Source organism: Lontra canadensis, unplaced genomic scaffold (assembly GCF_010015895.1).
Source record: "Lontra canadensis isolate GAN:19392208 unplaced genomic scaffold, GSC_riverotter_1.0 scaffold138, whole genome shotgun sequence".
Classification (NCBI taxonomy): domain Eukaryota; kingdom Metazoa; phylum Chordata; class Mammalia; order Carnivora; family Mustelidae; genus Lontra; species Lontra canadensis.
In genome coordinates, this window is record NW_022631132.1 from 2,067,653 (window position 1) to 2,139,741 (window position 72,089).

Here is a 72,089-nt window from a genome sequence, read left to right on the forward strand (position 1 = left end):
GAACCTGTTATAATGTCATAGGGAAAGCAAGATTTGGCTGTTTACCTATTTAAATGGTGTCTGTAAGCATAGGATCCACTCCCTTTTGGTTGAATTTTCTGTTCCCGAGGCTAGTTGCTCTTCTGTTACTTCAAAAAGTATTTCTTTGCTGCAGTGTAGGTTCCCACAGAAAACAGCTAAAGAAACCAATGACCACAGACCTCAGAGTCAACACAAGCACATGGTGATAATTTGTTGACCATCAGTGAAAGATTTTCATCAGCCATTTGCCCTACTGGGGGCAGGCTGGAGTGGAAGACCCCTCGGAAGATCCATCCTAAATTCAACAACCAGTAATTGTACCAAAACAAATGCAAAGAGAGGTATTTTCTAGCCCTAATTTCAGCTTCATGAGAGACTTTCGATCCCTTGCCTCCCATTAGGAAGTGTCTTTCCTGGAAGGATATTGTATCCTGTGCCTTTAAGAGGAAAGGAGGGGGGAAAATGTGTAATAAGATAGAGTTACATGCAAAGGATGCCATTCTCAATGTTTAATTCAAGCAGGGGGCTTATCTAGCTCTTTGTCTAATCGAATGAAGGCATTTGATACCTTGTCTATATTCAAATTGATTTCCTCTTACAAAATAACCAGTGCAAATGACTGCTGAGCACGGATTGATTGATACCATACCCCAGAGGCCACTGACTGAAGATCCCAGTCATTGAGAATCTTAAAACACATTTTGGCCCTTTGGCCCTCAGTGCAATCCCAGCTGGGAGACACCGGAACACAGAAGCACGAGCACGGGAGCCTGCTCAACTCTCACTCTTCAAAAGGAAAACATAGAGGATATTTGTGCCCTGACACGTTGCTGGGGCCCCAACTGACCCTGTGCTGATCGGGCTTTCTATTGTCTTGCTTCCATTGCCTACGTGCTTCCCTCTTCTCCTCCTCACTCTCTCTTCTTAACCTTTGCCCCACTGTCTCCATTTCTCTTCTCAGTTTCTTCTTCTCCCTTTAGGTTTTCTCATTCTTGCAAAAGAGTTTAATTTGCAATTTCCTCATAGGTAACAATGTTGAACATGATTTCATGGCTTATTGGCCATCCTTAGATCTTGCCTGTCTTTTAATTTGGTTGTTTGTTTCTTTCAGTGGTGTTTGAGAATTCTCTCTCTCTTTCTCCCTCTCTCCCTCCATATCTATCCACAGACAGATAGACAGACAGATAGATAGATATCTAGATATGTAAATAGGTATCTAGATAGATATAGATATGTAGATATATATATATACTGGGTACAAGTTCCTTGGAAAATATTTGATTTAAAAATATCATTTTCTCCCATTTTTGTATTTTCATTTTTTTAACATTTTTCTTTCAAGGAACAGAAGTTTTAAATTTTGACGAAGTGAGATTTATCCCTTTGTTATGTTATGGCTTGTGCTTTTCGGTGTCAGACCTGAAACTCTGCCTCACCAAGATCCCAGTGGTTTTCTCCTATATTTCCTGATAGAAGTTCTTATAGTTTTACCTTTAACATTCTTGTTAATGATTTTGAGTTAATTTTTATGTATGGCACAAGGAATGGACAAAAGTTGATTTTTTTTTCCATGTGGTTATATAACTTTTCCAGAACTATTTGCTGAAATGTCTTTTTTCCTGTGTCAAAATCATTTTGCCTTTTCACCTGTGTCAAAATCAGTCTAATTTATGCGGGTAGGTTTATTTCTGGATTCTCTATTCTGTTTTATTGGTCTGTGTTTCTGTCTTTATTGCTGTAGCTTTAGACTTTAAAAACAGGTAGTGTTAGCTCTCCAACTTTGTTCTTCTTTTTCAAAGCCATGGTGGCTATACTAGATCATGTGAATTACAAAGCAGCTTCTCATACTCTGCGAAAAGCCTGCTGGGAGTTTGAGTAGGATCACCTGAAATCCATAGATAGGTTTTAAGAAATTTGACATCTTACTAAAGTTAAATCATCTAACTCATGAACGTATCTCCGCATGTATTTAGGTATTCTAAATGTTTTATAGTTTCAGTGTTAGATTTATTCCTAAGTATTTCATATTTTTGATGCTGTTGTGATATTTGAAATTTTTGATTTCATATTATCTGTTGCTAATTTATAGAAAAATAATTGTTTTGTATGTTGGTTTTATACTTTGCAGTCTTAGTCACGTCACAGTTCTAGTAGCTTGTGTAGATGCCACATAAATGATTAGGTCATCTGCAAATAAAGACTGTTTTCTTTTTCCTTTTCTAATCTGTGTACATTATGTGTCTTTCTTGCTTAGTGTACTGAACAGAACTCCTAGTACAATGTTGAATAGAACAATGAGGGTATATACGCTGCTTTTGAAGTAGTCTGTTACCCTCAGTTATAATGCTAACTATAGGTTTTTGGTATATGCTCTTTATTTTTTTTTTTAGTTTTTTTTTTTTGGTATATGCTCTTTATCAAATAGAGGAACTTCCCTTTTTTTCCTCAGTTTGTTCAGTGTTTCTATCAAGAATGGATATTGGCTTTTGGCAAATCATTTTACTGCATATGTTAAAATGAGCATGTGGTACTCATTTTTGGTTTAAGAGGGTGAATTATAATGATTGATTTTCAAAGATAAAACCAAGCTTGCATTTCTGAGACAAATCCCACTTGGTCACGATATGCTATCCTTTTTATATATCATTGGATTCAACCAGCTCAGAAGATTAGGAAATGATGTTTCTGTTTATGCTTATGAGAGACATCCGCCTGTACTGTTCGTCTCTTATAATGCCTTTTTCTTTCATTATCAGGGTAATGCTGGTCGTGTAGAATTAGGATTTTCTCTTTTCCGTTTCCTGGAGGAGGCTACATATCATTATTATTTCCTCCTTAACTGTTTGGTAAGATTCAGTAGTGAAGCCACCTGGGCCTGGAGTTCTCTTCATGAGAAGGTTTTTAACTACAAGTTCCATATCTTTTATAGATATAGGGCTATTACAGTAATCTGTTTAGCCTTGAAGGAGCTTTGGTAGTTGGTGTCTTCAAGGGATTTGTTCATTTCATCTCACTTGTCAAATGTATTGACATAAAGCTCTTCATGGCGTGTCCTTGTTATCTCTTTAATATCTGTAGAATCTAGAGTGATGTCATCTGTGTCACTCGTGATATTAATCATTTATGTCTTCTCTTTTTTGCCTGATCATTCTGCCTAGAGATTTACCTATTTTATTTCTTTTCTCAAAGAACCAGCTTTTGGTTGCCTTCATTATCTTCTCCATTGTTTTCTGTTTTCTACTTAATTGATTGATAATCTGACCCTTATTACTCCCTTTCTTCCGTTAACTTTGTTTTCATTTGCTTTGTTTTTTCTACTCTCTTAGAACATGAGGTCATTGATTTGAAGTCTTCCTTATTTTCCAATGTAGGCATTTTGTGCAATAATTTTCTCCTGAAATCCTTTAGTGACATCCCACACATTCTGACGTGATGTGTGTTTATTTTCATCAATGAGCTTGAATCTGTAGATGGCTTTGGGTAGGACGGCCACCTTAACAATACTAAGTCTCTCAGTCCACAGAATGTCTTTCATTTATTCACTTACATTTTCAAAGAGATTAAGCATTTCCAAAGAGTATTTTGTGGGGGAGAATGTTTTAAATTTTTAACTTGCTTCTACACAGTGCACTATAAAAATGCATGTAAGAAAATGTAGATATATTTTGGCAAAACCAAAATGTCCTGTGCTGCCATAACATATAGAAAGCCACTGTCAATATTTTGGGATAGATACGGATCCAAAGTATTTTCTATGCATTTACACTGCTAGGCATATTTTCCATTTTGAGCACTGGAGTCACTTCTCAATGCTGTGTGTATAACCTGGTCCATTACTTAACAAAGGTCCATTAGTGTATCTGCAGATCAGTAAATACACATTTACACTGTTATTGTCAATAGCTGTACTGTATTCCATACCACCGTCTCACCATGCTTCTTTGAATCAGCCTTTATTTGGGCCATTTAACATTATTTCAATTGTTCATTTTGAAACAAATCTGCTGAAAACATTCTTAAAATAGGTTCCACTTTACCTACTAATAATAGAGAACAGGACCCCAAATGCATTTGCATCTCGGAACCACAACCAGACATATGCACATGTTATCAAATGCACCACGTAATTGTGTGCCTCTTTTCTGGCATTTGGCTCTACTCTACACAGGTTCATAGAATCTCCCCAATTAGTATGATCTGAGCATAGCAACAAGTCTATGAAAAAAGAGATTCTAATACCCTCCACTCCAGTGGAAAATAAGAGTAAATACAAAGCATAGGTAATCCTACTATCTTTCAGGCAATCCTGAAACATTCAGTATAAAGTAGTATTGTAGAAGAATAAAAACATATGTGACTCTTACTATTTTATTTTTTTAAAAATCTTCTCTTAGTTCTTCCATGAGTTTGATTCTATTTCAACCTATGTTTCATTATTAACATTTTGTGTGACCCCCTTCTCATATTTTTTAAAAGGGGGATTTCCAATCCAGGTTATTATCAAGACATTAATGTTTCTCCAAAGCACAGAAAACACAGAGACTTACACTGGGACTACAAGGGGAATATAAGGGTAGTTTACCACTTAAAAATCAATCATTATAATTCACCAACTTAATAGAGTTAAAGAAACATTTATATGAATTTCTTTTTTTTTAACGATTTTATTTGACGGAGAGAGATCACAAGTAGGCAGAAAGGCAGGCAGAGAGAGAAGGGGAAGCAGGCTCCCCACTGAGCAGAGAACAGGACTCGATCCCAGGACCCTGAGATCATGACCATAGCCAAAGGCAGAGGCTCAACCCACTGAGCCACCCAGGTGCCCCTATATGAAGTTCTTAATAGAGGCAGCAATATTACTTAACAAAATTCAAACCCATTCATGAGTTAAAAATAAAATAAATAAATAAATAAATAAATAAATAAATAAATAAAACCAGAACTCTGCAAACTGGGAATAGAAGCAAACTTCTGGAACTTGTGGGAGACTTAGGCAAAATCTCAGCTAACATCCTGTTCAATGGTAAAAGACTAAATGATTCCTCCTAAGATTAGGAGCAAGGCAAGGATGTCCACTCTCAACACCTCTGTTCAACATTGTACTTGAATGTTTTAGCAAGTATAACAAAGCAAGAAAAAACTTAAAAAGCATCCCAACTGGGGCACCTGGGTGGCTCAGTCAGTGGGGTGGTCAGCTCTTGATTTGGCTCAGGTCTTGATTTCTGGGTCTGGGGATCAAGCCCTGCATGGAGCTCCACACTCAGCAGGGAGTCTGCTTGAGGATTCTCTCTCTCTCTCTGCCCCTTCCCCCCCCCCTCTTTCTCTCTCAAATAAATGAATCTTTTTAAAAAAGCATCCTGACTGATAATAAATTAAACCATTTTTATTCATACAGAACAAAATCATTTGCATAAAAAATCCCAGCTAACCTACAGAAAAAATAATTATAAGAGCACAGCAATAAATGAGTTAGCAAAATCTCCATACAAGGTCAGTATACAAAAATCAATTGTAATTCTGTATACTGACAATGAAGTACTGGAAATTTTAAAATAAAATTTAAAGTATCATCAGTCATACCTTCAACAGTGGCACAAATAGGAATAAATTTAACAAAATATGTACAAGACTATAGGTCAAAAGCAGTAAAACATTGCTAAGAGAAATTTAAAAAGATCTAAATAAACGGAAAGATAGAAAGACTCACTATTGTCAAGAAGTCAGTTCTCCCCAGTTTTATCTCTAGATTTCACACAATTAAAGAAAAAAGTCCTAGAAGAGGTTTTTTTTTTGGCACAAATTTGCAAACTGATACTAAAATTTATATAATAATTGAAGGGTCTAGAATAGCCAAAACAATTTCAATAATGAAGAAAAAAATGTGAAGATTCATACTACCTGATTTCAAGACTTAGAGGAAATAAGTAAATAAGAAAATAGATATGTAGATCACTGGGATAGAATAGGGAGTCCAGGAAAGGCCCAGACTTATATAACCAATTGATTTTTTTTTCACAAAGGTATTGATGGGATTCAGTGGGGACTAGACCGTCTTTTCAGCCAATGGGACTGAAACAATTGGTCATCCAGATGCCAAAAAAAAAAAAGAGCGAGAGAGAGAGAGCCTCAAACCTTGTTTCATGCCACATATAAAAATTAACATGAACTATATCATGATTTAAATGTAGGAGCTAAGACTATAAAAACCTTATAAGAAAACATGGGAGAGATTTTGTGTGTGTGTGTGTGTGTGTGTGTGTGTGTGTGTGTGTGTGAGATTTGGAATTAGGTAAATAATTTCCTAGGCCACAAAAACCAAAACCATGAAAGACTATCCAAAGACACATTGAACTTCATCAAAATTAAAGACAGCTGTCCTGCAAAAGTCCCTGCTAAAGAAAAGGCAAGGATTAACCACAGGCATGGAGAAAATATTTGCAAAATATATACAGTCAAGGACTTGCGTCTAGAACACATATAAACCTCTCATAATCCGCAGTTGGAAGACAACCTTAGGATTTAAAAATAGGTAAAATTTTTGAATAGACACTTAACCAGAAAAGATATACAGGGACGATCAATAAGGACATAAAAAGATGGTGAACTTCATTAGCTGATACAGAAGTGCAAATGAAAGCCCTGGTGAGATCCCACTGCATACCTACGATGACAAAAACCTAAAACAAGACAAAAACTTGTCACTACTGTCACGGATGCACAACAGCTGGAGCTTTCTCATACGTTGTTGTTGGTGGAACTGCAAAATAGTAAGCCATCGGAAAAAAAAGCAATCTGGCAGTTTCTCATTAAATTAAGCATAAAGCTGGGGTGCCTGGGTGGCTCAGTCGGTTGAGCATCTGACTCTTGGTTTCAGCTCAGGTCATGATCTCAGGGTCCTGATCTCAGGGTGGTGAGATCGAGTGCCCAATCAGGCTCTATGCTGGGGGTGGAACCTGATTAAGATTCTCTCTCTTCCTCTCCCTCTGCCCCTCCCCTGCTTGTGCACATGCTCTCTCTCTCTCTCAACTAAATAAATAAAATATTTCTTAAAAAGTTAAGCATGCAGCTGTGACATACACACACACACACACACACACACACACACAGACACACACACACACACATATACACACACACACAAATCAATCCAACTCCGAGGTAATTACCCAAGAGAAATGAAAACATATTTCAAAACAAAGACCTGTGTGCAAGTGCTCCCGGCAGTTGTATTCATTAAAAAAGACAAATCTGGGACAAATCAAATGTCCATCAATTGGAAATGGGTGAACGATTTCTGGCACTGCTGTACAATGGAACACTGCTCAGCAATAAAATGAATGAACTACTAATATAACAATAGAAAAAAATATCAAAAGATTGGTGAGTAAAAGAACTCAGAAACAAAAGACTACATGTTATGGGATTCCATTTGTATAGTATTCTAGAAAAGGCAAAACTTTGGGACAGAAAACAGATCAGTGTTTGCCAGGGGCTTAGGTAGTGAGGAGGGGCTTGATTTTAAAGGAGCACAGATGGAGTCTGGTGGAATGAAAATATTTTGTATCTTGGTTGTGGTGGTGTTTCCATGGTTGTGAATTTGGTGCTCAAAACTCACTGGCCTGGATACTTTCAAAGAATGAATTTTACTTTGTGTAAATTATTCCTCAAACAAATGGATTTTTTGAAAAAAACCTATAAAGTACGTGGTTTGGTTTGGGATCCTGTCCTCCATTTCAGGCCTCTCCTGCCTAACGATCCATAGTACCTGTGTGTCAAAGGCTCACCTGGTGAGACTCCCATCATCCTAGTGACCAAGCCCAAGCCTATCCTGTGGAGGGCTCTGACCAGCCTTAGTGTCTAACTCATCTGCCTCATGTCTCCTTCTCACATTCTCAGCTAGCTGTTAAGGTGGAGATATTTTTTTAAATTAACATATAATGTATTATTTGTTTCAGGGGTACAGGTCTGTGATTCATCAGTCTTACACAATTCACAGCGCTCACCATAGCACATACCCTCCCCAATGTCCATCACCCAGCCACTCCATCCCTCCCACTCTCCTCCCCTCCAGCAAACCTCAGTTTGTTTTCTGAGATTAAGAGTCTCTTATGGTTTGTCTCCCTCTCTGGTTTCATCTTGTTTCATTTTTCCCTCCCTTCCCCTGTGATCCTGTCTTGTTTCTCAAATTCCTCATATCAGTGAGATCATATGATAATTGTCCTTCTCTGATTGACTTTTTTCACTTAGCATAATACCCTCTAGTTCCATCCACATCATTGAAAATGGCAAGATTTTGTTTTTTTGATGGCTGCATAGTATTCCATTGTATATATATAACACATCTTCTTTATCCATTCATCTGTTGATGGACATTTGGCTGTTTCCATAGTTTGGCTATTGTGGACATTGCTGCTATAAACATTTGGGTGCATGTGCCCCTTCGGATCACTACGTTTGTATCTTTAGGGTAAATACCCAGTAGTGTGATTGCTGGGTCATAGGGTAGCCCTATTTTCAACTTTTTGAGGAACCTCCATGCTGTTTTCCAGAGTGGCTGCACCAGCTTGCATTCCCACCGACAGTGTAGGAGGGTTAAGGTGGAGATTTTTACCTCTATTTGTTTTTCAGGAAGGGACCCCTTAGTGAGCCCCTGGTGGTAGCTGCTTTATCCACATCAAGGGAGGCCAGTGGGCCCTTCTGAAGAACACACCTTCAGAGAAGATATAAGCTCTGATATAGGCAAAGGAGTAAGTTGTGGGATGATCTCAGGACTCCTTTGAATACATCATTCTGAAGACGAAACTCTAGCTGTATTTTCCATAAAGCATGAGCAAATGGTCTCTGACTCCAGATGTGGAAGGTCCGTGTGAGGAACACCTGAGAGGGGCTACATATAGAATGTCATTTTCAAGTTGAAATAGAAAAAAGTCCTTGTTTTCAGTACAACGTTGCAGCCCTGCTTCTCTCTTAAATTCCTGACAGAAACTTGGAGACCCCACATTTCCTTACCCACGTTCCAAGGACATGTAGTAGCTTGGGTAGGAGCTAAAACTTCTATTTTAGGGGAGAGAACACTAGCCTCCATGTGAAAGGTTAAAGGACATCTCTAGCAAGCAACACAACCTCCATTACAAAAATCTCACAGCCTCAGCTTTTAAGGAGACAATACAGTGTATTATGAACGACCAGCTCTAAGCTGGAAGTAGAGCCGTGGGATTTCCTCGTCTTGCATAACTGAAACTTGGCACCCTTCGACCAATAGCAACCCATTTTCCCCTCCCCAGAGCCCCCGACAACCACCATTTTGCTTTCTGCTTCGAAGAGTTCCACTATTTTAGACAGCTAATAATACTGTATTGTATACTTCAAACTTTGCTAAGAGAATAACCCTTATATCACGTGTCCTCATCACCTAAAGAAATAAGTAGGGTGGGAAGAAACTTCTGAAAGGGATGGAGATGCTTAACGCATAGATTGTGGTGATGGTTCCATGGGTGTATCCTGATATCCAAACTCATCAAGGGTGTAAATTATATCTCCATAAAGTTTGTTTTTAAAAGCTCAAGCTGGAGCTTATTTATTCCAAGCAAGAGTGGACAATAAAAGGCTAGACCCTCTGATTTCATTATCATCGGATTTGACCTGTGTTTTCAGGACTGTTCTGAGAGAGAAGAGGCTATTCCTGAATAAATTACTGAATTTCTCTGGAATGCATGGAAAAATCCTAAAGGGGATTATAACTATTTTATCTAAATTAAGATTTCCAATAAGTGTGATTCTGTGCTAAAAAATCAAAGATTATTATGTTCATTAAAACAATTCCAAATATGTACATATATAATATATATACTATCTCTATAATCTAATATATGTAAATATATATGTGTGTACATACATATATATTAGATTAGGATTAATTTACTAAAAAGCAAAACGAAATCCAGGCTACTTAACATACCTTACAAATTCCAGGAGCATTAGGCCCTGAGATGTTTAGGGAACATAATACAGAGGATACTTATGTCCCATTTTACTTGATGTTACCTCATCCTGTTTACATTATTCTTTGATGTATTCATAGGATTTATATTGCTTTCAAACATTGTTGTCAATAACATTTTCTAAAAAGAAGCCAGCGTTCTGGGAAATCACTATTGTACCTTGAGTTGCAGGAATGTTTTAATCTCTTACAACTGTTTGCCTCTGATCAGAAACTCCCATATCTTATGGAAGCAGACTCCGTGCAGATTCTTCTTTAAAAAAAATAAAAGATTTTAATTATTTATTTGAGAGAGAGAGAGAACGAGTGGGAATTGGGAGCGGAGGAGAGGCAGAGGGAGAGGGAGAAGCAGACTCCCCACTGAGCAGGGAGCCCAGCACGAATGGGGACTCCATCCCAGGACCCTGGGATCATGACCAGAGCCGAAGGCAGACACTCAACTGACTGGGCCACCCAGGCACCCCCTGTGCAGATTCTTCTTATGCCATTGTTCAGCTTGCAGAATCTGCCAGCAATAAAAAGGAAATTCCTTTTTTAGGATGAGTGAATAAACATGCATTTTGGCTTAATTTACTCATCAGTTCTACAATTAGTCCAAACATCTGCCAGTTACAATTTTCCAACCTTATCAATTTTTGTTCAATTTATAAAATTAGTATAGTTATAAACATATAATATACCTAGTATAATATACTAAATTTATCATTTTAGTACTTGTCAGTTGTTTACTATGCAAAAGGCACTGTACTCTGTGCTAAGATGGGTGTTACAGAGGAGCATACGACATCATCCCTGGGATCAAAGAGTCATAGGAGAGAAAACATGTACGCAAACACATGTAATGAAAGCCCCGAATTATGGGTATGGCTCCAATGATGTACTACTGGGGTCCAGAGAAGGGATTAGGAAATGCCTAATGCAGGATGTGGTGTTCATTTAGGGAATGGCAGCAGCATATTGAGGCTGACATGGGGGTTGTGTGAAGGTGAACACATGGCATGCAGGCTAGAAATTCATATTGGTATCCAAATATGAAAAATCTGGGATACCACAGGGAAGAATTCAGGCTTCAAGAAATAAAATGCTTTGCGGTAGGGGAGATACTCGACCCCTTTTGCTGCCATTGGCCACTCTCTTCCTTGTTCACTGGAGACCTTGACTCACAGCCTTCTCCATTCCAAGTCCAGTCACCATCATCCTTGGTGACTTTGAGTGTCCGCAATGGACAACCTTTCCATACACAGGGCTCTCTAGTTCTCAATCTTCGTCCAGTCTCCACTTCGGCTACCCACTTGCGTGTCAACACTTTGGACTCTGTCATTTCCCGAAACTGCTTCATTTTTGAATTCTTAAATTCAGATTTCCCATTCTAACAATGGTCATTCATTTCTCCTGTTCTTCCATTCTGTTGCTCTCATTAGACCTGTACTTTGGCAGCATCAAAACATCGGTCTTCTCTCATCCCTCATCACTTCCATTTCAATGTAGCTTTGATCCTATTATCCATAACTTTTATATTTCTTTAGTATCCTCAATTACTTGCACTGTAATTTTTTATTCACACCTCATGGCAAAAATTGGACATTTCGGTCAATCTATCTATCTGCTCTCTCTACGTCTATACAAAGGTTGATGAAAAAAAAAATCTCTCCAAAATACAGAAGAATAACATGAAACTTCCCTAATTTTCAGTCTCACGTGGGGCTTCCACACTATTAAACAGGCCTGTATTTCACTGATCCACTGCTTTTCTCATTTCTGTTCCAACCCTATGCTCTCATTTTCAGAATATGACCTCAACTTCTGCTTTACAATACAGAAAAACTAGAAGTCATCTCAAAGAAATTTTCTCAACATCCCTATATGCCAACTGTAAACTCACCAGCCTCCACATCCAGTATGTAGCTGGTACTTGAAGCCACAGGAAAGACTGACATATTTCAGAAGATAGTGTGTATATAGAATGATAATTTTCAATATTTAGAGTATATCTGGATCATCTAGGGTGCTCAATATTTAGAGTATATCTGGATCATCTAGGGTGCTGAATTGAAATGTAGATTCATGGGTGCTGTGAGTTTCTGAGACAGTAAGGGGCAATGACATTTACATTTTTACTGAGTGCTTTTGGTGGTGATGACGCATGACCCACATGTGTTCCCAGAGCCAGACTTGGAAAAATAATTATGTAGAGTAAGAATAGAAAAGGTCTAAAAGGAGAAACTTGGGTCATACCACCACCTAAAGAGGAACCCATATGGGTGATCAAGAAGGGGATGACAAAGAGAAGACCCAGAAGAACATTATACCACAGTAAAAGGGGGGAGAAGAGGGAATATGAAGTGGACAGATGAGATCAATAAGACCAACTATCTGAGAGATGTTAACAAATAAAACCAAATAGGTCTATTGGATTTATACTTTAAAAAGTGAGGGGGGGCATCTGAGTGGTTCAGATGGTTAAACATCTGCCTTGAGCTCAGGTCATGATCCCAGGGTCCTGGGATGGAGACCCATGTTGGACTCTCTGCTCAGCGGGGAGCCTGCTTATCCCTCTATCCCTGCCTTTCTCCCCTGCTCATTCTCTCTCTCTCTCTGTCTCAAATGAATAAATCAAATCTTTTTTTAAAAGTGGGGGAGATAGTTGGTAAGAAAGATTTCACTATCAGCGAAATGGTAAACTGCACTGACTTATGGATGGAATGGGAGATAAAGTCCAAGAGACATTTCAAGAAATGTAACTACAAAGGTAAAAACATTAGGGAACCAGTTGGAAGAGGTGATGATATTCTAGACTGAAGACTCTTGGAGGTTAGAGGCCTCATTTGCTTTTATCCTTAGGACCCAGCCCAGTCCCACTAAATGTTTGTTGAATGAAATAATTTCTTCAATTGTATGTGCTTATGTGTTTCTCTCCACAATAACCGTTTGACTTAAATAGTTCTCAAGGACTCCTGGTGGCAAACTCTGAGGAAGCAATTGGTTGGTTCTCCCTAACTGCTTAAGCCTACTAGTGGTCAGGGAAGGAAGAAGGAAGGTATTTTGTTTTCAACAACTAAGGGGCTAATGAGTGGAGCTCTGATGGTTTGGGGTTTTTTTGTTGTTGTTGTTGTTCAATTAATAATTGAGTCAGAAAATATGTGAGAGTTGAAAGAAATGAGTCTAGAAATGTGGCTGGGTTCAGATGATACAGGGTTGTGAATTCCAGGTGACAAATTTGTTATGCCAGGCAATAAAAAGTTTTTGAGCATAGAAATGACAACATTCATAGGTATTTAAGTGGTTGTTTCTGACTTAATTATTTTAAAGCCTACCTGTCCAATAGGAAGTATACCTCTCTCTTTCAGCTCATGGTATCTCTAGCCATTTGCTGAGATGCAGTGGAATGGACTGGTTAATAATCTTGTAATAACTTTGTATAGTGACAGATGGTGATTAGATTTATGAAGGTGAACATTTCTTAATGTATACACATATCGAACCAATATATTATATATATATGTAACTGACATAATATTATTTGTCAATTATAATTCAATTAAAAAAAGCAGAAGCTTGAGTTAGACTTGCTTGCAAATCTGCCTCTACCACTTACTCATGGTGCGTCTTAGCTGCGCTTGGCTCTCTCATCTGTAAAGGCAGGTTGTGAGGATTCAGGGAGCTAATGCTGGCAAAATATTTGACATGGGTTCAGCACAAAATACATGTTGGCCTTTATTACTGTTATTATGGAGAATTATAGGGAAGTCCTGCAGGTGTTCTCTCTCTCCAACCAAAAACAAAGATTTTCTTTTCTCGGAGCTTTACACACTTGGAGATGGCAATAGTCAGATCCCTTTCACGGTTACATTAAATGCCTTCTGGAAATAGAAACACAGGCCATGTTGGACACAGACATGCACAAACTGAGAAAGTTATCATGCCATCTTGAGTAATTTTGTTGACGGCCGAATAAAAAAAATACTCTCCTGCTGATGGTCTGTGTACTCTACAGCTTGAGATTACAAGGTAAGAATCCCTAGTGCCTTACTTCCATATTAGTGACAGAAAAGGAGGCAGGATCTAGCTTTGTATTTGGTAGGACTTTAGAGAATCTGCTGGTTATCCATCGTCTGTCACCAAATTTTATGTAATTTTTCAAAGGATTGAGCTATAAAATGCCTTTTGGGGGCACATAGCACTTAAAGTGAGCATCTTGTTAATGATTTGTTTAGTTGATTGCCTTTAGCTAAGATTACATTACCCATCAGGCTTTGTTTCAAGCCTTTGGACATCAAATGGGAATTTTTCAGCAATTAGAATGGTAGCACCTCTTGCTTTGGAGATCCCTGAAGCAACAAATTGATGTTTAAACTATTTATAATTCAGTAGTGGCTGAGAGGACAATTTGCTGTGTATTTCTTGTAACACAACTACATCAAGTTTTTCCTTTAGAAATTCTTCAGTTGTGCTAGGGTGGCTCCAGCCATTTCCATTCCTGGTGTGGGTTCTAAATCTTCAAATAGCACTTAATGATAGAATTGATGGAGGTCTTTTACTGTAAATCCATTTTCAGTACCAAAATATTAGAAACTGGATTTTATGATGTGACTCATAAAAACAAACAAAACAAAATCCCCTAACAGTGAGGGAATGGGAAAATATCAGATTCAGGTCTTTTATCTAGGATGACTTTTCTAACACATAGACCATTAGTTTCAAGAACTGAACAGAAACTAGAACATGGGAATAAGAGCAACTTTTCATTACATTTGTACTTATTAGGCTCTGTTTTTCACCTTTGCTTCTCTTTTTCCCCATTGTCAAAAATTTCTTGGGTGTGAACTTAGCCAGGACAGCTCTATAATTTACGGGGCCCAGAGCAAAATGAAAATAGGAGCTCACTTATTCAGAAACTATTAAGAATTTCAAGATGGCGGGGCTCAGTTGGTGAAGCGTTTGCCTTTGGCTCAGATCGTGATCTCAGAGTCCTGGGATGGAGCCTTGCATAGGGCTCGCTGCTCAGTAAGGTGTCTGCTTCTCCCTCTCACTCCCCCTCTGTGCTCTCTCTCTCTCTCTCTCTCTCTCTCTCTCTCATATAAATAAATAAAATCTAAAAAAAAAAAAAGAACTTCAAGATGGCAACAGGCAAGCATTAAACCAATTGCAGGGCTCTTCCAAGTGTGAAGCTCCATGTGACTGCACAAATCACACACCCATAAAGCCAATCCTATTCTTAGCTTTATAGAATCCCAGTATGGGCAATTTAGCAGGTAAAATATCACCTTTGTCTTGAGTCAGCGATCCAATAGTCTTTCACATTTTGCAATGACCAGGACTTTTGTCATCTCTTTCATTTCCTGTCCTTTTTGTAACATCTTTCATGCTGTATCTTGAATTAGAGCATTATGCTTATTTTGGCATTGTAAGAATTCTCTATGCTTTACTTCATTTCAGATTTTTGTCTTTGATCCTCGCTAAAATATCCCTTGGGTGTGCATTGAACTTTGATGATATAGCACCCACTCAGTGTTTACTCTTATTGGGACTGGTCTTCCTCTGAGTTGCAAGGTTTGTGCTGACCAGTTTGATATTAGAGTGCATATATGTTTTTTCTGTTTGTTTTTGCAATCAAGAAATATCCACGACTCTTCCCTTGTTTACGATTGTGGGTTTTAAAACTTGAATCTTAGAGCTATTTCTCTCACTTTTAACCTAGGAACTTCCTTTAAAAAAAAAAAAAGATTTTACTTTTAAATAATCTCTACACCCAACAGAGGGCTTGAACTCACAACCCCAAGATCAAGAGTCAGACTACCAACTGAGCAATCCAGGTGCCCCAGTTAGGAACTTCCTTTCGAAACTTATCTTATCTTCATACCTAGCTTGATTTGCTCTCATTCTTACAGCCCAAAGCTTTGAGTTGATTTTCACCAATTATTCAACAGTTGGATTGAGGATCTGCTCAACTTTTCATATAACAGATTGGTTTAGCTGAATATCTTTTTTTTTAAGATTTTATTTACTTATCTGACAGACAGAGATCACAGGTGGGCAGAGAGGCAAGCAGAGAGAGAGGAGGAAGCAGGCTCCCTGCTGAGCAGAGAGCCCAATGCAGGGCTCGATCCCAGGACCCTGGGATCATGACCTGAGCCGAAGGCAGAGGCTTTAACCCACTGAGCCACCCAGGCGCCCCAAACTGAGTATCTTTTTAAGGTTGTGTTCATTTTCTCATGAGGAGCTCTTGAAATTTGTAGGTTTGTCCACATTGTTATATTCATTTGGAGAAGATTCTGATTGCATTGTTTATCGAGAAAATAGGAGTGTTCTTCATTTCCCTGTTAACGTGTTTTCCACACTGACTGTATTTTTTTAACACACGTTTGTTTTAGAACTTTATTACTTTTCTACTCCATTTTTATCTTCACCCACACTACCTTATCATGTGTCTCAAGATCCCTGAAGCTTTTTAAAAATTAAATCTCATTTATAGAAGTGCCTAGTACAAAGCTACACCAGTAGAGAGTCATCTGGGAAGATTTCTTTTAAGGTATCCTTAAATTATGCAGTGATGCTCTCACGACAATCCTTTTGTGTGGACACTACTTATGAGAAGATGGGATTTCTTGTTCTTCTTTGATTTCATAGCAAAGAACCCAGACTCCACCTCTGCTTCAAGTCTGCAACCAGACCCTGTAGGTAGTTAAGAATTCTTCATGTCTCTGCAGTGAAATCTGACTCACTAGTATTTCTGAGACGAACTCCATCACTTTCACTTCCCAGCACCACATTTTCCCCTAACAACAGAAGAAACTCACTCTTAGTAAAGGTAGTAGAGCCTGGGCTGCTGGTCACAAGGGCAGAATACAAAGCCCAGCAGAAGTGGTGAGGTCTACAAATGAATCAGCCAGGGATCAGAGCTCCTTGTAAATGTTATGCAGCCCTAATTAATTGCTTACCAACTCTTATAGCACACTTGAGGTCATTTGCTTCCTTGCTGGCAGTCAGTTCAGCTTAGGTCTGCAAGGTTCAGCATACTTTTGGGGAGCAAACAGGTCCCAACACGTTCCACAGCGAGTCTGATATTCTTCTAAGGCTGAGTGTATATTTGTGTCATCTAATAGCAAAGAAGCAAGGACTCCAAGTTGTCCTTTGAAGATGATCCACCCCCACCCCCACACACACCTTCTTGCTTTCCCCTGACTGCTAAGCTCAGGGCTTGGGGTGAACGTTCAGGTGAAGATTGATTACACAGGAATTCCATCCATAGAACTGATAGCAAGAGCAGTCACTGAAGGTCAGGGAATTTCAAATAGGTACGAAAGATTCTGGGAACTGTTGACTACTCTGATTTCAAGGCAAAGCTATTGGAAAATGTCTAATTCTTATGACACTAAGTGAGATGCAGCATTTTTGGTTCTACCTAATGCAGTTTGTGGGATAAGCTGTCTGAGAGGGCTCCCAAGCTTGGCTCAACAGCTGTTGTTGATCATCCAGTGGAGCAGAGATGTCTCCATGGTGATCTTCCTGTTTCAGCAAGAACAGGGATTCCCATAGGGTTTATGGCCTGGCATAGTTCTAGCATTCTTAATAAATAAAATACTGTATCACATAAGGGAAAATGCAAAACCTCCTTCCAGAGAGAGGGTGACAGTAGTGATTTTTGTTACTTTATGACAGTAGGAGGTAGATAGTGAGAAGAGATTTAAATGGGAGGTTATTAAAACACCTCTATTCTTTGAAGTGTCTCATTTTCTCCATTCTTCAATCATGTAAATGACCAATGAACAACCTTCCCGGGGGTATGCAATTGATTACACATTACAGATGATGAGAAGGATGCTACGTTGAGGGAGACAAATAGGAAAATAAGCAGATTTTATGGAGAGGCATTTTCTCATCTAACATCCTGTTAGTTTGGGAACATTTAGGAGAGGGGGGAAAAATGACAACCATGTGACAATTTAGAGAACATCTGTAGCTGGGTATGGGTGAGTGTAGGCCAGGGATTTGATTATTTAAAACATAATGAGAAAGATATTAAATCTTTCTCTCCCTCCCTTTCTCATCTATTCTATGATCTATTTCCCAGATGAAGCAACCAAAGTGGTAATGGTTTTGAGAAAGAGAGAGAGAGACTCTAAAGTGAAAGGCACTGTCATTGGAAACCTCTGCAAAAGGAACTTGTCCCTTGGGGGCAGAGGGGCAACCTATTGGCACATCTCAGTGATGTGTTTTCTAATTGTTACCTTGAAGATCACAGAGGCTTAGCTCTACAGAAGGGAACAGGAGACACCACACTGGAGGCTAGTAACAGGACAGGTCAAAGATGGCTGTGGAGAGCCATGGGCAGTGGGCACAGAAGGGGAAGCCCAGACTTATAGGGGGCTGACTGGATAGAAGCCCTAGAAATGCGGTAGAACCACAGTGAAATAAAATAGCTACATCCGTGGCTAATAAAGAAGAAGACAGGGGTTCCTTGGAAGGGCGTTAACCCCAAGATAACAAATGAGGGCTTGATGACGTCCATGGGCCATTCTGGCCAGGGCCTTCCCCACCCTGGAGTTTTAGATTTAGGGGCCAGGGATGGGAATCAACAGTCCAGATTCTTAAGGTCTTTAGGAGATCCTAATGCTTGACCAGGATTGGCAACCACTGTTTCTAGAAGAAAGTAATTACTAAAATGACCTGAATTCTATCTAGGGTATATTACCCCACAGTTTGGAAAACAGAGTTATACAATAGATAAAGAAGTTACAGATAATTTGCATTTTATTTTTTATATATTTTTAAATATTTTATTTAAATTTATTTACTTGAGAGAGAGAGAGAAAGAGAACAGGAGTGGGGGGAGGGTCAGAGGGAGAGAGAGAGGGACAAAGACTCCCCGCTGAGCAGGAAGCCTGACGTGGGGCTCGATCCCAGGAACCGAACATCATGACCTGAGCAGAAGGCAGATGCTTAACCTGACTGAACCACCCAGGTGCCCTTAGAATTCATATTTTAAAATCTGTGATATTTTTAAATAAATAGAATCTGTGCTATTTGAACATAAAATCTCCTCTCTTTTCAAGACAAAGCATAACTTTAAGACCCTATAGTTTAACAGGTATCCACTGGGTTTACTGCTGTTTGGTGATAGGACACTTGAATATTCAGGGTTGGTTTTGCCTGATTGTTTCTTTTGGCTGTTCATGGTGGGATTTTGTGTGTGTGTGTGTGTGTGTGTGTGTGTGTGTATGTATGTTTCTGTGTATGGGTTGTTTACTTAAGAGGGGAAAAGACCAGTTTTGGACAGTTAATCCTCTGTCCCTTTGAGTTCAGACAGAATAGCACACATTATATGTATTTATCCAAATGGATTAAGCATCAGGTGAAAAATACAAGTCAAAAACATTGACAGGCTCTATTGACAATATCTAAGAGGTGGATGCAGCCCAAATGCTCACCCATTTATGAATGGATAAACAAAATGTGGTTTATACAATGGAATAGTATGTAGCCTGAAAGAGGAAGGAAATCCTGTCACATGCTATAATATGGAGGAACTTTGAAGACCTTATATGAAATAAAATTAGCCAGTCACAAAAAAAACCAAAAACTGTGTGATTCTACTTATATAAAGTATCTAACATAGTCAAACTGAGAGAAACAGAAAGTAGAACAGTGGCTGCCAGGGGTTATGGGGAAGAGGAAAAGAGAAGTTAGTGTTTAATGGGTACAGAGTTTCAGATGTGCAAAAGGAGGAATTCTAGAGATTTTTTCACAACCCTGTGAGTGTACTTAACCCTATGGAACTGTACATTTAAAATGGTGAAGTTGATAAATATTATGCTATGCCCCCCTTTAAATTAAAATTAAACAACAACAACAACAACAAAAAACATTGGCAATCCTTCACAACCGTCAAGCCAGACTGGGATATTTTTCCAAGCATATGATAATTTTGAACTCTGGCATACATTTGTTCTGAGATTCCAATAGGTTGTTTTAAAATAGTCTTCAGACATCCTGTAAATTATTACATGTACCAACTCCCCTGTTCAGTTTTTTTCCTTGACGTCCACAGTTTTTCCATGGTTCCCCTTTCCAAATATTGAATGCACAATGGATTTATTTCTTTGCTCTTCTATTCTGAATTTCATTGTGTCGTGATCACTATGAAATAGGAAGGACCTGTGGGAAATGCAAATTTCCTGCTTTTCCCTATTTTAATCCCAGATAGGCTACTTCTTGCTTGTATGCAGCAAAATAATACTTCTGTATTCTTGGCACTTACATCTCCTAGGTAATCATGGAGCTCTCAGCCCCTCCCTGTTTATCCCCTGCCGTTGCTTATTCAAACTCGTGTCCACTTCCATTTTCTTTGTAAGAAGTCTCTGTAATCCATCTCTTATTTAATCATGCTATTGCACTTTTCAGAACTCTCTCTCTCTCTCTCTGATGTGTTCTGTTTTTGTTTTTGTTTTTTTATGAACCTGAAGATCCCTGAACAATTTATTTGTTATTTCAGGGGTGGGAGTGGATTCTGTAAAATTATTCTGAAATGTGTTTCTGAGCGAGAGAATATTCTTTTGTATAAGAAAATGGTGATCGTATAGTCCAGAGGTCAGTGGCCCTTTAGAATGTGAGCATAAGAAAATTTGTCGTTCTCCATAATAACATTTTGAATGTTGGCTATCTGTTAAATGAGAAAATGCACAATGACAAAAAAAAAAAAAACCTACTACAAATTGTACCAGTCACAACATCTAGATGTATTTGAAGAAGAGGAATATACATATGCAAGAGCCGTATTGTTTATTCAATCTCCAGACAACAGTTACTGGGCAATAGAACTCTAGGCAATTTCCCTAACATCATCCCGCCCACCACCCTCCAAGAGCTCTATGATCAGCAGTTTCCAAGAGCTGCTGCGTGGGCTAATTCCAGGTAGATTTCACTTGAGGAACTCCAGAGAGAAGGTTATGTAACTGATCCTAAATTCCTCCAACCAAGGGGATCGCACAGACTTGCACTTCCCATAGGCTCGTGCGGCAGCACATCATAACTTCTCTGTTTCGGGCTCCCTGCCAGCCTCAGACATTCGTGTCAGCCAAAGGCAGTGACTGGTGGCAGTTCTTCATTTTTCTGGATCTGCCGCTTCTCCCCAGCTAGTCTATACAGTCAGTTCAGGGGACAGCCTAGGTAGGGGTCCCGCCCCCATGCTGCGGAGGTGAGCAGCAGGGAGGGAGTTACAGGGAGTTACAGGGATATGGATCGAGAGACACCAGTTCCCTATTTATTATCAGTTCACCTGTTAATCTTGGACAAGTTGGTTAAGCTCCCTGAATTTCTTTTTTTTTTAAATTTTATTTATTTGACAGAGAGAGAGAGAGAGAGAGAGAATGCGCGCACAAGCAGGGGGAGCCACAGGCAGAAGGGGAGGGAGAAGCAGGTTCTCTGCTGAGCAGGACGTTCAACGTGGGGATCGATTCCAGTACCCTGAGATCACAACCGGAGCCTAAGGCAGACATTAAACTGACTGAACCACCCAGGAGCCCCCAGACTCCCTCAATTTCTAGAACCTTTTTGGGCAAATGGAGGCAAAAGCAGTTGACAGGCTACTGTGGACTTAGCTAATTAAAATAATGGCTCTAGAGCTATGTTTTCTAAAGGTGTCACAGCTGGGGGATAGCTGCCCTCCTCTTTAAAGTCATTAATAAAGTTACTAAAGAAATTGTGCCAGTGCCGACCCCTTGGTGGACAGCTTATACCCAGACTAGAACTCTACAAAGTATGTAGCTATTAACTATGCTTATATTCTTTGAGGAACTTTAGAACACACAATGATTTTCTTTACTCAAGTATTTTGATTTAAAAAGTACTGTGTTATGGTGTGTATGTGTGTGTGTGAGAGAGAGAGAGAGAGAAAATGTAGCAAGTAGCACCAGATCTCGAGAGTAACACTAGACAATGCTTATGGCAGCATTATTTACAATAGCCAAATTATGGAAGCAGCGCAAGTATCTATCAGCAGATGAATGGATAAAGAATAGGTGGTGTGCACACATGTGCATGTGTGCATGTGCGTACACGCACACACACACACACATACACACACATACTCTGATGGAATATTATTCAGCCATTAAAAAGAATGAAATCTTGCCATTTGCAACTACATGGGATGGAACTAGACAATAAAGTTAAATAAGTCAATCAGAGAAAGACAGATGCCATGTGATTTTACTCATATGTGGAATTTAAGAAACACAACAAATGAGCAAAGGAAAAAAAGAGAGAGAGAGAGACTAATCAAGAAACAGATACTTGGGGCACCTGGGTGGCTCAGTGGGTTAAGCCTCTGCCTTCTGCTCAGGTCATGATCTCAGGGTCCTGGGATCCAGCCCCGAATCCGGCTCTCTGCTCAGCAGGGAGCCTGCTTCCTCCTCTCTCTCCGCCTGCTTCTCTGTCTACTTGTGATCTCTCTCTCTCTGTCAAATAAATAAACAAAAAATCTTTAAAAAAAAGAAAGAAAGAAACAGATACTTAACTGGAGAGAACAAACTGATGGTTACCAGAGCTGGAGGTGGGGGTGTGGGGAAAAATAGGTGAAGGGGATTAACCATCATGAGCATTAAGTAAGGTATAAAATTGTGAAGTCATTATAGTGTACACCTGAAACTAATATAACACTGTATGTTAATTATACCAGAATTAAAAGAAAAAACTGAATGAAATTTTTTTTCTTTTAAAGATTTTATTTATTTGACACAGATCACAGTGGACAGAGAGGCAAGCAGAGAGAGAGGAGGAAACAGGCTCCCTGAACTGAATGAAATTTTTAAAGAAGAAAACAACAGTGGACAGAAACCAGATGGTAGCTACTATCAGCTGATTTTATGATCTTAGGTAACACTCTTACCTTGTCTGAGCCTCAGTGCCTTCAGCTCTAAAACGAGGTACGGGAGTGGCCAGTTACAAAGGGCCCTTGTAGCTCTGCTGTCTCAGGTTCTGTGTGGAGGTCGGATGGCAGACAATTGAGATTAATGGCATTATTGTAGAAAACGTATGTTAAAAATGTGGTTTATCATAAAAACTATACAATCGTATTAGGCAGTCACTCTCCAAACAGGTATTTTAGACCGAGCATCTAGAAACTAATGATTTGTGAGATAATAAATACTGGAGGGGGCGCCTGGGTGGCTCAGTCGTTTAAGTGTCAGACTCGTGGTTTCAGCTCTGATCATGATCTCAGAGTTGTGAAATCGAGCCCCATGTCAGGCTCTGTGCTGGGTGTGGAGACTGCTTAAGATTCTTTCCCTCTCCCTCTGCTCCTCCCCTGCTTAAACTCTCTATCTCTCAAGTAAATAAATCCTTTTAAAAATTTGTTTAAAAAAATTAATAAATACTGGAACTTTTAAAAAACCTGAGCCAAAACCCTAATGTATAACATCATTCTCCACCTAAAGGCACTAGGGAAAGGGAGAAATGGCTGATTCCAAGGCTAGGACAGGGAAGGTACAAGATGAGCCTGGGACATCTTGTCATGTCAGAAAGCAATGGGTTGCTCAAAATATAACCGGAATGGGGGCAGAAGGAGGCTGTCATAGAAGGAGGCACTAGCTTGGAGGAGCACCCACCAGCAAAGGGACAATTTGAGCCTCAAGATAGCTAAGTAATAATTATAAACCATTGCGGGGAAAGTGGAAAATTATGAGATCGTATCAATAATAAAGAACTCTGGGGACACCTGGGTGGCTCAGTTGGTTAAGCTGCTGCCTTCAGCTCAGGTCCTGATCCCAGAGTCCTGGGATCGAGTGCCACATCGGGCTCCTTGCTCAGCCGGGAGCCTGCTTCTCTCTCTTCCTCTACCTGCCACCCTGCCTGATTGTGTTCTCTCTCTCCCTGACAAATAAATAAATAAATAAAATTTAAAAAAAATAATAAAGAACTCTGGAAGAGGCAAAGCCCTCGCCTAGAGTTGAATGCTGAACGCTGACTGGTAAATGTGGAGTTGAAAAGTCAGTGTGATGTAAGCATCACAATAAAGATTGGATAAAACTAAAATAATGGATGTTAAACCTAGGTGGAAATTTTGGCAAGGAGCAGGATATTTGCATGGAATTAAAGTGTCTCCCTTCAGGCTGCCTATTAGTTGCAGGGGGAGAATCGTAACTAGATAGTGGAGAAATTGGACAACTACTGGGCCAGGTGATCAACATTAACATCACTAATGATGAACAGATCATTATGTACTTTCCATATGATGCCCCGAGAAGATCACAATGCCTATGTAGTATTCCAGCCTAAAAGGCATCGCCTGAAGATAATTGTGAGTCAGTTAAACCCCCGAAAAAGGAACACTGAATGTGTCAATGTCATAAAAAAATGAAGAAATTTTGTGAATGTTCCAGATTAAAGGAAGCTAAAGAAATATCCAACTGAATGCAATGCCTGATCTTAAACTAAATTCTGTACAGAGGAAGGGAAATGTTATAAAGGATGTTGTCCAAGAAACTGGAAAAAGTTCAATGTGGGTATATGGATGATAGATTGGATAAAAATAGTTTATCTAGTATATCAATGTAAATTTATGAAGTTGATAACTCCTGAGAGAAGCATACACTGAAGTATTTAGGGTTAAAGGGACATGACGTATGTAACTGACCTCCGAGTGGTTCAGGGAAAGAGGGGACAGGGTGGAGAGAGAGAGAGAAGTAAATGATACAGCAAATGAGGTAAAATGCTGACAAGAGGTGAAGTCCGGTGAAGGTTGTTATACACATACGCTTTACACTATCTTTTGCAACATTTCTGGATGTTTAAAATTATTGCCAATTAATAAGGTTAAAAAACTTTAAGTGGTCACAGATTTCTTGGATATAGTCCCCAAAACGTGGTCCATAAAAATATTGGGAAACTGGACTTCCCCAAACATAAAAACTTCTGCTTTGGAAGGACACTGTGAAGAGAATGAAAAGACAACCTGTAGAATAGAAAATCTTTGTAAACCATATGCAGGACTTGTAGCCAAGTAAAAGACTCACATCCAGAATCCAGAAATATTTGCAAGGTAATAAATGTTGAAAACGTTTAAAGAGCTGAGACTCAATCTTGTTCTCTAACACTTAAAGGAATAAAGGTAAGGCAGAGAATAGCAGAAAATACAGAATAATAGAGATTTGGGGAGAAAAGTCTCAGAATGAAATAATGAAACCAAAACCCAGTAAAAATGGCAAAAGTGTTAGAGCAGATACTTCACCAAAGAACATATACACATAGCAAATAAGCACATGAAAAGATGACCAATCCCATTAGTTTTTAGGGAAATGCAAATGAAAATAACAATAAGACACCATATCAAGGGGCACCTGGGTGGCTCAGTTGGTTAAGCAACTGCCTTTGGCTCAGGTCATCATCCCAGGGTCCTGGGATTGATTCCTGCGTGGGGCTCCCTGCTCTTCTGGGAGCCTGATTCTCTCTCTACCCCTGCTTGTGCTCTCTCTCTCTGTCCAAAAATTAATAAATAAATAAATCCTTTAACAAAAGACACCATATCAACTGTTGATGAGGATGTGGAAAAACTAGACCTCTTATATACACTGGCAGGAATTGAAAATGGTCCAACCACTTTGGAAAATGTCTTGACATTTATTAAAAAGTCAAACCTAAACTTATCATAGGATCCACCACCCTACTTCTAGGTACTCCCCCAAGAGAAGTGAAAGCGTATTTGCACATAAAAACGTGTATGGGAACGTTCATAGTAGCTTTATTTATAGAGCCCAAACTGGGAAACTACTCAAATGTCCACCACCGGCTTAAGGGATAAATGGAGTGTTGTAGCAAAACACTCGGCATTGAAAAGGAAACAAGTGGGGATATAGGCACCAAGTTAGATAATTTCACAATAATTACTTGGAGTGAAAGAAGCCAGACGAATGTGAGTTCAGACTGTATGATTCCATTTATATAAAATTCTCAAAAATGCAAACTAATCATCAGAGACAAAAAGCAGAAGAGTGATTACCTGGAGCAGGAGGAGAGGGATTGGGTGGGGAGGGAGGCATTAGAAAGGCACTTGGAGAAACTTTGGACAGTGGCTAATAAGGAATGTTATCTCGACTGCATTGATGGTTTCATAAATGTAGCCATGTGTCAAAACTCTTCAGAACACGCATGTTAACTATGAACGACTTATTGTGTGTCAATTGTGTCTCAATAAAGCTGTCTGGAAAAGCGGCTAGCTGTGTGGCTGGTACCCAGCCTGCGTTCACCACAGGCAGGTTCTCCTCTCTTTCATCCAAGAAGCCCCGCCCCCTGCTCACCGTACTTCGTAATGCCAAATAACATCAGTTTTCATCATAGGGTTTTTTTTCCCCAGAAATTTAAAGACAAAAATTAAAAAAGCACAACACACACAGAAAAGTCGAGCATCAGTAAATTCTGTACACAAAGAGGAGTGACAATTGACCATTTTGTTTTAGACTCTTAAGGTAGATTGATAAGAGATAGATTTCTTCTTCTTCTTTCTTTCTTTATTCTTCTGCAAAGCCTTTCAGATTCTGTGAGAAAATAGACTTCTTTTTAAACTCAATTTTGAAATTTGAAAATAAAGGCGGAAATCTGATCTCATAATGCAGAAAAGAGTTAAATTTACCAGATTATTTTTTTTTTTACCTGCTACAATTCTCATCCACTTTTCAAAGGCCAGCGTCCACACCAAGACCCTCAGAGAATCCTTCCACCATTGTCCCCAGTGGTCTCCAACCACATCTTTCTACCTCATGCCTTTGTCACTGTGCAAATATCCATCTCTTTGTCTTTCTCACCCAATCCTTGTTCTAGTTTCATCTTCTCTGTTCCCTCCTTCCTCCTTTGCCCTCCTTCTGTTAATTGGCTATCACACAGAACGAGGTTGAGGGAAAAAAAGGTCACAAGCAAGCGTAATGCAACCTTTTCATTTAAAAACCAGATGAATAGAAAATTGTACACATGTTCCTCTTGGAGAAGAAAAAGATAACTTTTTATTTAGGTGAACTTGACTTTTTCTTTTTCTCCTGTGGGTCAGGAGTCGGAAGAAAAAGTTCTCTGCCCTTGATTTGATTTATGGAGCCAGTGCTGGGCTCTGACAAGGATAGCAGGATGAGGAAGCAGCAGGAGTCCAGGAAAACTTCTGTTCCATTCCCTGTTGTGAAGGTTGTTTCTTTATTAAACTCCTGCCTTCAACACACTTCCTGAGCCATGGAAGAAACATGGCCTTGGAACTGCAATGTCGTTGTTGCTAGGGAGCGCAGTCACTACTGCTCTTGGTAGGAGGGATTTGGCCCCTCTTGACTGCATAAGGCTTTGGAGATGTAGCAAGATGGAGCCTTTACATGTCAAAAAAAAAAAAAAAAAGCAAGCAAGTCTGGTGGGACTGGCCATGGGATTTCCTATCCAGCAGCATCTGGGAGAGTTGCTAACCCTCCTGTTTTTTTCCTGGTCTCCCCACCTAATCTTCTGGCTCCCCCACATCCTGTTGCTGTGTTGCCAACAATTCCACAGGCCTCGGGACACTGACATTTACTGAAACGCCATCCTCCATGTGCTTGTTTGGGCTTTGAAGGAAATGTCACGTGGAGCTTTGTAATCCAGAGATGCCCGGTGGCTGCTGAACATATTAAAAAACAACATTCTGTATTTATGCAGCCTTTCTCTAGGTGCCTGCCCTTGCTCTCCTGAGGTCTTATCCTAAAGCTGACTCCCTACTCTAAAAATGTATTCTTAGATTAGCTTACGCTTGCTACCCTTAGAATTTATCTAGCACCCATACTGCCCTTTTAACTCTGCATCATTATATGCTGTGAAAAGGAGAAAGAGCATTATTATCAATGGAAACCTAAGGCTGGAATAATCAGAGAATCTTGAGGCCATATGAGACCTTGTGATGGTTGCTGGGTGATGTTTTTGAAGAGACCTCAGAGCTACAACCACAGGGCAGGCAATGGCCGGTCTGAAATGGGGTCGGGATGACAGATGCTTTGGTGGTTTTTCCTGGCTTTTTCATCCTCAACTCTGATTTTGGGGGGCATCCCCTCAGTTTGTACTGTGGCCTCTCCTAGTGACCACTAGGTACGGACCTTGGTTCCCTCTCTAACCCATCTTCTTAGACCATGCACTGTACCACCTACAGTCAGCTCATTCCTTGATGTCACAGAGCCCTCTGCTCCAGATTTTGTGGCTGCCTGAGTGGCAACCCACTGAGGTGTCAGGCTGGTACCACCATTTAAAATGCATGCGTCCTAGACCCCACCTCTAGAGACCGTCATTTCGTAGGTCTGGGGGGAACTCAGAAATGGGCATTTTAACTCACTCTTCTGGTGATTCTGATAGAGTTACACCTCACTTTGAGGAATCCCAGTCTGCTGACACTGTGCTCCCATTTCTCTCCTTTCCCCCAGTCTTCCCTCTGACCTCTCCTTTTCGTATCCACTCTAGAAATAGGGGTTCCTCAAGAATATAATTTATAAACCCCAGGGTGGGCCTGGAAGTCTGCCTTTGGAGACAACCCATCAGGTAATTCTGATGCATGTTGTCTTCAGACCACATCTTTACAAAGATTGCATTAAAATGTCTTAAGCAGAGGAAGGGTGTGATTATATTTGGATTTTGGAAAAACCACCCCGGTAAGGGTGTGGGGAGCACAATACGGAGCAGAAGTCTGGGTTTTGTCACTTCTGGCTCTGTGCTCCCTCTCTTTCACTGTCTTTTTCCTTCCCTCCCCTTCCTAGAAGAATGAATTCTGAGAGGCTCTGCCCTCAGGCTTTCTCTTGTCTGTGGATGAAGCAGACAACTTCAAGCCTTCAAATATTAGTGGCATAAGGATGGTTCCAAAGTCTCCATGGCTGTCCTTTTTGCCATACTAGAGGCCCTCGTTTCTGGATGCCATACTAGAGGCCCTCATTTCTGGATGCCCCACCTCAAATGCAGAACATCCCCAAATTAATTCCACATCTTTTCCCTAGAAGGCATTCATCCACCTGTTTGCTCCTTCTGAATGCCCTTCCAGTTACTCTGAATCATTTTTTATCCCTTCCTATCTCTTGTCCTTCGCATTCAAATCTTCTCCCTCTACCTTCTCAAAATCCCTGGTTTTGATTTCCTTTCTCTCTGGTTGCAATTTCATCGTGCTACTTCATTTCTGTGTTTCAAACACTTCCATGACTGTTGATTTTCTTCATTCACTCTATTTGGTAGATAGGCATTCAAAACTTTCCTTTATTTAGCCTCAACCTACTTTTCCAATTATGTTCTACTACTCTGCTTTAGGACTTTTTAGTGACAACCCAATGGAGTTACTCCTCTTTCTCCCACACAAACCTTGCCCCAGTCCTAGGAGATGCTTTTTCTTCTGCATTTCACCTAGATTATCCTTCCCTCCATTTCCAAGTCATCTTTTACAGCCATCCCTATAGACATCCAACAAAAACTTCCCCTCCCAGGGCACTCCATCCATCCCTAGTCTCTGCTACTTAACACTTTCAACTGTAAGTTGAATAATATGAATAATTTACATATGTGGCTTATACACCATGGAATACTTTGAGTTCCCTAAAGACAATACTTGTGTTTGATTTTTCTTTTCTTTTCTTTCTTTTTATTGTGGTATAATACACATACATGAAGCTCACCATGTTAACCATTCAGTGCAATTGCTGCCACCATCATCCATCTCCAGAACTTTCGTCAACCCAGACAGAAACTCTGTCCTCATTAAACACTAATTGCCCATTTCCTCCTCCCTCCAGCCCCTAGAAATCACCATTCTACTCTGTGTCCATGAATTTGATTACTCTAAGCACTCATACAAGTGGAATTACACAAAGCTTGTCTTTTTGTGTCTGGTTTATTTCACTGACAATAATCTCTATCAGGTTTATCCATGTTGTAGCATGTGTCAGAATTTCATCTCTTTTTAAGGCTAAATAATATCCCTGTGTGGGTATACATATATATATAATATATGTGTATATATATAATATATATACATATCACATTTTGTTTATTCATTCATCTGTCAATGGACTATGTCTGAATTTTTAACTTTTAGGCCCTCGGTACTTACACCAAGACGTGTGCCCAATAGACAATGTTTGTAAATGAGATGACTAAACTTTGTTAAGTTTCTTCCTTTCTCTAGGCCTTAGTTTATCTATGAAATGAGGAGTATGGATTACAAGACCTTGAAGGGACACTCTGACTCTAGTATTTAGCGAAAAGATGTTTTGACTTGGAAGGCACTGGGGCTCTAATCCTTCTGCATAGTGCAATTAGAAGATACCTTTATGCCCCGTATTTATTTAGATTAGAAATTCACTTAAGGGGGCACCTGGGTGGCTCAGTTGGTTAAGCATCTACATTTGGCTCAGGTCATGATCTCAGGATCCTGGGATTGAGTCCCACATCCGGCTCCCTATTCAGGGGGGGAATCTGCCTCTCCCTCTCCATCTGCCTCTTCCCTGGCTCATGCTCTCTCCCCTTCTCTCAAATAAATAAAAAATAAAATCTTAAAAAAGGAAATTCACTTAAGTGGAAAATGAATTTACTGGAATGATATAAAGTAACTCATGGTATCAGTGGAGAACGAAGCTTTCAGAAAAAAGGAACTACTAAGCAGCTTCAGGGGTAAGAATCAGGAACTACTGAGGGTGCCTGGGTGGCTTAGTGGGTTAAAGCCTTTGCCTTCAGCTCAGGTCGTGATCCCAGGGTCCTGGGATTGAGCCCTGCGTCCGGCTCTCTGCTCAATGGGGAGCCTGCTTCCTCTTCTCTCTTTGCCTGCCTCCCTGCCTACTTGTGATCTCGGTCTGTCAAATAAATAAATAAAATCTGTAAAAAAAAAAAAAAAGGATCAGGAACTACTGAGTAGTTTTGTCAGAGTAAGCACACTGAAATAACTGAGTTTCAGCCATTTTCCTATCTTTAGGCATTTCTTCCCAAGATTAATATTCTTGGGGCAGTCCAATTGGCTTAACTTGGGTTAAGTTGTCCACCTGTTGGGCAGAGTACCAGGACAGCAGGTTACAGAGGTAAAGATAATTCTCCATAAGAAAATCTAGACCCCAGGTAGCCAAAACCCAACAACACCTTTTAATCACAGGAGCTGAAGAGCCTATTAAGGGAAAATAATTTAACCTGTGTGCACTTTCTGGGTGGCCTCAAAGACCGAACGACCCTAATTGACGCCATATTGCAGGGAGAAATAAAAGAGATTCCCAGAAAGATCTTAGAAGGAAAAGTAAGGAATCGTTAATGATGATCAGGTCCCCCAAAGGTGCCTGCTTTTAGAGAAGAAGGACGATTGAAGGTATTACCCTAACAGAATCTGTGTGCCCTACACACTGCCTGGAGTGGAACTTTGCTTTGGGTAGCTTCTCTGATTGAACTTTTTTTTCTTTTCAGTGTTCCAGAATTCATTGTTTATACACCACACCCAGTGCTCCATGCAATACATGCCCTCCATAATACTCACCACCAGGCTCACCCAACCTTCCCCCTCCCCCTCCCAAACCCTCAGATTGTTTCTCAGAGTCCACAGTCTCTCATGGTTTGTCTCCTCCTCCAATTTCCCCCAACTCACTTCTCTCCATCTCCCAATGTCCTCCATGTTATTCCTTATGCTCCACAAGTAAATGAAACCATATGATAACTGACTCTCTCTGCTTGACTTATTTCACTCAACATAATCTCCTCCAGTTCCACCCATGTTGATACAAAAGTTGGGTATTCATCCTTTCTGATGGAGGCATAGTACTCCATAGTATATGTGGACCACATCTTTATCCATTCGTCCGTTGAAGGGCATCTAGGCTCTTTCCACAGTTTGGCGACAGTGGCCATTGCTGCTATGAACATTGAGGTACAGATGGCCCTTCCTTTCATTACATCTGTATCTTTGGGGTAAATACCCAGTAGTGCAATTGCAGGGTCATAGGGTAGCTCTATATTTAATTTCTTAAGGAATCTTCACACTGTTTTCCAAAGTGACTGCACCAACTTGCATTCCACCAACAGTGTAAGAGGGTTCTGACTGAACTTAATAATGGAGAGAATGGTCTCACATTGCAAGAGTAGTGATATGAATCTTCAGTATCAGGCTGCCGTATTGTATTTCAACATCACGGACATCCAGTGTAGGACATTTCCATCCCAACAATATCTAGTGATGAAGGTGATTACAAGAAGCAGGACCACCTTGTCATCAGCTGTCAGCACTTGTGGGGATTCTCAGAAGAATTTGAGGTATCTGTCAAAGACCAGACTGGGTAGATGGTCAGTAAGTGGGATCAGCAGAACTGGCAAGATTTTTGATACTAATGATACAATCTCAGGACAATCTGGTTGGTGAAATCTGGGGGAAATAGTCTATATTTTCATGAATCTTTGGAATCTAAGAGGGTTACAGAGTCTGTTAGCAGTAAAGATGTAGGAGTGCCTGGGTGGCTCAGTCACTTAAGTATCTGCCTTTGGCCCGGGTTGTGATTGCAGGGTACTGGGATCGAGTCCCAAATTAGGCTCCTCACTCAGTGGGGAGCCTGCTTCTTCCTCTACCTGCCACTCCTCCTGCTTGTGCTTGTTCTCTCTCTCTCTCTCTCAAATAAATAAATAAAATAAAAACAGTAAAGAGGTAGAGCAGAGAGAGAAAAGGAAATCCTTTTTAGTCCACTCTCTTTTTTTAGGGTAATGGAACAAAAAAATAGCTGATATGTGGGGTTCACACCTTTCTCACCAAGCCTGAGAGAGTTTTCCAATTTTTCTCATTTTAGTTTCTCAGAGTTTCTCATACTTCAGATATGTCACATCCCTATTTGAGATTTTCCCTGTTTATTTGTCTATTTGATTTATTGTTTATCTTCCCCTGCTAGAAGGTAAACTCTAGAAGAACAGGATTTTTTTTAAGAACAGGATTTTTTTTAAGAACCGGAATTTTTGTTACTATTGTTGACTCTCCAACTCCAAGGACAGTATGTGGCACATGGTAGGTACTATATAAGTATATATAAATATATTTATAAGTATAAATGAATATAGTGCACTCTTTGAAAGTTTGAGCAAATTCAGCAAAAATAATTCAAATATTTGATGGGTGGCCAAAATATGCCCCCCAAATCCGAAGTAGTGGGTTTTTGGGGGTCAGGGGTACAATGAATTCTACAAGTATTATTTTATACTCATCTGACATTTATGTAGGGTTTTCTTGCTTGCTTCCTTGCTTGCTTGCTTTTGTACCTCAGAAACTAACGCTTCATAAGAGTATCACACAATCTGGATTTCAGAGACAAGGTCTTCTGAAGCATTAATCACCCTAAGCCTGACAAAATTTAATTAAATTTGTGTGTATCTTGTTTCCACAAGGGAATGTAATAGGTTTTTTAGAACATTAACAGGAATTAGCCCTGCATTAAATTTCCTCATACCTTCTACACCATCTTGCATAGTGTTATGCATAGAGAAATCAACAGTAAATAATTGTAGAATGAAGGGAGGAAGCAAGGAATTGAACCTACCCCAGGACCAGATGAATTCAGATTATTGTGCTAAAGAAATTGAAATAAATAGATAACCATGCATCTGATCTAATAGTAGCTCCCATTTGCTCTTGTAAGTGAAGTAGAAGGTATTGAGGTTTTTGGTAATACGAGTTATGTATTCTTCAAGTTTTCCCACCCTCCCTCCCTCACTTCCTCCCTCCCTTCCTTCCTCCTTCTCACCCCCTCCCTTCCTCCATCCTTTCTGTTTATTTTTCTTTTAACTAAACAGATCTTTCAGGACTTTTTTTTCCCATGTCTATATACCTTATTTTTTAAAAATTTTATTTTAATTCCAATATAGTTAACATACAGCATTAAATAAAGTTTTAGGTGTACAATATAGGGATTCAACAATTATACATATTACTCAGTGATCATCTAGATAAGTGTACTCTTAATTTCCTTCTTTTATTTCACCCATTCCCCTACCCAACTCCCTTCTGGTCACCATCCATTTGTTCTCTATAGTTAAGAGTCTGTTTCTTGCGGATCATCTGGGTGGCTCATTCAGATAAATGTCTGCTTTCAGCTCAGGTCATGATCCCAGGGTCCTGAGATGGTGCCCCATGTAGGGCTTCCTGCTCAGCAGGGAGTCTGCTTCTCCTTCTCCCTCTGCTGCTCCCCCTGCTTGTGTTCTCTCATGCTCTTTTTCTCTCTCAAATAAATAAATAAAATCTTTTTTAAAAAGAGTCTTTTTCTTGGGTTTTCTCCTTTTTTCTTTCTTTCTTTTGTTTCTTAAATTCCACAAATTAGTGAAATCATATATTTGTCTTTTTCTGACTGAATTATTTCGCTTAGCATTATACTCTCTAGACCTGTCCATGTTGTTGCAAAATGGCAAGATTTCATTATTTTGTTATGGTTGAATAATATTCCATTGTATCTACATACCACATCTTCTTTATCCATTCATCTATAGATGGACACTTTGGTTGCTTCCATAATTTGGTTATTATAAATAATGCTGCAACAAACATAGGGGTGCATGGATCCCTTTGAATCAGTGTTTTCATATTCTTTGGGTAAACACCCAGTAGTGCAACTACTAGCTTGCAGTGTAGATCTATTTTTAACTTTTTAAAAAATTATTTTTATTAACACATAATATTTTATTTGCCCCAGGGGTACAGGTCTGTGAATCATCAGGCTATTTTTAACCTCTTGAAGAATCTCCATACTGTTTTCCACAGTGGTTGCATCAATTTGCATTCCCACCAGTAGTCCTAGAAGACTGGAAGAACAAATATTATTAAAATGTCCATACTACCCAAAGCAATCTACATTCCAACAGAGGGTTTCTTTTTCTCCACATCTTCACCAACTTGTGTTATTTCTTTTGTTTTTGATTTTAGCCATTCTGACAAGTGTGAGATGATATCTCATTGTGGTTTTGATTTGCACTCCCTTGATGATGAGTGATGTTGAGCCTATCTGAATGTCTACTTTGGAGAAATGTCTGTTCATATCTTCTCTCCATTTTTAGTTGTGTTCTTTGGTTTTTTGATGTCAGGTTGTATAAATTATTTGTATATTTTGGATACTAAACCTTCATCAGATATGTCATTTGCAAATTTCTTCTCCCATTCAGTAGATTGGCTTTTAGTTTTGTTGATTGTTTCCTTTTCTGTGCAGAAACCTTTTATTTTGATGTAGTCCCAATAGTGTATTTTTGCCTTTGTTTTCCATGCCTCAGGAGACATATCTAGAAAAATGTTGCTATGGCTGATGTCAGAGAAATTAATGCTTGTGCTCTCTTCTAGGATTTTTATGTTTTCAAGTCTCACATTTAGGTTGTTAATTCATTTTGAATTTCTTTTTGTGTATTGTGTAAGAAAGTGGTCCATTTTCATTCTTTTGCATGTAGCTGTCCAGTTTTCCCAATAAAATTTGTTGAAGAGACTATATTTTTCCCGTTGCATATTCTTGCTTCCTTTGTTGAAGATTAATAGACCATATAATTGTGGGTTTGTTTCTGGGCTTTCTCTCCTGTTCAATGATTGGTGTGTGTATTTTTGTGTCAGTATCATACTGCTTTGATTACTACAGCTTTGTAGTATAACTTGAAATCTGGAACTGTGTTATCTTCAGCTTTGTTTTTCTTTTTCAAGATTGTTTTGGCTATTAGGGGTCTTTTGTGGTTCCATAAAAAATTGGGGGATTATTTGTTCTAGTTCTGTGGAAAATATTTTTGGTATTTTGATAAGGATTGCATTAAATCTGTAGATTGCTTGGGTAGTATGGACATTTTAACAATATTTTTTCCTCCAATCTTCCAAGACTTTCTGAAGGCTGTGCTGTTTTCCAGGATATTTTATTGGGAGAAAGTAGTTTGTAAACACTATTCAATATTATTCCTTTTAGAATTAAAATATCACACCTTAGCCATCAAAAAAACCCAAAATCTTGCCATTTGAAAAGATGCAAATAGAACTAGAGGGTATTATGCTAAGCAAAATAATTCAGTCAGAGAAAGACAATTATCATATGATCTCAATGATATGAGGAATTTGAGAAACAAGACAGAAGATTATAGGGGAAGGAAGGGAAAAATGAAACAAAATGAAACCAGAGAGGGAGAGAAACATGAGACTCTTAATCTGGGGCACCTGGTGGCTCAGTGGGTTAAGCCTCTACCTTCGCCTTGGGTCATGATCCCAGGGTCCTGGATCCAGCCCCGCATCTGGCTCTCTGCTCAGCAGGGAGTCTGCTTCCCCTCACCCCCCGCCTGCCTCTCTGCCTATTTGTGATCTCTGTCTGTTAAATAAATATATAAAATCTTTACAAAAAAAAAAAGAGACTCTTAATCTCAGGAAACAAAATGAGAGTTGCTGGAGGGGAGGGCAGTGGGAGGGATGGGGCGGCTGGGCGATGGACATTGGGGAGGAAACCTCAATGGCGTCCCCTGGGGCACTGTCATACCCATCATGAACTGGGTGTTGCCTGGCTCACCAAGCCATACAGTTGACTGCACACAGCATCACTCTGTCCTCAAATGGAAGTGGTGTAGATGTGATGGGCCTGAGCAGGCCCTTGAAGGTACAAGTAGGTTGCATGAAGAAGTGGCCCAAATAAATGCCCATGAACCCCACTCCTGCTATACTACTTTTCCTCTCCCAGCCTGCACTTATAGTCTCCTGGGGAGTCCTCTACAATTAGTTGGCAGAGGAAGAGAAGACTTGGGTCTGATTTACAGATGGACATCATGGGATAGAGGTTATGCATGGGCATAGCTGACTTAAAGATGGAGGATGGCCTCTGGAAGCTGAGAAAGACTTCTGGCCAGCAGCCAGCAAGGAAATAAAGACCTAACTGCTTGTGAACACTTGGATATGAATTTCACTAACAACTTGAATGAGTCTGGAAATGGTTTCTTCCCAGAACCTCCGGAAAGGAGCACAGATCTGCTGATGCTTTGGTTTATGTCTTGTGAATCTTGGAGCAGAGAAATTTGTTCAGCCCATCTGGATTTTTGATTTATGTAAGTGTGAGATAGTAGATAAGTGTGGCTTTAAGCTACTAAGTCTGCGGTAGTGCGTTACACAGCAACAGAAAACTAACACAGTTTGGAAATCTGAAGGCTGACTCAGGATCAGTTGGGTGGAGGGTGGAGGAATTGAGGAGACAGGGTTGTTATAGGCCAATTGGGTAGCATGCACAGTCCTGTGCAGGAAAAAGGACAGAAAGGTTAGGACTGAAAGCAAACCAAAGTGAGTGGATCATAGGGAGAGGCAGATGACTGGGACATGAGGTTGGGGAGAGAGGTGGACACCAAGTCGTGGAAGGTTTTGTGAGCCATGGTAAAAAGTTTGGTCTGTTTTCCAAAACAGTGGTGATTCTCAAATTTTCAGCTTCAAAGGCCCTTTATATTCTGAAAAATTATTGAGAACCCCCACCAAAACCACCAGAGCTTTTGTTTTTATATCTATAGGTATTTATTTTATTAGAATTGAGAACTAGAAAATGTTTAAAAATATTTACTAACTGGGGTCCCTGGGTAGCTCAGCAGGTTAAGCGTCTGATTTCAGCTCAGGTCATGATCTTGGGGTCCTGGGATCAAGTCCCACATTGGGGTAGTCTGCTTGGCTCTCTCCCTTTGCCCCTCCCCGTGCTGGTGCTCTTTCTGTCTCTCTCTTAAATAACTAAATAACTAAATAACTAAATAACTAAATAAATAATCTTTCTAAAATATATACTTATTAATTCATTTTATAACAACAATAAACCAGTATACAATCACATTTAACTTGCTATATTTTCTAAAACAACACAAAAATTGTGAGAACAGTGACATTGTTTCACAGTTTTTGCACCTCTCTTTAATATCTGGCTAAGTAGAAGAGAGTTGGCTTCTTTTCTCTCCTTCTGACTTCAGTGTTTTATGCTCTGTTGTCTTGGTGGAAATATATGAAGAAAACTCGCTTCACAAAGATATATAGTTGGAAAACGGAGACATATTTTAATAGCCACCTCAGGTCATTGTGGATATTCTTCTTTGATATCACACCAAAATTCAGTGAGTGGCAGTTTCTAGAAAGTTAGCTGCAAGGTGAAATCTGAAACCATGTCAACGAAAATTTTATAATTACTTAAAAAATATCAGTCTACCTTGCACTTTGAATGGGTCATTGACCCACGTGTGATTTGCAACACAGTGCCTTGGTCATTTGAAGGATATTGGTTCAGTGATTTATGCAGAACTTGCAAATGTTGATCTCATGTAATATCAGAAAATCACATTCATTGACATGGCTACCAGTGTCACTGGAAAAGTCTTATGTATTGGAAATATTTCCTGCTCACTTGGCAGATGTAAGTCTTCCCAAGTTCTGATTTCCACTAGAAAGTAGGAAGTTCATCATTGGTTAAAAAAAAGAGAGAAAGAAAGAAAGACTGCCTTTTCCTTGAAGTGACAGGCACTTTTGTTTCATTTTTGTAAGAATGTCTATAATACCCAAACCTGAATAACCATAGTGTTCTGCCAGTAGTTGTTTCAAGTCCAAATGGCATTGCATGGGCAAAAGCGGCTAGATTAGCTCACGACTCAGTTACAAAGGGGCTTTTCCTCAAGTCAAACATCATACTTGAGTATAGAACAGAAATGCATTTTGTACACTTTTCACTTTCTAACATTGAATATTAAAAAGACATGTCCTCAAGGTCAATATTTAATAGAATATTTACTGATTTATCAAAGGCACTCTTACGTGAAAAGTGCTCCATTTTTTAACCGTGAGTGTGTGGTAGTAAAGAATACAATTCCTCAGTAGCACAGTTTGATGCTACTGCCTTGATTTCCACTTCTGTTGCTCTGGCACCATCAGGGAAAATGTCAACAAGTAAAAAAGGCTAATAGTGCCTTAGTATTACTATGAATATAGTTTTGACCTAGTCAGTCCCATGACAGGATCTCAGGGGATGCTCAGGCTTCCAACAACAACACTTGAAAATGCCTGTTTACAAAATAAACATTGTCTACGATGGCTTTTAAGCAAGACAGAGACATCATTAGAATCGACTATGACAGAATTGACATCATTGGACTAGCCCAAATTGACACCCCCACACAAGATTGTATAGTAGTAGGACATATACCATAAACAGTACAATGGCATCGGGTTCTCAGAACCCTTGATTTCAACTGGATGTGTGCTTGCCCAACACCTTCTGTTATTTGTTTTTGGAAAAACAAAGGTGTAAATAAGAAATGTAAGATTGAATAGGGGTTTAAGACCAAAAAATAACCACAATGCAAAGTGAAGAAGGGCAAATTCTACTAAGAAAGGTACACAGTATTTTGTGCATTCTGAAGAAGGAGAGAGAGCGATCAAATCTAGCTAGGATTGCCAGGACAGGCATCATCAAGTAGCTGTCCCTTGAGATGAGCCTCAAGATGTATAGACCGGAAATGGGTGGAGGAATGGGGCGTGGGGGATTCTAAGCTAAGAAAACATTATCAGCGAGGAGGGACTATACGGGGAGTAACAGGAGCCTGAAATAGGGAGAAAAGAAGCAGGGGACAGAAGACTTCGAAGGAAATGAGGTCAGATTGTGGAGGCCCTTGAACTCTAGGCTAAGGCACTGGCGTTTAAGTTGGCTGTCGAAGAGACCCATCATATTTTCTTGTTGTATCTTGTTTTGTGTAAAAGGCAGCAAGAGATGTGAATTTGTACCATGCAAAGTATCTCTGGACTTGGTTCACATGCTTCATTACCAGACAAGGGCACAGTGAAAGACTTGCAGAAGTGGAGTATGGTTTTGTAACTATCAGGAAGTCAAGGGGAGGGTGAGGATCTTTACCAGGGTTACTTATAGTTATTTGTAAACTAAGACATTAATAGCAAGTTATTTAACAATTAGCTCCTTCATTAAGTGAATGAATCCTGCCAATGCCTGCTGCCCCGTATTCTTTGAAGACAATGTTCTGGATGGATTCTGAATTTCCTGCCTTCCCTGGAAGACTAGTGAGAGCAAAGTCTTTGAAGTAAGACCTAGATTGGAATCCCAGTTGTGTTGTTCTGTGTCAATAGAAATCTGAGAAGCTGCTTAAAATGCTCAAGTAATAGTACTGGTTCTATGTGTTGATTGTGAAGATCAAATGTAATAATGCAGGAAAACATGCTTAGAATAGTGCCTGGCTCATAGCAAGCACTCAATAAATGTCAATGATTATCATTATCATTATCCCTGGTTGAAAGTTCTAGGTTTTATCAGACTGAAAAACCTGTTTAAGTGCAATTTATTCATTGGTGAGATATTAATTGTGCACTCACCATGGGAAAAATCACACGCAGGTGGCTAAGTGCGAGTGATAAGATGTTGTTGTCTCATAGAACTTTGTTTAAGATGAAGAAGAATGCTCCCAAGTATCTAAGCTGACTCTTCCCTCCTGTGAGCCCAGACTTCTGAGTATGGTGTACAGTTTCATGGATACCTCCATTGTTTCCCCATTGGAGAAAAGACTCAAAGTCTTTATAAAAGTCATAGTTTATATGTGTGTGTTAATGGCTTGTGATGGAAAATATATTTCTTACTGGAAAAAAATGAAGAGATTTTGAAAGCTACTAGAATAAAGCACAAGCTTCCTGAGAGCTTCCTGAGGACCAAAACAGTGTCTTTTTTTAGGGCTATAGCCCCAGTGTCTAGATCATTTCATAAATATGTGTATGGACTTGGTAAGTGTTTTTAGACTGTGAAAACAAAATAAAACAAACAGGCATATTTTTAAAAGATTATATCATAGCTACATGTCAAATCCTGAAGCAAAGTGCAGGAGTTCAATACATCTGGGTTATAAATTCTGGCCATCTTACTTCCTAGTTGATTCACTCTGGGCAAGCAATGTAACCTAGCTGAACCTCAGGGTTTTGTTTTTTTTTTAAATCTGTAAATAGGAATAATACTAGTCAAAAAGTGGGCCGAAAACATGAGCAGACATTTCTCCAAAGCAGACATACGAATGGCTAACAGACACATGAAAAAGTATTCATCATCATTAACCATCAGGGAAATTAAAATCAAAACCACATTGAGATACGACCTTTTACCAGTTAGAATGGCAAAAATCAACAAGGCAAGAAACAACAAATGTAGGAGAGGTTGTGGAGAAAGGGGAGCCCTCTTTTCTACTGGTGGGAATGCAAATTGGTGCCGCCACTTTGGAAAATAGTACCCTATGACCCAGCAATTGCACTACTGGGTATTTACCCCAAAGATACAGATGTAGTGAAAAGAAGGGCCATATGCATCCCAGGGTTCATAGCAGCAATGTTCACAATCACCAAACTGTGGAAAGAGCCAAGATGCCCTTCAAAAGATAAATGGATAAAGAAGATCTGGTCCATATACACAATGGAATATTACTCAGCCATCAGAAAGGATGAATACCCAACTTTTGCATCAACATGGATGGGACCAGAGGAGATTATGCTGAGTGAAATAAGTCAGAGAAAGTCAATTATCATATGATTTCACTTATTTGTGGAACATAAGGAATAGCATGGAAGATGTTAGGGGAAGGAAGGGAAAAATGAAGTTGTGGGGGGGGAATCAGAGGGGAGATGAACCATGAGAGACTATGGACTTCAGGAAACAAACTGAGGGTTTTGGAGGGGAAGGGGTAGAGGGATGGGTGAGCTTGGTGATGAGTATTAAGGAGGACACATATTGCATGGAGCAGTGGGTGTTATGTGCAAAACAATGAATCTTGGAATACTTCATCAAAAACTAATGATGTACTGTATGGTGACTAACATAACACAATAAAAAAAAGTAATAATACCACATACTTAATAGAGCTGTTGTGAAGGCTAAATAGGATAAACCTGATTTGGCAGAGAAAACCGCTAAGTGTACCGGCCCATTCTGTCACTAACTGGATTCGTGAATACTAAGAAATCAAGAAGCAAGGCAGTTTCCCGAGGTTCATAAAATCTCTACTTCAAATCCATTTTGCTTTCCATTTGTGCATAGTTAGAGACAGGTACAATTTGGCCTGATTTCGCTGGCAAATGGTGATAGTTTTCTCACTCTTCTGCAAACCCAGAGACACCTGGACTTTGTTAGAAACTTCACTGTCCCATGTTTGGCCTCACAAAATAGGCAATGTTCTCAATGTGCTGGACAGGAGCAGATGTGAGAATAGCATCTGATTCCAATTCTACAGCCCACAGTTCTTACCAAGGGACTCTTGTTGAAGATTATATATTCTCGAGTCACAAAACTGGTACTTCGATTTATCAAGAAGGTTCTAATTAGAGCTTAATATGTAAGTCTTGAATTTATAAAACTAATGATAAAATATTATTTATAATCTCCTAGAATTGTTCCTTGCTTTGTGAATTAGTTATGGACATTTCATCATGAAGGAAGCAGGAAGTACAATAAGGAGAAATTGAAAACGTCATGGAGACAGAGACATTTAATCTCGCTTAGCCCTGGTCAGTCCTGGGTCATTCCTCAAGCCTCCCACCCAACACTCTTTTCCAGAGAAAGTAAATAATCAAGTGAGGCAGTCTTCTTTAATTTTTGTTCATTTTAATAAAAACTATAGATTTTTAGACTCTTCTATTAATGCACAGTTCATCTGCCAAAATTTTTATTATCTTGCAATTAGATCTAAAACATTTCAGATTTTTTTGGAAGCGTTGGTTTTATTGATTTACTATTATGGTCAAGATTCTGTCTGAAAATCACTTTATAGGTTTTTGTAAGTCAGTTGGACATATGCCTGGTGCCATACGGTGCAGCCTGTACTTTGTGCACTTTTAAAGCAAAAGGAGAGCCAAGCCTTTTGGGAATTTCCTTGGCTCACTTTGCACGGGGCTGTCAAATTCTGTAACAATCAAACAATCATTCTTTCATTGATAGGGAGAGTTGTGTATAGCCCATGAAGTCACGTTTGGGCGTGCTAGCACACGATCCCTATCTGTGAGAGCTCACTCCACCTCACATGCATGGCAAAACCTGCCCACTTCTACCTGTAGGCAGTTTCTGCCAAGAAATACACTTCTGCAATTGCCAGTGAACTTAAAGTATAGACTTTTGAAACTGAGAGAAATCTTAATCTCACATAAGCAACCTCTTGGTTTTGCGGAGGAAAAAAAAGATGACGCTGAGTTACCCAAGAACACAGAGTGATCTAGAAAGAAGTAAAGCATCCTTCCAGCTCAGCTCTCATTCTTTTTCTTAAAATGTTTTATTTATTGATTTGAGAGAGAGAGAGAGAGCACGCAAGCAGGGGAGGGAGAGGGACAAGTAGACTCCGAGCTGAGCACAGAGCCCCATGCGGGGCTGGATCCCACTGCCCTGAGATCATGACCTGAGCCAAAATGAAGAGTCGAGCACTTAACTGGCTAAGGCACCCAGGCGCCCCAGTGCTCATGCTTCTATATAGGCTCCATGAATGTGCCACATCATGACACAATATTCAAAGTCTGTAAAGGACAGGAGTTTTATAAACAGTAGTATTCCACAGAAATACTATCATTCAATAGGAATAAAAACTAGTAGCATTGTTATGGCATTTTTGCCAAGAAGCAGTTCAAAATGTCAATAAGGAACTGAGGAAAGAGGGAAAATGTCTTTGGATAGTTGGGTTTGTTTTTGTTTTTTTGTTTTGTTTTGTTTTTAAATGAGAGCTGACCAGTTTGGTTACTACTTCTCAGGCGCAGGTGAGTTTTCTGAATCATATAGCATGCTAGATTACATTCTTCTAATTGGTCACTGCACATTGAGTTCTTAGTCTTATTTTCTTGATTACTAAGAAAAATGTAAACCTTGAAAAAAAGTTCAGCCAAATGATTTACAACTTCCTTCTGACTATATTTTTATTATGATAAAGCCACATTGCTGGTTATTTTCCCAGGATGAGGTTTCATGACATTGGGCATCAAATTGCATTGATGCATAATGCAAAAATGATGCAATGATTTATATGTTGTCAGTTCAATTAAACATCATATTCTGTAGTTGATGGTATGGTAACCTGTGTGCTGATGTAAAATCTTGAAAAAGCATTGAAAAAAATCTTGAAAAATTATTGCACATAGATTCTGAATGTACTATAATATTCACATGTCTGTGTGCAAATAGAATTTTCAATAACATTAAAATGACTTGTCAAAATAATTTTAATAGTAGTGTAATCTAATGTAAATCTGAAATTATTTTGCATAAAATGTTAGACTTTGATCTGTACGTATACAAATGTTAGAAGAGGAGCCAAATATTAGACATGCCAATTACAAAGTTAATTTTTGTTTGGGACAGAAATTACCATTGAACCTATACATAAGGGCTAAGTTATAGTCTACACATGTCAGAATGCTGGTATCTTTTTAAAAAAAAAATTAAATAAGTAACCTTTTTATTTTCACTGGCATACAGAGAAAGTCTAAGTTGAAGGTGAAGGAAAAGGAAAAATATTACAGCAAATAATATGAGAACAAATAGCTAGTCATGGGGGGTCAATTAAGTTAAATTCTACCTGCTGCCTCAGGGCAAATTAAATGCCACATAATTTAAAGATTTAAATTAAAAAAACATTGAAAGTACTTGAAGAATTTGTAGGTATTTTTATATATAATCTTGTAGTGGACGATGCTTTTCCAAAGGTGACATAAAAGGCAGAAGCTATAAAAGATTGAAAAATGTGAATACATAAAAGTGAAAAACATTTATATATAGTAAAAACACCATAAAAAAAACCACCGTAGTCAAGCTAAATGTCAAACTTGGGGGAAATTATCATCACATATAACAAAGGGTTGCAAAGAGCTCTAACATATAAACGACAAATTAATATCCCAATAGAAAGTAGGGAAATAACGTAAATAGCGATTCAGAAAAGAAGATACTATCCAGTTTCATGCATGAAAAGACAATTCCACTAGTACCTAAGACCTGGGGGGAAAAGTGAGGATTTTTTTTTTTTTTTGGCTTATCAGCAACTTGAGTTTGTTTTTTTATTTTGAAACACTTGTGTCTGGAAAGGGAGTGTATTATTTGGGTTCCATTGTCATAGATGTCATCATCATCATTTCATTTTCTATAAATAGCCAGTTATCAGACTCGCTGAGGTCTGCTGTTAGGTATCTGAAAAACTGAAGGCTGTGATTATTTTGACAAAGCCCCTTTCCTAACTCCTCTGAGTCCTGTGATACTGTGTAGAGCTGAGGAGGAGATGTTTCCGAAGTCTGGACCTTCAGTTGGCGTTTACTCTACATCCCCATGGAACAATGTGCTCATTGGGGAGTGAGTGAGCTGGCATGATACTGTGAAATTTCCCCCACTGGTAACTGGACAGACTGACACTGCTAGTTTTACAATAATTCTTGATACTTAAACACAGTTGGGATGTGATCAGTCTTCTTACAAACCAGCAACCCCTGCGATGGGACACACACACTGCACCAAATCTGAGTCATTCTAGTCAACTTCTTTCTTTCTAACTTTTTATTGTTAGATTTTTCAAACATACAGTAAGTTCGAAAGTAAGTAAATCGCTATTTACATGGAGACTCATGCATTTACCACTTCCATTAAAAAATTGAGACCACCATATTTTAAACACATTGAACGCCTGTTTCTAAACACCTTTCTAGATCTAAACACATACAAATATGTGGAGTCAAAATGAGATCATACTTTCTATGTTGTTCTTCAATATGTTTTGGAAATTTAATTTAAAATATATTATAAATATCTTCTCAAGTTTCACTGAATATTCTTCTACAACCTCACGTCTATTGGTTCCTTAGTATCACTTGATTATAATTTATTATAATTTCCATAACCAATTCACTATGATTGAACAGTGGTATTGTTTCCAATTTTTCAGTATATTGAAAGAAAAGATCAGTGAAATTCACTGATTTTCCTGGTATAATTCCTGGACTGGGATTTGAGTTGTCAAAGGACATATGCATTTTACATTTTGCTTAGTCTATTATTGAGGCAAAATTGATGGCAGACAGCTCTAAAGGTCTACTTGAGATTTGCTGGCATCATTTAAATGCTACCATTGAGGAATTAGTAATTCCTTGTAAATAAGTAAAATTTATAAATACCTGAAGCACACCTCTTTTGATAACAAATAATTTTTTTATAACAAATAATTTTTAGCTATTTGGGGTAAAACACACCTTTAAAAATTTATCTCATATTCCCCTGATTTCTTTTTTATTTTATTTTGTTTTATTTTTGCTTTATTTTTGAGAGAGAGAGTGTGTGTGTGTATGTGCGAGCAAGGTGGGGAGGGGCATAGGGAGAGGGAGAGAGAGTATCTCAAGCAGGCTCCATACTGAGCACAGAGCCCAACTTTGGGCTCCAGCTCATGACCCTAGATCATGACCTGAGCCAAAATCAAAAGCTGGACACCCAACCGACTAAGCCAGCCAGGTGCCCCTTCCTCCTGATTCCTTGCAAAATCTATACTCAATACAGTTTAGTCCATATTTTGTTATGCGAAGATTCAAGTCATGGTGAGTTTTTCTGGACTTTTGCTCCCACACTAAATGGCCCCAGACTATCCTCTTTTCCTTCAATTATCATATCATCATGCATGGGATACTATAACCCCTCTTTCCATCTTTCCTCTGCCCCTCTCCTTACTTCAATAATTGAGTATAATGTTTCAAGAACTGAAGAAAAAATAAAAATCAAACTCAGTAAACCATAACTTATATCCATTTCCAAGTCAATAGACTCTGACCCAAGGCCACTCTCACTCCAGTATTGCACATCATTTCTCAGTCCTTCAACACTGACTTCCTTGTTGACATCTCTGTACAGCTGGTTGAAATTGGAAAGATCTGACCTGAAGATTATCAAGGTGTTTTCACCACAATGTAATAAATTCTTATCGATATAATTATTTTGGTCAAGACCAGGTTTACATAAAGTTTATATGATTTGTCTTAACTCAACTTTGTCCCCAAACCAGCCTCTCTAACAAAAAGAGGAAACTATTATTAGATACAGAAATGTGCACTCCTGAACAGAAGTTTTCATTAAGCGCTTCCTTTCCAGTAATTGTTTTCCATTATGTATTAAACAGCTAGTTCTACATTTTATTCTATAAAGTGGTCATTTTATCACTGAAATTAACTTACAAACATCGTGTTCAGGGCACATTTTATGGGAGGAAAAGGAAGATGTAAGGAATTATCTGAACCAGCTGCATAACGGTTGCTTAAATTCACTCACACTCAAGCATGAGCTGGGTCTACATAATCAAAGTGAAGTGGAGAATTAAAGTAATTTGAGATAATTCAGACCAGAAAAATCTACCCCAAACCTTTCACCTAATTGCATCAATTATCTAATTGAAGCAAAACTTGGGGAATTGGGGCTTAAATTATTCTGATAATTGATTTAATTTTCATTTAGTTTTTTGTATGAAAATATACCCACATACACTCTACCTTGAAGCTTTTTATTTAGTGACAAGCTAATGCAGCCTTCATCACTGCAACTGAGATCGTTTATCACTTGTCATTTCCTCACATTGGCATATCCCCACCATCAGATTTCATTGGCATGGTCATAATACAGCTCTAGGGGGAAAGTTTCAACTTTTTACAACTTACATTATGCAACTGGATGTTGTGTTTTTGGAAGTGAGGAATGGAAAATTCCTACATGTCTGATATGGAGTTGTTTATCAATTTTTGTTTTTTACAACATGATTTCTTACTTTTTTGGTCTGACATGTTGCTAGAAAACTTTAGTTGGAAAGAAGAGGACCAGGGGATATTTTCACTGCTCAGTTCCGCTAATTTAACATGAAAGTATTGATATACTGTGTTCATACAGAACTCAAAAGATTCCTCACAACACCAAATGTACATCTCCCCACATTGACTAAAACCTCTGAACTGGCATAGGGGCCCACTAGTTAGTCCCTTAGCTCTTAAAAGCAAAACATTCTCCTTCTGTTGCCTTGCTCAATCACCAATCACTAGCAACTCTGAACACTTTAGAAGCATCAACACTTTGCCACTAATGGGTACCTAAAGACTATTTATTCCAAACCAGTATCACAAACAGAAACACCTAAGTACAGAAAATTGTAGGAGTTACTTCACTCAACAAACTTTTAGTGAGACTGAGCTGGACCCTGGAGATAAAGAAAAATATAGTTCCTGCCTTCTGAAAGTCTTCAGCGTAGTCAAGGACAGAGACAGGTAAACCAGCAAATTTCAGTCCAAACCGTAAGTGTTCTGAGAAGCATCACAGGGTGCTAAACACACACACACACACACACACACACACACATCGGGGAGGCCCTGGGTTTGGGGAAGGCATTCCAGACCATAGAGTTGAGCTTTTGTTTTAGGGCAATAAAATACCATTCATGGGTTATAAACAGGGAAATGAAATTATGAGATCACTCTGGCTGTGTGTCAAAGAAATGGGTGGGGATCAAAGAAGATGACAAGAGCAGGTGCAGGGAGACCAATTACCAGGACACTTCAGTGGTTCAGGTAAGAGAGAATGCAATGGAAGAGGGAGATGAGTCAAGAAGGGTATTAGAAGTCAGAATCAATAGCATTTGATGATTGACAGAGATGTGGGCCAGAGAAAGGAGGAGAGGTAGGGACCCACTGAAGACTCCTTGGTTTCTAGGAGGGGCAATTGGGTGGATGGTGGCATCATTGACAGAGCCAAGAAATACAGAAAGAGGGGATTTGAGGTTGTTTTTTAAGATTGTTCAGTGGAACGTTGCTTTTTAACAGAAAAATCTTTAATATGACCTTAGGCTCACACAAACTTTTAGATGTCAATCAAGACTCACAAGAATCAGAGATATTATCCTGTATCAAACTTAACTAATACTTCAAACAATGGCAGGTTATCTAAAGGATAGAGATACACATACCAGCAAAACATAGACAAACATGATGGCAACCCTCTAGTGTAAATGAAGAATATTTCTTTAATACAAATAACTGCTGACTCTGATTTATCCATTTCTTAAATCCAGATTTTATCACCTCAAATTTTTCTCAAATTGGGGTCCACTTCTAGTTATATCCACAGCTACTGTTAAAATACATGAGAGAGTATTACTGATGTCATCTTTTTAAAAAAGATTTTATTTATTTACTTGAGAAAGAGATACAGAATGAGTAGAGGGAGAGGGAGAAACAGACTCTCCATTGACAAAGAAGCCTGATGCAGGGTTCCATCCCAGGACCCTAGGATCATGACCTGAGTCAAAGGCAGACACTTAACCAACTGAGCCACCCAGGTGCCCTGATGCCATCTTTTTATTACCACATTTAAGTAGATTTGTGGTAAAATGGACGTTTAAACTAATTACTATAAATACTGCTTGCTAGTTATAAAGTAATTGAACATTTCTCTCTCTCACTTTTGTACAAACATTTACAAATTTGGCCTGTCATGACTGAGCCCTTAAAAATTAGCTAGAAGCCCCAAGGAAATCCCACATGCAATGTTGTTAGTATTTTTGGACTTGCAGATGATCATACTGGCTAATGTTTAATAAAAAGTAGAATATGAATGTAGCTTCCTGAGAGCCCTTCATGGTTGTGGGCAATCAGTGCACCTGCAGGCCGCTGGTCAGGATACCCTGACCACTCTTTGGCAGTCTTGTTTGGTGAGAGAACATGTATGGGGTCAAGTGGAGAGCAATCGGGCATGCCAGAACAAGGCAGGCTTCAAAAATGCACAACCAACTGGAATCCTGAAATCTGAAGGTTTGGTTTTGATTTGAGAAAGCAAGACAGGGAGAAGGGTGGGAAATGGGTGGGGAGGCTCTTGCATATAATAGACAAGCACCATATCGAACCTATCACCACCCACCCCACTCTCATGGACTTCTGTGATGCGAAATCACAATAATCTCATTCAAGTTAGCTTTTGTGTATTGAACATCCAATACAAGCCAGGCCTAGAGCAACAAGGGTGAATACAGCCATTTTTGGCCTCTGGGAACTCATAGTTCAGTGTGGGTGACAAGCCCATGAGTGGATAATTACCCAACAGTGTAATTAGGGCTCTAATAGAGGTGTGAACAAAGTGTTGTAGGTTGGGGCCAGAAAGTACAGGGACATGACTGCATCGCAGAGGGTTGGTACTTTGTCCAACAGAAAGTCCTTGAAGCTTTGTGAGCAGGGAAGTGACATGGTCAAAGGAGCTTAAGAGAAAATCTGATATCTCTGTGTAGTCATGATAAGGCTATGGGAGAAATTATAGGAAAGAAAGTAAGTAGGAGACCACTTGATTAATCCTGGCATGTTACAACAAAGATTTGAATGAAAATAGTACTGGTGGTAACTAAAATCAAAGATGTCCATTAATTTAACAGAAGAATTGAAATCAGTGTGGCTTGGTGGCTGAGTGGACAGGAAGGACAAAGCAAAGAATGGTTTTGTGTCTCTATTAACTGACAGTGTAGTCGAGCCATAAATAGAAATGGAAAAGTTTACGAGGGAAGCACAGTTTGAAAGAGGGAGGATATGTTGTATTTTCAACATGTATGTTTTGGGAAGTAATCAAGAATCTAAATGGAAATGTCCAGCACATAGCTGGTTGTGTAGACTTAAATTAAGCACAGGAAGGAGGGCAGGCAGGAGGGAGAATTATAAACAGTACACAACTAGGAGACAATTGAGATGGGAGAAAGGATATAGACTTCGAGGAAGTGAGTGGAACAAGAGACACACAGAAAGCCATAGGATAGAACCTCGAGAAATATTGATATTTATGGGGTAAGAGTAAGAAAAGATGGCAAAGGAGAAAGAATAGTCTTTTCAAAAAGTGGTCTTATGGACAACTGGATATCCACATACACCAGAATGAAGTTGCAGCTCTACCTACCACTATCTTAAGAAATTAACTCAAAATGGTTCAAAGATCTAAATGTAAGAGCTAAAACTCTAAAACTCCTAAAGGAAAACATGCAGCAAATGTTCAAGACCTTGAATTGGCCATTTTTTCTTCCACATGACACCCAATGCATAAACCACAAAAGGAAAAATAGATAAATGGAATATTATCAAGATGAAAAGCTTTTGTGCTTCCAAGAATGAGCACCATCAAGACAGTGACAAGACCGCCCACAGAATGGCAGAAAATATATGCAAATCATCCAGCTGATAAGGGACTTGTATTGAGAAGACATCCGAAGATGAAAAACACAGGCCCGCTAAGCTCAGGAAAAGCCCCTCAACATGATTAGTCATTAAGGAAATGAACTCAAAACCACAATGAGATACCAGTTCACTTCCACCAGAGCGACTAGAATCAAAAAGACAGACAATCGCAAGTGTTGTCAAGGATGAGGAGACATCGGAACCATCATACATTTCTGGTGGGAATGTAGAATTTTGCAACTGTTTTGGAAAACAGTTTGGCTTTTCCTCAACAAGTTAAACATAGAAGTACCATATAACCCTGCAATTCCACCTTCTGAAATACACCTCAAAGAATTGAAGCCAGGTATTTAAACAAGTGCTTGCACAGGAATATTTATGGCAGCATTACTCAAAATTGTCAAGAAGAAGAAACAATCCAAATGTCCATCAACAGATGAATGTATGGTAGATTGCGGTATAGCTGTGCAATGGAATATTACCCAGCATTAAAAAGGAACGAGGTATTGATTTATGATGTAATATGGAGGAATCTGAAAAACATGCAAGTGAAAAAAAGCAGCCACAAAAGGCAACCTATTATATGATTGCAATAATATAAAAGGTCCAGAGCAGACAAATCTAAGGAGCTCTAAAAGTAATCTAAAGCAGCTTAGTGGTTGCCTGAGTTGGGGGAAGGGCAAAGAACAGCTGCTTAATGGGATTTCCTTTGGGGGCAATGAAAATATTCTGAAAATAGATCATTGTATTAAAAACTGCAATGTATGCTTTAAAACAGGTGAAGTTTATGGTATATAAATTATACACCAATAAAAAAACAAATAGCATACAACCTGAATTCAGAAGAGTATCAGAAGTAATCCTAAACCTCAACCTTCACTCCTACTGTGAACACACGGGCTTACAGACACACACACACAACCATGCCCCTGTGGTTTCTGTTAGCACAAGCCAGTGAAGGGAAGAGGAGAGTAAAATGGAGGAACAGAAAGGGAACTGGGAGCCTTGGGAGCAGGAATCCCATCCCAGAGGGCGATACTAGCAGAAACTCTCTTTTGCAGAAGGTGGGCGGGAACAGGTGAGGCTGCTGGCTTAGGGAAGCACTCAGAGGAGGCAGGAAGACTGGATGGCAGGAGGGATGCAGCAGAGAAGAGGTGTTGACAGGAGGCACATGGCTAAGAGAATGAAAGTGACATCCAGAGGGTAGAATAAGAACCTGGGGCTGGAGGCAGCAGAGAGAAAGGCAGCACTCACTCCCAGAAGTCAGTGGAATACAAGTAGCAATCGCTGATCTGAAGCTGAAAGAATAGAGCTGGAGATTGCAGAGGCAAATAGGTGAGCCCAGGGGGAAACTGCCCAGAAGCATTGCACAGGACCGGGAAAGGGCAACTTCTGAATTTGGCCGTGAGACTTCCCAGCAGAATTCCTAGCAGCCATCTCAAGGGTTGCTATACCTGTTTTAGAGTGTGAGAAAAAAAATAAAGGTATGATAAAATATCTGCTCATACAAAAGTTCTGTTGCAACACAGAAAAGATTTTAAGTGTCTGAAAAACCTAGTTTAAACTAGTTCCCTCATCAGCTCCAAAAGGGGTTTGAGTTGTCATTGCCTTTGGCTATGGGCACTTCTGCTTAAAAGACATTACTTCTTTCTGCCTAGAGGTCATTTTGAGATAGCATCATCCATAAGAGAGCTACCCTCTAGATATTTGACAATTTTGTAATTACAAACATGGGCATAAAGCAAGTCAATATATATAAATAAGGACAAAGGCACTGATTGCTTTAATGCAGTGGTATGCTTTGGGTTTTCTATCTTAATGGAAATTTGATGTTTTGCACTGTTCCTGGGTCTTCCTTCTGCCTGGAATCTTCTTTCCAGATATCTGGATAGCTAACTTCCATCCTTCTTGCAGGTCTTTGTCCAAGTGTCACTTTCTCAGTAAGGTCTACCCCTATTATTCTGTTCTATAGAGCAACCTACACAACACACCCTTGCATTACCAATCCCTTTAAACCCTGCCCAATATTTTGTTTAAATCATTTATAACCTTCTTTTTAAAATTTTATTTTAGTTAAAATGAATTTATTAACATATAGTGTATTATTAGTTTTAGAGGTAGAATTTAGTGATTCATCAGTTGCATAGAACACCCAGTGCTCATTACATCAAGTGTCCTCCTTAATGCCCATCACTTATAATTTTCTAACATGCTACATAATTTAGTTGATTTTATGTGTATTGCTCATTGTCTCTCCTTCCTTGCTAGAAGATAAGCTCCATGGGAGCAGGGATCTCTGTCATTGCTTGCTCCCTGACGTATTTCCAACCTCCAAAATAGAGCTTGACGAGTAACAGTTTCTTGATAAATATTTGTTGATCAAATTAATGTATCACAAGTTCTATAGCTAGTTTCATATACTTTTGACAGTTATGTGATGTTTACAAGCATCACATCATTTTCTCCATCATTTGGGAGTTTGAAATGTTGAAATTCCCCCTCCTTTTTTCTTCACAGCCATGCCCACCCTACACCTGTAACTCCAAGCTCTTCATTTGAAAACTGTCGTATCTAATTATAGGTAGTGAGAGGAGAATTATATACAGATTAAAAATAAAAAGAAAATGAACTCTCTTCTCCAGTACTAGAAAATACAGCCAAGGCATCATAAGACCAGATCAAGAATGATAGCACAGAACCATCATAGATGTTTGAAGAAGGGAATAAGGTGTTAGCATTCCTATCAGATAAAGATACATTGATAGTTGAACAGGCAGGCTTCTGTGTAATTAGTGAGAAGCTACATGTAGAATCTTATGTGATTATCCTAGAGAAGTCCTCAAGAAAACAAAGTGATTGGGGCACCTGGGAGACTCAGTGGGTTAAGCCTCTGCCTTCGGCTCAGGTCATGATCCCAGGGTCCTGGGATGGAGCCCCACATCGGGCTCTCTGCTCAGCGGGGAGCCTGCTTCTCCCTCTCTGCCTGCCTCTCCACCTCTCTGTCTACTCGTGATCTCTCTCTCTCTGTCAAATAAATAAATAAAATCTTTAAAAAAAAAAAAGAAAACGAAGTGATTAATGCAAATACCTTATTGCTGTGGTTAGCAGGATGACTTTATTCTGAATGATATAACTAACTCTTAATGCTTTAAGAAAAAAAATAAGCACAGAAAATAAGGGACCAAACAGAAGAGGTGGTTTGGACACTGAAATGTTAAAAAGTGGGGAACGTTTCCATTGGTTTGGGAGGACAACAGACTTGAACTTGGGAGGCAGCTTGATGTAGTGGACAGAACATGGGTCCTGGGGGTGCCAATTATATTTCCACCTTGAACACAGTCTGAGGAGGAAAATGGAAGAGTGGTTTTTAGTAACTTAAAGGAACAGAGTTCCATGGTTTATAACAATGGATGTGGCCCAAGATGACTGCTTGTTTCGATAGGGAAAAATGCTGAGGTTATGCTAGGTGAGTGCAATGTTCTACATCAATGTATCCTATTTAGAACCAAGCTGATGGTATCCAGTGATCTTTCAGAGATCATAAACCAGTTCCATTACTGCTTGATAGAATCAGGTGGAGATGTTCAGTGGCATCAGAAAAGGAGTATAAGAGACGTTTAGATATTTTATCTAAGCATTAACAAGGACTTCTAAAAGCCTCTAAGCCTTTTTAATAGTCCTTGCTCCCCAACTGGATGTTGCAATTAGATTCTGGGTGAATCAGGGGACATTAAATTCTTTAGCTAAAACTAATTTTTTTAAAGATTTATTTATTTGACAGACAGAGATCACAAGTAAGCAGAGAAACAGGCAGAGATAGGAGGAAGCAGGCTCCCTGCTGAGCAGAGAGCCCGATGTGAGGCTCCATCACAGGACCCTTGGATCATGACCCAAGCCGAAGGCAGAGGCTTTAACCCACTTAGCCACCCAGGTACCCCGCTAAAACTAATTTTATAAAAGTATTGACAGTAAACTGTAAATCACCCTTGGATCTCTACTGCTCTTTTGCTATGTTCCTAAGCTTTGTTTTCCATGCTGATAAGAAGTAGAAAGGCACCCTGCTTGTCTTTGACATACACAATGAGGCAATCAAGCTCAGTCTAAGACCCTCAATGACAGAGCTTCATAAAGAATCAGGTCTTGACTTCTAGCTAAACAACTGTGACCATATTCACAAAAATATTGAATAAAAATCAGGATATGCTATATGACAGAGGTATTGTGAGCTATGTCTAATTGTGAGAGAACATATAAGAGAAATAACTTGTACATAGATATGTTGGAAATTGGGGACCGTGTCCATGACATACAACCACAGAGAACAGGTCTTTGAAATCCAGAGTCAGTTTTCTATGGTAGGAGACAGTAAGGGTACATGGACAGAGCCCAACTTTGGAGTCAGTGAAGGCTGGGTTTGAATCACAGCACTGCCACTTCCTAGCTAAGTAATCTGTACTTCTTTCACCTATCAGCAGTGACATATTGCTATATATCTTACAAGTTTGTTTTGAGGACTAAATGAATTGATATTTGTTGAGGAGCCAGGACTATGATGGGTGCTCCACAAATATGAGCTCATTGATTGATTCAGCAAACACTGATTGGATACTTTCCGCGTGTGGCAATCATTGCACCAGGTATTGGGACTACAAAGACAAGTGAGATGGAATGCCCCTTGTTAAGGGCATCACAATTAAGACAAGGAAGCCCAGAATCAGCCAATTAAAATACAGTAGGGGAAAACTGGCAATAGTCTTGGCTATTATGAAGGGGTTGAGGAAAGCTTCTTGAAGTAGATGATGAACCTTCATGGTTGATTGGGAACTCTTCCTGGTGAAGGGGAGTAGAAGGGCATTCTGCACAGTAGATGCAAAATGAGCAAAGCCTCAGAGGTGAGAAAGGTGAGAAAAAGAATGGTATGTGAGAGATACTATGACCATTTGAGTATTGCCAAAGCATAGTGTATGAGGGAAGGAGTTCCTGAAGTCAAGAATGGAGATGTGCACAGGGAATGTATTGGAAGGCCATCTTGTCCTCAAGACAAGAAGGGAATCCCTTCTTCTCTTCTTGAAACATCCAAAATATGTATCCACTTAAGCTATCGCCAGAGAACCAGATTCCTATTCCTTTCCTGGCTATCTATATGGTACATCTGGTAAATAGTAGGGCCATTTTGAGACCCCAGCCTCCATTAACCCTTGGCAATTGGAGTGTGTGGAAGAAAAAAAAAAACCAAATCTCTAAGACTCTTGGGTGGGGCTAGAAGACTCCGTAGCTGTGGATTCTGGCTCTCATTGCAGTAGAGCTTAGGTGGTTGAGTGTGGGCTTCAGATTCAGGCAGACCTGGGTTTTGAATTTTCCTTATTATAAGTGTTACCTTGAGTTAGTTACTTAACCTCTGGGCCTTAGTTTCCCCAGCTGTAAAATGGGTTCAATGAAATGATGGACAGAAAGCACTTAGTGCACTGCCAGGCACATACAAATGCGTTACATAAATATGCTAGTGTTATCATCTGAATACCAGCTGCCAAAATTGGCATAAAAGAGCAATGAGCCTGGAATTTGGCCCCATTTTTCCCAATGATTATTTTCAACCTCCCCTTTACCACTATTGTTTGACTTCGTTCCATTTGAATCTGACTTGACTACACTTTAGCGGGGCCCCCAAGCTCCAAAATTGTCACACCTGTGACCATAACAGCCAGGAACATAGCCCATTATTTAGCTGTCAAATGGGAGAAGTTAGTTTCTTCTTCCCTCTTCCCCAGGCAAATTCATGTTAAGGGAAGAACATCCAGGGAATCAACAAATTAGCTCATGCTTTATCATGCAAAAAATGGTCTTGTCTTACAGAAAATGTATCTGCATAGGATATTAAAATGTACAGAGAGGAGCAATCATTTAATTTGGAGGCAAATCGGAGGATTCATGTTTTTGTATGAACTTGCTTTGAGTTTTAAATTAAACTTCACAAATGGTATCAAGAAAAAAATTAGCCTTTGTAGCATATTCATCTACAATCTCTTTAAATTCAAATAAACTTAGAAAAGAATGCTGAAAACCATGGCTTAGTAACTCATTGGCCAAAATGCTAAACTTAGAGTTACCAAATGAGCCAGCAATTACAATTCTGGGTATATACCCAAGAAAAAATGAAGACATATGTCCACGCAAAAAATTGTACACAAATGTTCATAGCACCACTATTCACAATAGCCAAAAAGTAGTAACAACCCAAATGCTCATCAACTAATGAATGAACGAAATATGGTATATCCATACAATGGGCTATTACTCATCCATTAAAAGGAATAAAGTGCTGATACAACATGGATGAACCTTGATTATGCTAAATGAAAGAAGCTAGTCACAAAAGGTCACATGTCGTATGATTCCATTTATCTGAAATATGCAGAGTAGGTGAATCTATAGGGTCAAAAAGTAGATTAGTGTTTGCCAGGGGCTGTTGGGAGAGGAAGTAGGGAAGTTACGGCTTAATAGGGTTTTTAATTGGAATGATACAAATGTTCTATAATTAGATAGTGGTGGTGAATGTACAACTCAGTGAATATACCCCAAACAGAATTGTACACTTTGATGGCAAACTATATTATATGTATATAGTGTGAACTGTATTCTATCTCAATAAAGCTGTGAGAAAACCCCATTGGCACATTTCATGTTTACAACTGACCATCTTGGAATTTAGAATGTTTGTTTTGTTCCTGAACAGCTCCCTTCTCTACCACAGCTGCTAACCGTGTATGATAACATAACTAATCGAGCAAATGAAGACAGAAAGGCTAATCATTGTCATTATGTGTGTAGGCTATAAAAACAATCCCTTTGCCTTCTGCTCAAAGCGCTTTCAGAATTAGTTCCTTATGATTTGTCTTTAGCTAAGTTAATTAATTTCCTGCATATTCCTGAGTGTTAGCTCACCCCAAGTGCCTTCCTGTGCAGTTTGTAATTATGCCTAGATCTGCTGCCACAGCCTAGTAGTCAAGTATTAATGCTACTTTTCTTCCGTTTAGTAGTTGAAGAATTTCAAATTGTTACTAATTACCACTGTAACCATTCCCTAAATGGGTATAAATAAAAGGCATGCACTTTAATATTAAATGAGAAACAGGGAGACTGAGTTTTCGGGCTCAGGTGAGCACTTACCATTCCCAAACTGGGACTCAAAAAATCTCTTCTCTCCCAAAGCTAGGTTTCAGAAAGGTCTACCTGATCACCATAGGCTCGAGAACGTCGGAATACAGTAAATGAAGATGGAAAGGTACATCTGTGACTCTTAGCTTTAAATGTCAAGCAAGGTCATTGTCATCGAAAAATTTATTCTCCCTTTTGATGAAAAGAATACCTGTTGGTGTTATGTAGGGCATGACTTAACAGTTTGCAAATCATTTATCAACTGCTAAATCATAAAAAAAAGTACATTAAGACAGGAAGGGAAAGAAGCAAAAGCTATTTTAAAAGCTAGGCTGCCAGTTTAAAGGGATCACATTTTGATACTTGTAGCTGTCCAGCGGCCATGCCCTATGTTCCACGTTAGATAATTAAGAACAAAATACTAACTTCAGTTAAGCCCTTTTCTAAGAAAGGGGCAGATTATACATTATTTCATACATTAGCCTGAACTAGAACAGCTGCCTAAAAGCTCTGTTATCTCCAGATCAAATCCACTAAGAAAGAGACTTTCTTTCCAGATTCAGAGGTAAAGGCATGTTTTTATCAGAGGGAAGAGCAGCTCACTCCTTAACTCCATTGAGTCAGGACTTGTCAGCCTACCACCATTATGCTATGACATTCACAGGCTAACACAGTCATGTTCCAAAAAGGAGAGACTTCACAGTCTGGAGCTCATACCTGAAAACACCTTCAGGATCTGGGTAGAAATTCAGATAGGTCCCAATGATCTTAATAATGACAATTCCTTTTAGGAACTCTCAAAGTCAGGTCATTTAAAAGATGCTTTGAACAAGGAGGTAGGAGAGGGTAAAGAAGGGGACTTTTGTAAGCGAGTAATCCTCTGGTGTGTAGAGAGCAAGGTCTTTCTTTTGTTCCCCAAAGATTTTATTTTTAAGTAATCTCTGCACCCAGAGTGGGTCTTGAACTCAAAGCCCTGAGACCAAGAGTCACATGCTCTACTGACTCAGGTGGCCTGGTGCCCCACATCCAGGTCCTTAAAGTAAGGACCAGCAGAATAAACTAGAGAGATTAATGCTTCCTTTTTGTAACTGGGTCTGTCTCTTCCACTGGACTATGGGCTCCTTGAGATCAGTCTATTTCCATTTGATCAATTGCTGAGTTCCTCAATATATACCACGTCATAGGTGCTCTTTAGAATCTTCTGACCCTTAATGTGACAGCAAAAAAGAAGCTTGAGAAGGGCTAGGAGTCTGTGTACCCATGCTGTGAGTGCCGTTGATTAGTTCCCTTGCATCCCAAGGGGAAGTAAGGGAGCGAGTCCCACATCAATGGTTCCCAGCCCTGACTGAACACCTAAAATCACCAGAAGAATCTTTAAAAAATGCAAATTCCCGGGCCTTATCCCCAGAAAATCTCATTTAATTGATCTGAGGTGGAACGGGGCATACCTGCTTTTTATTAGTCTCCCGGGTGATTCTAGGGTGTGCCAGGGAGAATTCAATCCACTGGTGATTGTGAGTCACATATGTTAGTATGCTACAGAGTCATCTTTTTGTTTAATATATGGCTTTCTCAGTCCTACTGCAAGAGATCCTGAATCAGTGGTTTTGGCAAGACGCTTTGGCAAAGAATCTGTGTTTGTAATAAGAACATGATTCTTATGCAGTGGGTCCAAAGACCACACCTCCAGAAATAGTACCATGGAGCCACTGAAGGATCTGGGTTAGCTTTAAGAATAGAAACCAAGTAAACAGCACGGGATCCATTCTTTTTTTTTTAAGATTTTATTTATTTATTTGACAGACAGAGATCACAAGTAGGCAAAGGGCAGGCAGAGAGAGAGGAGGAAGCAGGCTCTCCGCTGAGCAGAGAGCCCGATGTGGGGCTCGATCCCAGGACCCTGGGATCGTGACCTGAGCCGAAGGCAGAGGCTTTAACCCACTGAGCCAGCCAGGCGCCCCACATGGGGTCCATTCTTAAAACAAAGTGGAACTCTTTCTGTCCACCACTCTTGAATACAAGAGTATTCATTTCTCTGGTGAGTGATGTTATAGTACGAAATTTTCACCTGCTTGAGTGTTGCTTAGCTCAGGACCCATCTGAAATGCAAGCCAAAAACTACTAGTTGCTCTTTCTGCAACACCATTGGTCCTATTAAGGCAATTGTCTCAAATATTTTTGATCCAATGATATTAGAAGAAACACAGTTGTTGCCTTTGTGCCTGGCAGTCTTGCAAAGAAGTACAAGAGTACAGTATTCCCATTTTGAGAAATAGTTTGAGGCAGAAACTGACCCTAAGGCAGGGCTATATTAGATTAGGAAAAATCAAAGCCTTTGATTTGATTTATGTCAAAAACACTTTAACATCTGTGACCTAATTTTTCCTTACTAATCCCCTTATGAAGAAAGGTGGGGCAGGTGTCATTCTCTTCCACTTTGAAGCCTCAGGTTCCAGCTTGAACAATCATTCTTTTGGGCTAAGCTTTGTCCTCTCCATGGGTCCTTTCATGTGATGATACTGTAGCAATAGGTTACGTTGCATTGGATTTTCTTTTCTTTTTTTTTTTTTTAAAGATTCTCCTACTTATTTTAGAGAAAATACAAGAAGGAGGGGCAGAGGGAGAAGGAGAGAGAATCCCAAGGAGACTCCCTGCTAAGCGCAGAGCCAAATGCAGGGCTTGAGCCCACAACCGTGAGACCATGACCTGAGCTGATACCAAGAGTTGGATGCCCAACTGACTGAGCCATCCAGGTGCCCTGGCATTGGATATTTTCAACAGGTGGCCTCTTGTTTGCTAGGGGAGAAAACAGGCAGGGAAAGGGTGTTGAGAACCAAGTGAAAGGGGACCAATACTCAAAGGGACAAGAGCGCTTTGTTTGTTGGAGCTATGTTCAGGGGCACATTCCTCATTTATATAAAAATATTGAGATTCGAGAGAAAATAAATTGCTTTAGAATTAAGATACTATCCACCTACCATCTTCTCCTTTAAAAATGTTGACCTTTGGGGAATCTGAAGTTTTTTAACACTAAATTAGCCCAGATGATACTGAATTATGCCCTTAACATAGGGAAGAGGCTCTCTTATTTTCCTCTTTGGAAAAGGAAAGCTGTGTTCTATAATCCCCCCCCCCACTTTTTAATTTGAAGATTTATCTTTGCTTTCCAAACTTTCTTCTTCTTATCGCTGTGATTTGTATATTCTTTGAAAGAAAAAAAAAAAGAGAATGGTCAGGATCCAACCTTAGTAATGTGAGATGGAGTTCAGATAGAACCAAACAGAAAAATCTAGACTCTGAGTCTAGAGCTCAAGTAGTTTCTAGACTCTGGAAAAGTCTAAATATGTGTGCCCCACTGTGGAATCTGCTTTATGGGGGACGTTTACATGGAAATATGAGTTCACATGGCTAGGTCAAAGCAAGCTACTGGGCAATATGTACTCTTTACAGAGATCAAGGTAAGGCTCAAGGGCCAAGAGTTCCATACAGTGTAACTGGGAGCTCAAGGTCAGAAAAGAAGGATCTTTCTAGATGAACGGGTGTTCCAGGCAGGCAAATGCTTTACTGTAACCAACAGAGATAAAGTTACCAAGCTGTTCAGCAATAGGTGGGAATGCATGCACATCAGCTGCCCGTGGATATCAAAAACTGGCACCTTAAACCTGAGACACAAATGGCATAAACATAACACAGAACTCGTGAGGAGCTGGGTCACAAGGGAAGGACAGAAAACCCCTGATTCAAGATTCATCCAAAGGACAGCTGAAGGCCTGAGGTCTTGGTCCCAGCTCTGCCATAAGCTCGCAGCATGGGACTTAGGCAATTCACTCATATTTATCAAATGAAGGGCTCAAGCTAGATCATTTCTCTTTTTAAAGAGTTATGTATTTATTAAGAGAGACAGACAGGATCTCAAGCAGACTCCCTGGTGTGTGGGGAGCCCAATTCAGGGCTCAGTCTCACAACCCTGAGATCATGACCTGAGCTGAAACCAAGAGTCAGACGCTCAACCAACTGAGCCCCCCAGGCACCCCGAGCTAGATCAGTTTTAAACCATGACATGGTGCTAGTATATTTCAATGCTCTCTCATTTTTTGTCACTCAGAGTATGGAAGTTGTTCATGACACTAAACGACACATGTCCCGCACCAAACTGTCATCTAATGTGTGGGGGCCGGGGAAACGGCTGAAACTTATCTAGAGTGCTGTTTCTCAAAATGTAATTGGCTTACAAGTCCCCCGGGGATCTTTTTAAAAGGCAGATCCAGATTCAGTAGGTCTGGGGTGGAGCCTGAGGTTCTGCATTTCCCACAAGCTGTCAGATGGTGTTGATGCTGCTTGTCCATGGACCACACTATGTGTATCAAGTGCATAGAGGATCATACCAGCTCTGAAACTCTAAGATCCTTAGGTCTAATTCCTCACTATCTTGTCCCTCTCTCTCCCCACTCTACATCAGTATTGGCCCCAGATATCAGGGGCCAATGTGTTTGCTGATGGGGCCAAGCAGATAAAATGTGGGACTAGGAGGACGATTGCCCCAGTCTGACCCCATATGGCAGTCCAGTTGATGGAGTGCTTTATATAATGTGCGCCAATAGTCCTGACTTGGTTTTATGAACCCACTAGCTCTTGGGTTTGGTAGTGCTCCTTGCTACATCAAATTGGTGGATAGTATTGCCAGTGACATCTACTCTAGAGGAATTCATGGAGAGGGGGAACCCATTTTCATCAGGGAAGCAGGACCTTAAAGGAAGAGAAAGAAACACTACTGGGGAGAAAGGATGGTCAATCCATTTGGGAAATTTTTCCAAGACTTGTGGCATGAAAATATCCATCCCACTTTACCTTTATGGTTTCATGAGAAACCACATTCTGTCTTGGACAGTGAGTTCTCCTTGTTCAACACTGTGTACCCAGAGCCTACCACAGCACATAGCACAGAGTGGGTATTCAGTGAGTATGTGTTGAATGTACGACAGAATGAATGAACCAAGCAGTCGGAGCTACAGTTTGCTTAAAGGAAACTTACAGGGAATTCAGCAGGAGGAGCAACAGACCAGTGGACGGCAGACAGAGGGAAGCACGCACTGATTTGGTGCCCTTATAGTCCCCTTTGTTGTTCTGTAATACATAACAGGACGCACCTGCCCAGATGTGGGAACTCTGGGTCGCTAGGAAAGCTGATACAAAACCCCAGTTAATTAAAAAGCCTTTGCAAGTGGAATTGTCTTCTGAAACAAGGAGTACCTGGCCTCCTGACGAATTTAATGTCTACATGTGTTGAGAATATACAATGGACATTCTCAGCATCATCTTGTAATCCTAAAGCCAGCAAAGGTAACAAGATGTATCCAAAGTCACCCACCATTCTGCTTTTTATCGTGTCAAGACAAAAAATTAATTTAATGAATGGCCAGATGGCCAAGGAAACCAAGTATGATTTTTCTATGGGTTTATTAATGAGAATAATATTTAAGAGTTTCAGCCCAATTTTCTCTGGTTTCTTATTATTTGGTCCTGCCTATCTCTGAATTTCTAACCAAGTATTATTAGCACCAATGCCCATGCTAGAACTTTCAGAATGAGGTACTCAGGCAATTTACACTAAGCTTTGCAAACTCTAGGGTTTTTCCATTTTGAAAGAGGACACTAATTAAACCAGCAGAATGGAAAGAAGAGAAGGAATGAGGACAAAGTGGAAGGGGGCAGGAGGGAGTTCTCACAAATTATACCTGTAAGTCATGTGGGTAGTGGGTAAGCCACCATACTTCTCTGCCTTGCCTGTTTACTAGGAGCCCTCTAGCCCCACGATGCAGATTTGCCATCAGGAGATGAAACCAACAAGTCACGGCCGACCCGACACAAATCCAAATATTCTATAGTTGTTTTTTGGAATTAGCCTCAGAAAATCTCTCCGGTTGAAATACTGAGACAGAGAGCTTATGGAGGGATGCTTCTGTGGCCTTCTGGGTGCACTGCGTGCCCTGGCCCTCAAGACAGACACACCAAGGTCCAGAAAGACCAGAGAAGCTGGCAAGTGTTTTGCGAGCTTTTCATTGAGAGATCAGTGTGCTCTCCTGTGACCAAAGACCATACTGTAGCCACATGGGAAGAGCCCCAGAGCCGTGGGTCTTCCTGTTAAAACCTCACCATAATTACTGGGTGGCTCTTTTGTTGTCCAGGTCAGAGGCTAAAGGGGAGGGTATTTAGAAGGGCTTCAGAGGAAAATCTAAATTCTGCTCCCAGCATTACTAATCTTCCCTTTTGAAAATTAGCAACTCTTTAGTAAAACCCTTGATGGAGCTCCATTAGGGTTTATGTGTGACAAAGAGTAGCTACTAATGGCCCTTAATGATGAGTAAGTGGAATGCTCAGAATATTACTTACTTAATGAAAAGTAATGGCTGTCTCACTGCATCGAGGAGAGAGATGCTAAGTGGCCTCTTCACATGTATGTTCCTTTTAGTGCTAGCCTTTGTCAGAGCATACACACTTGAGATACTTTAAACAAAAAGGACTCATCTTCACCTGGTAACAACGACTACAGAACGCACCCAGAAATTGCTTTCAGCCCATTTTCCAAATGCTCCGTGGTGCTTCCGACCAATTCTCAACCTCTTTGTGGTTCTAAAGGTTGGAGACCATTGATCTAATGGAAATGGACCAGAGAGTAAGGAAGTCTGAGATTCCCCACCTCACCTCCTGCCTCTGAATCCAATTTCTGCTAATAGCAGCATGATGTCAATGATGACATCTGTATCCTCATCCAGAAAATGAGAGGCTTGGGCTCAAGGGCCTTAGAGCTAGTCCTTGCAAATTTGGTGTCCCATGTTTCCGAGCTTCTGTGCAGTTTGTAATGGCAAGGTGAGATAACTGAAGCACACACTTGAAACCTGAAAGCAATTGGCTGATTGAAGGCAAAAAACACTTGAGAGGCTTGCTGGCTCCTGCACTGATTCAGCAGGCCAGTGTGGGGGAGTAGCACCCGGGCACTCTTCTTGCCAGAAAAGGATTAGCGAGCTGCTACCCCTCCATTATCTTACTGGATGATTCATGTCTTCATAACATAGCTCTCCCCAGTTTGGTGATATATGTGCAAATACATTTATCAAGGTATAATACGAAGACTGCTGAAATGGCTTCAAAGTCCAACAATAGGGAAATTATTAAGCAAATTATAATATATCAGCTTGGTAGAAGAGTAGGCAGCCATTGAAAATGATGGACAAGAAATTGTGAGCAACAGGAAGGAATATTTATAAAACATCAGAAGCTTTCAAAGGGAGAACACGGAATTGTGGATTTACCATGATTATCACCACAAATTGTAGAAGTATATAGATAAAGTTTCAAAAGGAATGAGAGGAAATGAAAATAATTATATTTAGTGGGTAGAAGTTGAAAACATTTTATTTTAAAATGTCATTTACTGTGGTTATTACATTATTTTAACAATTCTTAAAAAAACAAATAATAAGTGGATCTTATCTTAAAAACAGATTACAAACCTGAGATTCATTTGTCAGTCAATGCTGGGCACACCAAAATATTTTTCATAGTTGTTGTAGGGAGTCTCCAACAATTTCAAAATATCCTACTGAAGTTAACCAAAATATAGCCCAAACACTATGAGTTTTCAGTTGAAAAAGTTGTATAAAACTACATTGTTGCAATAAAATGGAAAGGAGACATTTTTACTTCTCTTGAATGCTGGTGGTACTTAAGAAAAAGCAGGTTTAATTAAAAGAAAGGTAGATAGGTGCTTCTGTTGACATTCTGAAGGGTCTTGGGACAGTTTCCAGAATGTTAGCAGCCTGAGGTTCCAGTTCTTTGTATAATTTCATATCATAATTTATAAATTTCTTTGATTCAAGCACATCACCATCATTACTCATGCATTTTAGACCTGATGAGGGTCTTTTCTTCTTTTTTTTTTGACACACAAATGAGATGAGTATAGAGGGAGATGAAAGAAAGTAAGTAAGTTAGTTTCCTGAGATAAACTCAGAGTTGAGAAAGAAAGAAGCAACTAAAAGGTGCTTGAAGCAGATGCACCCAAAAATTCAAGAAAGAGACTGAAATGAAATTGCATAGGTAAAGACAAGGCCAAGTTTATTTCTGGTGATCTAGCAGAACAGAATAACTATCTTGAGTGATCCTCCTGCCTTAAAAAGCACACGTACATGTACTAAACTAAAAGTGTTAAGTTAAATATTCTAAACATCTTAAAAGCATCAAGGAGATGGAAAAAGTGTTAGTTGTTACCAGCCCCAAATGTGAATGAAGGTTGGAACACAGTAGGAGTGGAGAGAGCATCCTTTGTAATTCTGAACTAAGATCATTTACTGAACTTGGAGAATCTCAATGTGACTTTTCATGGCCTCCTGAGGTGTGGGTGACAGAAGATTAAGCTCAGAGCCATCCAAGGGTCCAAGGTGGGGAGTCTAATACTGCTTATACAATTATAATGCCCTGTAGAGTGAAAAGAACAGGACAGAACTAAAAATATATATACAGCAAATATCTCTTGCTCACTCTATATCAGAAGAAGAAAAAAATGTAGTTAATGTTAGGAGGTCTAGCAATTGTCCACGAGAGTAAGAAAATGATCAAGACATTTTTGGTGGGTTAAGCTTGCACATAGCCACTTCAAAACTAACCATTAAAAGCACCAATTAGAGCCCATCACTTCTAAATTAGTAGAAGAGAAAACAGAATGATAAAATATATTAAATCCATCTAAAGTAATGGAGAAAGAAAGAGCACAGGTGTATAATAAAGAAACAGAATATCTGAGACCACCAGAAAGCACAAAAAATGTGGTAAATAGAAAACCAAAAACATCATTAATTATATCAAATATAAGTGGGTTAAAATCTCTAGCTAATAAGAAAGATATTCAGGTTAGATTAGTAAAATGATCAACTAAATGTTTTTTATATGATCCACATCAGAAAAATAGAGACAGGAAAGTTGAAAGTAAAATATGGAAAGCTATGCCACAAACATGCTAAATCAAAGAAATACGGTGTAGCTTGCTTAATATCTGTGAAAATAGACTTTGAGACAAAGTATTTTTAAAGATGGAGAAGGTGACTTTGTAATGACGATAAGCCTAATTTACCAGAATGAAGTAACAGTTGTAGATTTGGATCTCCTCATGTCTCAAAAATATAAATGTCCTGTAAAAAGAAATAGAAAGAAATCCACAATAGTGTAAGATTTTTAAACATATCTCTCTCAGTAAGACATAGAACAAGCAGAACAAAAGACAAAGGAACATAAAAGATTTAAATATACATAACAAATCATTTCAAGAGATGGGTAGAGATTGTAATACCCCCAAAACTGCAAAATACACATTTTTCTCAAGCATTAAACATTTATATAAAATTATATCTTCAACATATTTTCAATCTTCAAAACTACAATTCTCTTTATCTCACGGCAAAACAAGCTAGAAATCAATAACCAAAAGATCACTGGAAAATACATTTGTACATGAAGAAACATGTTAAGTGGGTGAAATAGTAAGTTATAATGGAAATGAGAAATTAATTTGAACTGAAGGATAATGAAAGCCACAATGAGACTCTGCTACATATGCATGAGGTTGGCAAGAAGGGAATAGTCTGACAATACCAGATGCTGGTGAGTCCTAGAACAGGGGGAACTCTCCTAGACTGCTGATGGAAATGTAAATCCGTACATCAGCATAAAAACAAAACAGTCACCTACTTGGACACAGTCTGGGTTCCGGTGATTCCACTCCTGGGTATACACCCTGGAGAACCTGTGGGTCTCATATGTTCCAGGAGATGAGCACAGGAATGTTCTCAGCACTGTGGTCTATAATAGCTCAACACTGGAAGTAGCCCAAATGTTGTTCATGATGATGTCGACAATGATGCTTCTGATAATAATAATGAGGATGAAGACATTGTGAAATATTTTTAAAATGGAACGTTGCACAGCCAGGAAAGGGAACAAGCTCCCTGTACATGCAGCAACATGGATCAGTCTCACAAATAGAAAGAGGGAACCATGCCATTCATAAATGCATACTGTATCATTCCATTTACATAAAGTTTTTTTTTTAAAGCAGGCACATTAAACTTTAGAGATGCATACCCAAGGAGTATCACTAGAAACATAAGCAAGGGAATAATTAGCACAAAGTCAGCATGGTGGCTGTGAAGAAGGAATGTGATTGAAGCAGAGGGAGCTTCTCAAACATCGGCACTGTTCTGGCGTTCGCTTAGGAGAACCAAATCTACAATTGTCATTTCATTCTTCTGAATTAAGCTTATTGTCATTACAAGGTGACACTCTCCATCTTTAGAAATACTTTGTGCCTCAAAGTCTATTTTAACAGACTGTTATTATTATTAAAATAGACTCAAATTCTATTTTAACAGACTATTTTAAGCTGGCTACACCGTATTTCTTTGTTTTAGCACGTCCATGGCATATCTTTCCATATCTTACTTTCAACATTTCTGTCTCCATCTTTCTGATGTGGCTCCTAATAAAGAACATTTAGTTGGCTGTTTGATAATCTAACCTAAACATCTTTCTTATTAGCTAGAGCTTTTAGCCCACTTACATTTGATATAATTAATGATCTTTTGGGATTTCATATCTACTATATTGTTTTGTGCTTTTTGATGGTCTCAGCTCTTCCTTTTTTTTTAATATACCTGTTTTGTGTTTCTTTCTCCATTATTTTAGACAGACTTAATATATTTTATCATCCCATTTTAACTGGGGTGAAAGTTGCATGGGTGTTCTCTAGGATATTATTTTTTAAAATATGCTTGTTTCACATGAAATTCTGCAAGTGTGATATACTTCATAAAAATTAAATCTAAACAAATACATTAATTTTTAAAAGCATCAAGAAGGGGTCAGTTCTTCTTTAAGATCCCTTTTCTCTCATCCATCAAGGACTCTCTGAACAAAGATGGAGTTCTGACTATGTGTCAGGTGTTGTTCTAGAGAAAATACTGGAGATACAACAATAAAGAAGACGAGATCCCTGTCTGAAACCTTTGTGTTGCAAATGGAAGAAAAATCCACCTCAAACCAGCCACATAGCTGAAATGTGTAGAGACAGATTTAGTATCCAATAGGGCTTGATGTAGCAATTCAACAATGTCACCCAGGTTCTTTCTGCCCCTCTGTTCTATCCTTTGTAGTATGCATTTTATCTTCGAACATCCTCCTCCTGGCCATAAATGGCCTCATGACTTCACTGTCCCAAAAGAATAAATGTCCTGAGGTTTACCATAAGTGGATGAGTTGAAGCCTGGGTTATATTCCCATTTCTGAGACAATCAGAAGAACTTCAGGAGGGGGACCAAAGTATGTTGCTGGGCTTGGTGTAGGTAATGGGGTTCAATATCTTAAGTCCATGCACATGGCTGAAAATCATATCTGCGCTATTCCCTGAACCATGAATCAGAAACTGTTGCCAGCAGAATGGAAGTTAGAAAGGCCAATGGGAGAGAAGTAAGAAGGTGGAGGAGTAGGAGACCCAAACTTCGTCTGGTCCCAGGAATTCAGCTAGATAATTATCAAACCATTCTGAACACCTACAAACTCAGCAGGAGAACAAAGAGAATAGCAGCAATTCTCTGAACAGAAAAGTGGCCACTTTCTAGAAGTTACGACATGTGGAGAAGTGAATCCAAGGCAATATACGGAAAGATGGACCACAAGGGGAAGGAGTCTCTGTCAGCTGGCTCCCAGCAAGTGATGGAGGAGCAGAGCATGAAATCGGAACTTCTAGGAGTCTGCTCCATGAAGGGATGTTGCTCCAGTGCCTAAGTGGGGGGTGGAACCCTCACTGGGACAGTGTGGTCTCAGGAACCTCAGGGTCACAGAAAGACTGGGGGTGCCTGAGTGCAGCAGAGCTTCCAGGTATTGGTGTGGAAAAGCCAGCTGCAGAGACGGAGCCGAGGAGTGGGCTCTCAGCTCATGGATGCCATTAACCAGGATCTGAGGCACAGCCAGGCCACTGGTCATCAAGGAGGAACCCGACAAGTAGCATATCTGGGGAGACCCACCCACTTTGCTCCACCAGGAGGAGCAGTGCAGGAGTGCACTGCAGGAATCTGCTGGGTTTGGAGACTCCAAATGGGGCCGGGTGCCAGACAGAAACACTCAGTCACAGGCTGGTGAGCACGGAGTGTGGCCGGAGACCAGGGAGATGGAAGGGATTGACTGCTTTTCTCTGAGGGTGCACTGAGGAGTGGGGCATTGAGCTCTTCACTCCTCTGGGCTAGAGATTGGGAAGCCGCCATTTTCATTCGCATCCTCCAAAGCTGTACAGAAAGCATTTAGGGAACAAAAGTTCCTAAGACTGAAACCGAGCAGATTACTTAGCCTGGGCCCTGGCAAGGGCAGTGCAATTCCGCCTCGGGCAAAGACATTTGAGAATCACTGCAGCAGGCCCCTCCCCCAGAAGAAGACCAAGAACATCCAGCCAAGACCAAGATTACCTATCAATGAGAACTGCAAGACTCCAGCACTAAGGGAATACAGCACATAGAATTCATGGCTTTTTTACCATGATTCTTTAGTCTTTCAAAGTTAAATTTTTTAAATTTTCTTTTTTTATCTATTTTTTTGAGGTTTCTTCTTTCCTATTTTAACCAACATCTTATCAATACCTTTTAAAAAATCTTTTTAAATTTTCATCTTTATAGTCATATTCCATCCCTTCATCATATTTACCCTTATTTTTGTATATACATAAGTTTTTCTTTCTTCTAAAATTTTGGAAGGCAGTTTCTTCTAACATACCAAAATACACCCAAAACCAAGTGAGTGGCTGTTTTATTCACCAGCCTGATCATATATATTTTTTTCCTTTCTTTCCCCCCCAATTTCAGGTCTCTTCTAATTTGTTTACTGTATATTTTTCTGGGGTCATTGTTACCCTTTCAGCATTTTGTTCTCTCATTCATCTATTCTTTTCTGGACAAAATGACAAAGTGGAAAAACTCGCCTCAAAAAAAAAAAAAAAAAGAACAAAAGGCAGTACCAACAGCTAGGGAACTAGTCAATACAGACATTAGTAAGATGTCAGAACTAGAGTTCAGAATGACAATTATAAAATACTAGCTGGTCTTCAAAAAAACACAGATGATACTAGAGAATCCCTTTCTGGAGAAATAAAAGAACTAAAATCTAATTTTAAGTTGAAATTTAAAAAGCTATTAATGAGGTACAATAAAAAATGGAGGCTGTTACTGCTAGGATAAATGAGGCAGAAGAGAGAATTAGTGACATAGAAGCCAAATGATGAAGAATAAAGAAGCCGAGAAAAACGGAAACAAACTACTACTGGACCACGAGAGGAAAATCTGAGAGATAAGAGATGCCATAAGATGAAACGATATTAGAATAATTGGGATCCCAGAAGAAGAAGAAAGGGGGGTGCAGAAGGTGTATTGCACCAAATTATAGTAGAGAACTTCCCTAATTTGAAACAGGCATCAAAATCCAGATGGCACCGAGAATCCTCCTCAAAATCAATAAAAATAGGTCAACACCCCATCATCTAATAGTAAAACTTACCAGTCTCAGAGACAGAGAAAATCCTGAAAGCAGCTCAGGACGAGAGGTCTGTAACCTACAATGGTAGAAATATTAGATTGGCAGCAGACCTATCCACAGAGGCCTGGCAGGCCAGAAAGTACTGGCATGATATATTCAGAGCACTACATGAGAAAAATATGTAGCCAAGAA